General features: G+C 35.6%; 1 protein-coding gene across 5 annotated transcripts; it reads left to right on the plus strand.

Annotated features, from left to right (window-relative positions):
• The first annotated feature begins 10726 nt into the window (after nt 1-10726).
• PEX2 (peroxisomal biogenesis factor 2) lies at nt 10727-45658 on the plus strand. Of its 5 annotated transcripts, none has more exons than XM_021717703.1 (4): nt 10761-10995; nt 27563-28344; nt 45139-45215; nt 45567-45658. In XM_021717703.1, exons 1-3 carry the CDS (start codon nt 10946-10948, stop codon nt 45177-45179), a joined length of 873 nt encoding a protein of 290 aa, XP_021573378.1. In that variant the 5' UTR covers nt 10761-10945; the 3' UTR covers nt 45180-45215; nt 45567-45658. The 5 variants fall into 5 exon arrangements, with proteins under 5 accessions (XP_008066490.1, XP_021573378.1, XP_021573379.1 ...); XM_021717704.1 differs by having other exon boundaries at nt 45139-45226; nt 45567-45655; XM_008068299.1 differs by lacking the exons at nt 45139-45215; nt 45567-45658 and adding an exon at nt 25435-25544 and having other exon boundaries at nt 10727-10995; nt 27553-28833.
• The last annotated feature ends 26431 nt before the right edge of the window (nt 45659-72089 follow it).

A 72089-nucleotide genomic window follows, 5' to 3' on the forward strand; every position in this document is an offset into this window, starting at 1 on the left:
CCAAAGGATACATTGTTCCTCTTAAGAACAGCTCCATTCTCCTGCAAAATGTCCTGAGCATTTTGATTCTTTAATTCCTATTTGTATTTTATTTCTTTGTGACTTCTCTTTTTTACCAACATACAAACTAAGGGCAAGCATGTTCTCATAAGTGTTCATATCCTCCCAAAGTGGCTAATATGCATTTAGTGCCATATATGCAGTAAAAAATCTTATTTCATTGATTGTCGTTGGATTAATTAACTTTAGTAAGATTTTCTAACAAGGATGATTTTTAAATGATAGGATTTTAAAGAAATAAATACAAAAATACTTCTCCAGGACTGATACAGAATCTGTCTGCCTGAGAGGAGAAGGGACTATTCTGTCCTAAATTAAAAGATTAAAACTTGCAAGAAGAGGAGCCAAACTGGGGGCTTGGTTAAGAATTGAGGAATTAGCCTCTCTTTCATAGATGTAACTATGTTATTGCAGAAAATCTGCAGACATAGAAAATAATACATGCAGACAGCACAGAGGCCCACATGTTTAAGTGCAGAATTGGGTTGAAACTTCAGCCATAAAAAATTGACCTGTAGAATCCTAATCCATTAAAACAAAAAGAAATCTTAGCGGACATGTCAAACAGATGAGAGATTAAGAAACTGAGGCCCATGTCAGTTAAGAGACCTTCCAAAGGTCACACTGTCAGAGACAAATCAAAGTCAGGCCTCTGCATATATTTTATAATTCCAATTGCCTGCTTAGTACTGTTGTGAAACAGAAGTCCAACCCCTATATTTAAGAATTGTAATATAAACTGCTTTAATCTATAAATAGGAGAATTTTAAGATATGTCAAGGATAAGGAGAGGCTATGAAAAAGGGATTACAAATTTTCCTTTTGTCATTATTCAGTAAGCTCTCCATTCCTCCATGGCCACTACTTTTGGCTAAGGTATGAGCTGTGGAAACATTTCTCCTGGATTCATCTATTCCCTGGAAAGAAAACTCAATCTAGCTTAAGAGAAAAAAAAATTCGCTCCAAGTAATGATAAATTGTCTAAATTGAAAGTTCACACCATAAACAAATTTGAACAGTACAGACATCTTACAAAATTAAATTTCCAGCTAGTGAATTTGAATGTTTTAAGAAAAAATAGTTCTGTTTTTAAGGCCCACTCCCATGAAACTGAAAACACAATCATAATTATTTTTTCTTCAATTCTAGATGCTGTTTTTAATGAAATGCTTAAATGTGTTTTGAATATAACCACCAATAAACAACTATTTTTAAAAGAAAAAAAGGTCAAAAATGTTTGCTATGTAATGATTCATGCAGTTTTACTAAAATGAAATATAAACTAAACACATCTTTTAATGTATTAAGAAGTTTAACCACATTTAGTTTTAGTGTGCATTCATAATTTTATTTTGTAGGGCACTGAAACGAAATTTCACATATTCATATAATCTATATCATTTCATTCTCCTTGTTTCAAATTTACCAAGGATTACCTCTATAATAGTGCTACTGTACAGCATAAGTTAAGATATAGTTGATTTAAATTGGTAGTCCAAAAGCTTAAGAATCAATTTCAATTAAAAATAGATTCAAAAATTTTACATAACTATAACCAGGCCCCAAACTTATTTTCTAAATTTATCTCTCACTTTTTCTCATCCTTCCCCAGCTCTAGACACCATGAGTTGGTGTTTTCCCATCTGTGTCTCATGCCTCTCCACCTGTTTTGCTCAGCAGGTGTGTTTTTCCTCTAAACCTAAATTCTGCTCAGCCTTTAAGAAACAGATAAAATGCCTTCCTATCTTCCCAGAATTTCCTAATAAACCTAGTCAGTAATAACCTCATCTGTCTGACAAGGCTTGTAGACTTTCCATTTCTTCCTGCTGCACCACCACTTTTGTCTCATAGCGTCGATCTGCAGGGAGCAATTTATTATAGTGGTTACGAGTGAGAATTCAACCTGGGTTCAAATATATTGACTAACTGTGAATCTTGAGATGTCCTTTAACCTCTTTTAACCTCAATTTAACCATTTAGATCATTATAGTACCTACCTTATGGGGTTGTAATAAGCTGAGATGATATATAAAAAATACTTTGATAGGTCTCTGATATTTAGTAAGTGCTCAAAAAATGTAAGCAACTACCAATACTCTAATTTTATTATTATTATCATCATTATTTGTAGTGGAAAGAGCTTCCACTAATAACTGGGTGACTAAAGAATTTATTTAATCCTTTCAAGTTTTTTTTTTGTCTGCACTAAAATAAAGCTTCTGCACAGCAAAGGAAACAATAAACAAGTTGAAGAGACAAGCTACAGAATGTGAGAAAATATTTGTAAACTATTCATCTGTCAGGAGATTAATAAACAGGATGCATAAGAAACTCAAACAACTCAATAACAAAAAAAATTCAAATTTTAAAATGGGCAAATAATTGAATAATAGACACTTCATAAAAGAAGACATATGACCAACAGATATACTAAAAAATTGTCAACATCACGAATTATCAGGGAAATGTAAATCAAAACCACAATGAGTATCATCGTACTCCATTTAAAATGGCTATTATCAAAAAGACAAAAAAGAACAAATACTGGCAAGGTTGCAGAGAAAGGAAAACACACACTGTTGTGTTGATGGGAATGTAAAGTAGTATAGCCACATGGAAAACAGTATGGAAGTTCTACAAAAAATCAAAAATGTATATCTATCATATGATCCAGCATTCCCACTGCTAGGGGTGTGTGTGTGTGTGTGTGTGTGTGTGTGTGTGTGTGTGTGTGTGTATTTGATTTTTTATATATATAAAAGAAGTATATTGAACAGATACCTGAACTCCACTCCAATATTTCCTGCAGTACTATTCACAATAGCCAAGATATGGAATCAATCTAAGTATCCATCAACAAATGAACAAATAAAGAAAATGTATTATATACAATGAAATATTATTAGTCCATAAAAAATTAAAATCATGTCATTTTCAGTGACATCATGGAAATGGAGGACATTATGTTACGTAAAATAAGCCAGGCACAGAAAGACAAATATGTTTTTACTCATATGTGAGATGTAAAAAAGCTGGTCTCATGAAGATAGAGTAGAATGATGGTTACCAGAGGCTGCGAGGCATATAGAGAAAGAGGGAATAAAAAGAGCTTGGTTAATGGGCACAAACATATCATTAGATAGAAGGGTTAAGTTCCAGCATTTAACAGCACAATAGGCTGCCAATAATTAATAATAATTTATTGTATGTTTCAAAATAGCTAAAATAGAAGATATGAAATGGTCTTAACACAAAAAATGGAAAATGTTTGAGGTGATTAATATTCTAATTACCCTGATTTGATCATTACACATTGTATTCCCGTATCAACATATCATATGTACCCCATAACATATACAATTACTATGCATCAATTTAATTTTTTAAAGTAAAAAGCTATCACCAAAAAATAGCACTTACCTTGTATTAGTTAACTAATGCCACAAATTATCACCAAATGTAGTGACTTTGAAAAATATTTATTATCTCATAAATTCTATGTGTCAGGAATCTGGTATGGATCACAAAGTCCCCTGGCTCAAGAAGGCTGTGATCAAGGTGTCCTCTGGCTCAGGAGGCTGTGATCAATATGTCCATGGAGCTGTAGCCATTTCAGGACTCAACTAGGTAAGGATCTACTTCAAAATGTATGCTTTGGTTCTTGGGAGGATTCAGTTCCTCACAAGCTCCTGGTCTGGGGTTCTTGGTTCCTTTCTGACTGTTGTTCAGAGGCCACCCTTGGTTTCTTGACATTTGGGTCCATCTCTCTCAAAGGCAATTTACCGTATTGCAGTTTGTTTCATCAAAGCAAGCAAATAAGAGGGTAAGAGAATCTGAGCAAGAAAAAAGTCACAGATTTTTGAACCTAGTTTCAGAAATGATATTCTATCACTATTGTCCTACTCTGTTCATTGGCAGAGTCATTCGGTCAAGCCTGCATTGAAAGGAGGCAGATTATACAAGGATATGAATACTACATGATAGGGATCATTGAGGCTGCTTATCACACCTCATAAAGTTATTAAAGAAATTAAAGGGGATTAATGTATCTGGAGTTCATTGAAGAGTACCTAGTCCATAGCAGATATTTAACAAATATTAGTCTCCCTTTCTTACTATAATAGAAGTCCTTAGAATTAAATACATAAATCTGTGAACTCTGCAGGACCTTAGCACCTTGCTAAGCAGATTTGACTCTTACTAACCACTTCAGGAACAAATTTCACAAATACTGACATTATTATTCACAATTTAGCTAACACTATCTTCATTTTCAGAAGGTATACCCTGTGTACTTTTCAGCAGTAGGGAAATAATGTTGTCCTAAAGATGTGCATATTCCAACCTCCAGAACCTGTGAATAAATTACTTTACATGGCAAAAAGAACTTTGCACATATAATTAAGAACCTTGAAATGGGGAGATTGACCTGGATTATGCAGGTGGGCCCAATCTTATCACAGTACTCCTTAAAAGTAGAGAACCATTACTGGCTATACTCAAAGAAAGAAATGTGACTATAGCAGAATGATTAGAGAGATGTAAGGATCCCAGCTTTAAAGGTGGAGCAAGGGGGTCATAAGCCAATTAATAAGGATAGATCTAGAGACTGAAAAGGGCAAGAAAACAAATTGTAGGTTAGAGTTTCCAAAAAAGAACACCATCCTACTGACAACTTGATCTTAAGTTGGTGAGATCAGTGTTGGACTTCTGAGCTACAGGACAAGATAATACATTTATGTTGTTTTAAGCAATTAAGTTTGTGATAATTTGTTACAACAGCCATAGAAAAATAATACAATGAAAAAATATGTAAAATCTTCATGAGAGGGATCACACACAAGTACTCTGTAAAAATTTAAAGAAGACTATATGGTCATTCAATACTGTAATATTTAAAAATCACTGAGTAAAAAACTTCCAGTTCAAAAACACCATTACAAAACACAGGGCATTTTTAAAAAAAATAACTGTATTACGAGACCATTATCTATTATCAAAAGCAATTGTAATATAAACAATTATATTTTTATTTAACAAACACTTGTAGAATGTTTATTCTGTGGTAGACGCTGTTATAGCATCTAAAGTATAGACATTTTATAAATAGTAGTTATCACTTAGTTCTATTAACTTAAAAGATAGTTACTACTGGGTCTGGCCAGATGGTGCATGCCTGTAATCCCAGCACTTTGGGAGGCTGTGGATGGAGGATTGCTTGAGCCCAGGAGTTTGAGACCAGTCTGGGCATCATAGCCAGAGCTCATCTCTACAAAAAAAATAAAAAACTTAGCCAGACTGGTGGTGTAGCCTATAGTCCTGCCTACTCAGGAGGCTGAAGCAAAAAGGTTGCCTATGAGGTTGTCCATGAGGTTGAGACTGCTGTGAGCCATAACTGTGCCACTGCACTACAGCATGGGTGACAGAATGAGACCCTGACAAAAAAAAAGGAAAGAAAGAAAGAAAGAAAGAAAGAAAGAAAGAAAGAAAGAAAGAAAGAAAATTAAAGAAAGAAAAGAAAACAACAGCAAAATAATTTAAAGTTTTTAAATTGGAAAGCCAGAACTCAAACTCAGGCACTCTGACTTCACAGTACATGCTTGCTTTTAATCACTTGTTATGCTTCTTATAAAATCACAACCGAATAATATGTAAAAATCATAATGTAATCATACATATTCCCAATTAGTTGTTATATATATATATATTAGATATAAACAGATTAAAACATTGTTTATATTCTGAATTATTTTTCCCAATTCATTCATTCATTCAACAATTACTTACTAAGCACTTCCTATACCATAAGCACGAAAAAGAGAAATTAGTAAAACAATGAGCCTCCACTTAAAGAGTTCACAGATTGTCAAAAGACAGGCAATGACAAAATAATACAATGACTTATATTATCACAAAATAATATAAATTCATTCAAACAAAACCATCTCTTATGGCTCTATTCTTAATGAGTTCATGATTTAGAAAGAAAGATGAGTATAAACAATTATGCGATACATTATATGCTACAGTAGAAGCACATAACTGGTGTCAAGAAGCACAGAAAAAGAAACTGTCAAAGATGGTACTGAAGGATTTCAGGAAGGAGAGTGACACATAGTTTTGTATTTTCAAAACATCATTGTAAGAAGCAGGGAGGAGAGTAAGCCTGAAGGAGCGAGTAAGACTGGAGGCCACCAATTTGTTAAGAGATGACTTAAACTACAGAGATAATGAAGATTTGAATTAAGGTGATGACAGCAAAGATTGTTTGAAATGAGAGAGTAAATTTGGAGTTGTATTAGAAGGCATTATGCCCAGGACCCAGGCTATGTCATTGCCCCCAACTCACACATGTACACACAGGCCTCCCTCAAGTCATAATAAAAGTAAATGAGAACAGTAAGAAGTTAGAATTGATGACTGTGTAAACACTAGGCAGATGGAGTATTTGAAGTGTGTGAAAAAGTCCTTCTGGGGAGTTTGGACCTTAACCTGGAACAACTAGGGTCTGGACAAAGGGTTCAAAATGCATGATCAGATAACACTGAAGGTAACATGCCTAAAAAAGGCAAGACTGGAGTGAGGGAAAATCAGAGCTGAGAAAGGTGATAGCACTGTGATGTGTTAAAATAAAAATTTTAATTTTCACAATTAAAGACTATACACATATAGGAAACATTTCATTTTATAATAAAGTTTCTAAAAAGTGAATTGTCGCCATTAATTGTAGCCAGCAAGTGCTTACTACAGTCATGCACTACATAATGACATTTCGGTCTATGATGGCCAGCATATACAACGATGGCCAGCATATACAACGATGGTCCCTTAAGACTATAATACTGTTTTTTTACTCTACCTTTTCTATGTTTAGACATGTTTAGATACACAGTTGCCTATAATACTCAGTACAGGAACATGCTGTACAGGTTTGTAGCCTAGGAGCAATAGGCTATACCGTATAGCCTAGGAATGTAGTAGGCTATACTATTTACGTTTGTTTAAGTACACTCTACGATGTTTGCCCAATGAGGAAACTGCCTAATGACACACTTCTCAGAACATATCCCCACTGTTATGAGATGCATCACTGTATGTGGAGGCACTATTCTTTGTCCCATACTTATAGTATCCATTTAATCCTCAAGAATTATTGATTTACTGTATTGCTGATCAGTGTCAGAGGTTACGTGACTTGCCCAAGGTCATCTAGTAATTAGTAGACAAAATTTGAATCGTTGCCATTATATCATGAACACATGTTTAGGAAAATCCAGATATTCAGAAATTATCATTATTATGTTGAGATTCAGAGCATACACAGGCTCTGGAACCAGATGCATATGTTCAAATCCCCATTCCACCATTTAATAGCTGTAAGAAGTTAGGCTTTCTATACCTGTTTCCCCATCTGCAAATGGGAATAATAATAGTGTTTGCCTCCTCATGTAGTTCTACGTATTAAATGAGTGCGCTCAGAATAGTGCTTGGAACATAATACACGCTCAATAAAATGTTCCTGTTATTATCAACATTATTATTCTAGCATAAAGTGTTGAGAATACTGGTAAGAAGTACCGGATATACTGCTCAGCCTCAATTGAGATCTGTGGTAGGCAGAATAATGGTTCCTATAGATGGCCATTCCCCATCCCTGGAACCTGTGAATATGTGACTTTATTATGATAAAAGGGACTTCACAGATGTGATTAAAGTTGTGGACCTTGAAATGGGGAGATGCAACATAATCAATGGATTCTTAAAAGGCTGTAATGGGAGAGATACAACAGAATAAGAGAAAGGAGAAAAGGGTTTCAACCCACTGTTGCTAGCTTTGAACATAGAGAAAGGCGGTATAACAAAGGAGTGTGGGTGGCCTCTAAAACCTGGGAACAACCCTCAGCTGACAGCCAGCAAAAAAACAGGAAACTCAATTCTATAATAAGGGATTGAATTTGGCCAACAACCTAAATGAGCAAGAAGATTCTTCCATCAAGTCTCCAGAAAGGAACACAGGCCTGTGGACACCTTGATTTTAGCCCACTGAGATCCATGTTGGACTTCTGACCTAAAGAACTGTAAGATAATAATATTGTTTTTAACCACTAACTTTGTGATAATTTGTTACAGGAGCAATTGTAAACTAACATAAGATCTATGCTTAGCTTTTTCTTAAAAGACTCAGATATATTGATTTAAGAACTATGTAATATGCTAAAATAAATTTAGTTTCTTAAAGTCAGCAATTTTAAACTATATTAGGGGCATAAATCAATGTCATCTTTGCATTTCTATTATTAAATTCTTAAAACTAAAAGTTGGTAAAAGGCTAACAGAATATAACATGCTGTTATAATTTTTTTCATCTTTTATATATATTTAAAGGTTAAAAATTCCATTTTAATTTTTCTTCTTTAGGTTCTCATAATTAACAAAGGAATTTGATTTTTACTTTATCTTGAGCCTATGGTCAAGCTCTTTTAGACGCTTAACATGTCAGCAAGAACACAGAAATTTTAGGTTTAAAACAACAAACATATTGAATTTACAGGGGTAAGCACTTACTCAGAGGCAAAATACACTATGCCTTGCTTATTATCTACATATTCACTGTCTCTGAATCAATACGAATTAGCTCCTAGTGAGTAAATGCCATGTCTGTCTTTTGTCTTCACACTTTTACCAACACTGCCTAGCAAAATTCCTGAGCCCAAGAAAGCTTTTTGTTAAATAAAAGAATGAAAAATATATATTTAAAGTATATAAAACTGAAAACAAATTTTCCCTGAAACCTCAGCTCAATAGTTCACTGGAAAACTAGAAAGGTATACTTTATCTAGAGGTTAAACATTAAAACCCATAACTTATTTTAAACAATTTCAACAGAATCTTAGGTGTTATACATGTTTCCTTGCATTTTTGATGAGATTCATTAAACAAAATTCAAACTTGATGACTTGGTATTGTTATTTTCAATAGAATCTGTGGTGCTGATGTTCACATGTTCATAAGGCTCCATAGAGTGTACTTACATTTGCTTTCTGAAAATGTCCTGTATGTCAGTCTCATTGGGGGGGGGGCAGTCCTCCCCCCCTCATAAAAATTAAGCAGAGCACAGTACATCTATAGGCTACCTGAGAAGTGCAACATGGCTGCTTTTCTTCACAATTACTAAATGAAAGACTTGGTTCTCTTCAAAGAGATTTTCTTACTCTCTAGAACAGCAGCATCCAATAGAAATATAATGAGAACCACATATGTAGTTAAAAAATTTCCAAAACATTCTCATTCTGACATGTAATCAATATAAAAAATAATAAAATACTTTATTCTTTTTTTTTCTTACCATGCCTTAGAAATCTGGCGCATGTTCTATACATAGAGCAGATCTCAGTTCGTTCAGATCAGTCACATTTCAAGTGGCCAGTGACTACCATTTTGGACAGATGCAGCTCTAGAAAATCTCCCCCATCCCTGAGGGAAGTACATACTCTATCAACTTGTGGTTTCTAAACTATCTCATTTGTAGTATTGCTTCACATGGTGGAAAGAACTCTTTCACTAATATAACATCCTCCTCCTCAGTCTCATTTTTTAAAAGATCTCCAACGTACAGAAGGCAATACTCCAGATATAGGCTAAACTGTACATCTCTAACGTAAAAATGAATTTGGGTAGTATTAGAGTTCATTGATAAATTTTCTTTTATCTTTGCCGTGTCTCATACGATGCGTTTAACAACTCTGCACCACATGGTAATTTCTGAGATAAAAATACAAGCTAAAAAAAGCTTTAATAATAACACAGTGTCTACAGTATGAGCTCTCTCAACTGTCTAACAATAGAGCTCTTGTACAGATGAGTGCTGCTTGGGTAGGTGGCGGTTGAGGCTGGAAGCAAGAACTAAGACGTTCTTAAAACCTACTATGCGCAGGAATCTTTAACTATCTGACTTCATTCGAACCTTAGAACCCACCCGCCAGACAGATGCTGCCATTCATACTATACAATGAGAAGACAGCGGCGATCCTCAACTCTGGCTACACACAATTGCCTAATGAGCATTCTTCCCTCAAACTCTATTCCCAGAAATTTTGACTCGACTTCCCAAGGGTGCGCGACCAGTGTTTCTAAGAGTTAGTCACCGGGAGGATTTGGGGCAGAAACCCTGCGGCCAGGTGCACGCTGTCCGACGGACGAGGCCTCTCGGGGGCAGCTCTGCAGGGTGGGCGACTGACTGGACCGGCTACCCGCCTTCCGGAGCACGCGGAGATCAACAAACTACCCAACCTGTGCACACCGGCGCCGGTGGAGGGCAGGTCTCTTCACCTGCCGCACAACCGCCCGGCGGCCGACGCAGCCACCCGGCCGAGCTCTAGCTCCCCACCGGGTCACCCCGCCAGCGGCCCTCCTCCGAAGGCGAACGAGGAGCCCCGGAGGTGCAGAGGCGCCCCGCCACCCCCCCGGCAGCGCTTGTCCCGCGGCCCGGTGCGGCGCCGCCGGCGGAGAGAGCACTGCCCTCGACTGTCCGGGCTTCCCTTCTGCCCCTTGACACCGCAGCCTCTTCAATTGCGGCCCCTGACCCGGGGCCGACCGGTTCGTGACTCTCCTGCCAATCAAAGACGGAGTTCCTCCGACCAGCCAACCAATCACCGCGCGCAGTTTTCTTCGGCTCTTCGGCTCTTCGGCTCTTCGGCTCTTCGGTGTTCGCGACGCTGGGCCCGCCGGTGCCTTCCGCAACCGGCTAAAGCTTAGCTTTCGTTGGCGTAATTTTCCCATTTTCTTTCAGCCACTTCCGGGTCCTGCGACGCTCCGGAAGCCAGCGCGTTCCGGAAGCTGGGTAGCCAGCCCAGATTCTGCTAGGAAAAGCCAAGCTTTCCAGAGAATGTTTCAGAAAAAGTTACGTGGAACGTGGGCGTTTCGCAGCCTCCTAAGGTCAGTGTCTGCCGGAGAGAGCCGGCGTGCAAACCTGAGGTCTTCCTCGCAGCCGGGAGGTTGTCGTGCAGTTTCACGACCTTGTGACTGTCGCCCTTTGCTAGAGTTCCCCCGTTGACTGGCTTCCAGTCTTCCTGGAAGAGTCAAATCAAAGTCTCTTGATTTCGGGAAAGGCAGTGGAGCAAACCTAAAATCCTAAAACTATTCACAGGATCGCGCCATTAAAAATAAACACTCTACAGCTAGAATCGAGCCCCTCTGCACTCCACGTAGCGACTTTCTAGAGTCGAACTTGGAAATCTTTCCCTCGCCCTGGGCGGTCGTGGAGAGATTTACCTCTTGTAAACGGCTTTAGTGAGAATCATTCAGGATCCAAGCTTCCCTTAATACCTGAAGGTTCATGTCGTGTTATATAAGGTACAAAACAACACGAGTATGCTTAGGTTTCCAACATTTTTCAGAGCGCATTCATTTAAAAGCCGTTTGGTTTTCTTACGGGGAAAGAGACCACGAAAATTTTCTTATAAATTGCTTGCGGTAAGTTAGTTATATTTCACATTGACTTCTGGTAAGAAATCTGAGAATGTGAGACTTTTTAACATGTTTTTCCTTGGGTCCTAGAGTTTTAAAAAAAATACCATTGTTTATTTTTGATTTATTTAGGTAACATTTTCCAAACATCGAACATTTAGTGAAAGGGCTTCCTGCAAAATTAGACCATGTTGTTGAACGTTTAGGTCTAACATTTTCTGGGATTCTTTAGTGGTGCCCTTTAAAATTTTTTATCTCGACAGTTTCAAGCAATTACAAGGAAACTGCTGCTGTTCCTGGACACCATGGTTTGTAGTCTAAACATCTTCCCCAACTGTGTTACCTTTAGTTAAACCTGAACAGAATGAACTTGGGGTGGCTGGCTTCTTTTTTTGTTTTTTTTGTTTTTACTTCTTGTCTAATTTCACTCATATTATTATTTGTATCCAGAAAGATTAGAGTTGCATGATCTTGAGCCAGTAGGTGATTTAAAAGGAGAGAAATAGCGGAATTATTTACGAAGTCAGAAAGAGAGCTCTTCATATTTTTTTTTCCCTAAAAAAAGAAAAGCAAAATAGAAGTGACAGGCCATTGAGCGAATACTAGACTAAATTAAGAGAGTTAGGTTCCAGTCCTACTCTGGTTTGCCTTTGAACAACTTCACCTTCTGGTGAAGTTTAGAATTTAGTGGTAGCACTCAATCTGTGGATTTAAAGCTATTCTGTAGAAGAACTTCTGTAGTAATTTTCTGAAGCCACGCAGGGGAGAGGCAAAGCAAGCCAACCCTCAGGTGTATTTTAACAAGAGCAGCTATTTGTGTTCTACTTGAATTACAGAGTTCCTGGTAAGAAGATTAATTTTATATCTTAGACTAGATGATCTTCTTTTTCTTACTAGCATTAAAATTCTGTTTCTTAGGATAATTATTCTTTGCATTCAGTGGGCTTTATTACAGTTTTTAAAAATGATATCTATTCACAGTTAATATATTTCTGAAAACTAAAAACATGTTCATATTCAGTCTTATTTGTTTTATAGATACAAACTTGAAATTTAATTTTTTTCTTTATGACCAGAATCATAATTTATTATTTTCCTATCTTTCCCATATCCTTTTATTTTAGCCATACAAGTTTTGCTTTATTAGGTGCTCACACTAATTCTTGAAATAGGAAGGGAAATATTTTGCATTTTATATATTCAGTAACTGAGCCTTCAAGATGTTCGCAGGCTTGCCCAGCATCACATTGCTAGTAAAGTTCTTAGTCCTAGTGATGCCGGGTGGGGTGCCCTGCACACAGTATGAATCTCATTGTAGTTTCTCCTTCCCTTGCTAATGCCTCTTTGTTGGTTTGGGATATTTCCACATAAGCTCATGCCATAAAATGTGCAATTAAATGTGTGTTTCAATAATTTTCAAGTCATTTGGAATTCTCTTCTTAAGTAATTAGATTCTAAAGCCCTTTTCCAAATTTATAGAGTACTTAAAGATCTAGCTGCTTTGTGTGTTTCTTGCGGCTCTTGTTCTTCCTTGTATTAGAATTTTGGCCATAGTACTCTTAGTAGTTAGTCTCTTAAAACAGTCCCATCTGTGCGTCCTTTGTACCATCCTAAAGTGTTTATTGTTAACTTTTAGACCCTTCACCACCTTGTTAGTATAGGACAGTAATTCAGAGCATGGCTCTGCCACTTCTGGTCATATTACTTTACATAAATCAGCTAATCTCTCTGTGCCTCAGTTTCCTTGTTTTAGAACACAAATAATAAAAGAACTCTTTTTAATGATTAAATGATTTTATATTTAGTTTTGCTTATGGCAGCTTTAGTGATCACTTGTTAACATTCAATAACTGGTAAGTAAGTGATATGTGGTGTGTTCTACAATTGTAAACTAACAAGTTCATTGTGATTGTCTTCCTTAATGCTTCACTATTACCCTCTAGAAAGATTTTCTCTGTCTTGCATGTCTTGCTCTAATTTCTCTACTTTCTTTAACCTTTTCCAAACATATGTTTGCAGTAGGAAATAGCTGTTCTTTTAATAGGGGAGACCAAAAAAAAAAATGGAATTTATTTATTAAAAATTGCATATTTATTCTTACATGTTTAAACTTCAGTCAGCTTCCAAGTAATCTCCTTTTGATGCAATACACCTATTAAGACGCTTCTTTCCACTGCTCAAAACAGTTTTGAACTTGTCCATTTTGATGCCTTTTAGTGCTTCTCCTGTTTTTTTCATCTCTTCCACATGGGCAAAACGTTTCCCTTTGAGGACTTTTTTTTAACACTTCCCAGCTTTCCTAAAACAGTTTTCCCATAGGGATTCGAGGTGTGTAGTTTAGACTTTTTGTAGTTGCTCTATTTTTTTTAGCCAATGCAGAGTATAGTGTCGGAAAATGACTTGCCCAAAGTCATGCAGTTTTTTAGTGACCCTGGGCTAGAATGCAGAACTAGTCGATGGCAGTTTAACTCCTTTGCCCAATATTCACTCAAAAACTTGTTCTTTATTTTCACAGTAATATCCTTCTGAAAGAAAAGAGTATTGACATACCATTCTCTTTAAAATGTATTTGTAAGGCTAGACCAAGGTATTAGAAACTCTGTCTTAAGGCTTAAAAAAAAGTATTTTGTGTTCGTTTTAGATACTTGAATAAGTATACTGTTTGTGAAATAAGTTAGGTACTCAGTTAATAGTGTAAGACTGTAATTGTAGTCTTGAAAACTGTAGTATTTGTGATGAGTTCCCCCTTGTTCTCCAAGTGGGGAAAAAAATTTTTTTACCTCTACTAGGGCAAGTTACTAGTCATTATTAATCTTTTTGAGAAATGTGTACTATTTTGGAGTTTATCTTTTAGATATATTTTAGAAATGTTTTGTCATGTACCCACTACTAACCCCAAAAGAAAAATCCTGTTTAAATTTTGATGAAGCTTGCATTGAAATTAAGAGTAATTTAGAAGTCTTGCCTCTGTAACGCAGTTTTAAAATGTTGTGTGTCCAAAGTGAGCATGATTGTCATGTGTAACATCAGATGACTAAAGCTATTAAAACTTAGCTTATATGTAATGAAAGAGAAACAAAAGAGTAGTGACAAGTCACTTAGCAAGTTTGTGGCAGAAGTGGGATTTGAACTTAGAGTTGTTGATTCTAGGCCTGTTCACAGTGCCAGAAGTCACAGTGTTTTAATGGGTTTCAGCCATAGCTTTTATACTCTTTTGCCCATGTTTGAAATACATTGTGGGAATCAGTGTCCTGCTAAATCCCTCTTTGATGCATGTCCCATTTATTAGTATTGATTTCAATACAATGAACAGTAAATCTATCTGACTACACTAAGGGAATAAAATAGTAGAATATTGGTACAAAACTTAAGATATCCAGGCATAGAATTTTATTCTCATAATCTCATAATATGAAATGTTAGTTTAACATTTTTAAAAAGCAAGAAAATGAATATATGGTCTCATCCGCTTCGATTACCCTTAAGACAGTGTGGCAGTGACATTGTCATTTTAAAAATTAGTTGATTACTGTGGAGCTGGAAAAGAATAGCCTGTCGGGGGTGTGTGGGTGGGTATAATACTTTAGAGATTACTTGGGAATCTCATGTTTCTGCTGACAAAGTTTACAGGACTGTAAATTTAAATGTAGAATTTTTGTAGGCAGTATGCATTGACAAATATGCCTAATGGTAATACATCTAGTACTGAGAGTCTCAGAAGAGGTCAATAATAATGTGTATATTGATAGCAGCGATGTAGGAGATGTTACTTGGTATTATGCCTGAAATCCATGTTATCCTCTTAATCATAATTACATTAATATTGACAGGCCCTTGACAATACCCACATTATTATTGATAGATTTCTGTCAATAACGTGTTTTTAAAGAAAATATATTCATTCATAATTTGTACTATACTCAATAAAAGCTCTAAAATACATCCTGAAAAATTCTTCATTCCTCAGTGAGATACAATCATTTCTTTTGGTTTTAGAATATAATATGGATGACAAAGTTTTTATTTTGAGGAATGAAAACCATAAAAGGAGCACATGAGTTATTTAAAGGCTAAGGTTATATATTGCTGCTCTTAGTAAACGAATTTTCGGGTTTTTTTTTTTCTGTGAAAGGAAAGCAGTGTGACATGTTTAGTGATAAAATGTCAGCAGGAGACCTTTTTAATAGTTTTTAGTGCTAGATCATTTTGTCTTAAACATATTTATGTGACAAGTTAATCACACTAACCTTAGTAGATGCTATACTTTGTATCTGGTCTTGATTTTGCCTTAAGCATTTTTTCACATATCCTTCACGAAACACTAAGATTATTTCATGCCAATTATATTTTTAGTTACTTATTTTTATATGTTTATTTGCAAGGCCAATAAATGTTCGCCCCTGGACTAGCCTTTCAGAATCATAAAATTAATATAGCTTGGGAAATGAAGGGGTGGGTAGGCTGTAGGATTGTATGTTAAAAGGTAGAATAAGAAAAAACATTGTTTTGGCATTCCAGAAAAATCAATCTGAATTAAATTTGATGGTGCTTGTTTCAAGTCAAAATAATCCCAACTTTTTAAAAAAGAGTTTGCTTGTATTTTTAAAAAAAATATTCACGTTTGAGCTTACTTTTATGAAACTAAATACTAATCTTACTGATAATATGGAGATTGTTCAAGCTTACTTAACTTCTTGAAAATACAGTTGAAATAGCCTGACCAATGGTTGGGCCTGGGTAGTGACAATCAATGTAATAGAAGTTAGGAAAGTACTAGTTTACAAAAAACATTGTGCAGTGATCCATAGATATGAGTATATTGTAATCTATCTCTCTTTTGATTTTATAGTTCTTAACTAAGTTTAATTATTTTGACTTTTCCAGAAAGTTGTTGATATCTTGGATAGGCCCTTGAATTGTTGCAGTAGTCCTTTAGCTAGTTTCCCAGAATGGCAACTTTTTCTTTCATCAGTTTTATTGAACTCTGCCATCAGATAATTTTTTTAAAAATTTATGTCTTGTTATGTCTCTTCTCTTCAATGATTATTCATGCCTGCAGAATCAATACAGTTTCCTTAATACGGGTTTCTTTTACAGTGTGACTGGATTTATACATCAGCTAGTCTCTCCTACCAACCTGCTCTGCTCTGATCATAGCAGATGACTTGTCTGTTTACTTCCAGATAACAGATGCAAACACACTGATGGGGATTAAATAACCAAGGACATTGTTCATACTGAAGCCCATCCCCATGTGTCCCAGCTAGACCATGGCCAGGAGCTCACACATTTCTGGGCTTTTGCACAACCAGTTTCCTCACACTAAATGCCATTTTCCGCTTTTCTGCCTGGGAAATTTGATCCTTTACAGTGTTTTCATATTTTGTTTTCATATTTTCATTCATGCCTTGTTTCAGAGAGCAATAGCCAGTCCCAATTACAGTGACAACATACTTCTTTCAAACTGCTTGAATAAAAGGAAGTTAACTGACAGTTAAATATTTAGATTGAATTCCCAGTGCCTAGGAGAATGCCTGGCATTTGGTAGGTGCTCAGTAGATATTGGTTAAATTAAGCATCCATTTGTCAGAGAATTAGAATACACTAAAACACAGACTGCTTACATTATATTGGGAATAATTTTGTGTGATTAAAAGGTGTTTATGGCATTAGTCTGTGCTTCACACCTATTAAAACAAATCTTGGTGTACTGCAGTGGAAGGAAGAGGGTTCCATAATCAAATTGATTATGATTATTTTGATTTCATTAGTTTCTTTGACGTTTAGGCAACCCTTCTCTAAAACCAGTACTCCAGAGTGGGAAAGAGGAAGAAACTGGTTATGAACCCATTTGAATGCTTGTCTTGGACTGCCTGTTCCATGCCCTGTGCAGTGAAGCACCCTAGAGTCAGATAGTATTGGTATACATTCCTGAGGTTTCTTGACTTCAAGATAAACAGGCACAACCATGTTGATGGGAGCTAAATAACCCTGGGAGCAGGTCATGCTGGAACCCATCCTCATTCTCCCAGAATCTCCACTGCACCATCTCTTTCAGACGAGGTGCAAGTTAAGGGTACAGTGAGTTCCACTAGGCCCTGTCTCTACCACATTCTGCCTGACACTCCCACTTGCAATCATAATGGTGACATCATGTTCACAGTTTAACTGCCAGAAGTGTATTTTGATAGTCTAGTCACTATTTCCTGGAAAAAAGTTCTTTTGATACAGGTTGATTAAGGCATTAGTACTAGTAATAATGAATATTTCAGTCTTTTGAAACGAGATTTGCCAAAATCAACTCAGAGTCTTTATTTTTATGCCTGTCCCTAGCCAAAGCAGCAATAATGTGATACTAATACTGCTTTACAGTTTCCAAACCACTTTCGTAACATTGTCTGGTTTAATCTCAACAACCTTGTGAGGTATCTGTTATTTCCAACTTTTAGAAGAAGACTCTGAGGCTAATGATCACATGGCAAGGAAGTGACAGAGCTGGAACTTGAGCCCAGGCCTGTTTGATTTTAAATCTACTTTTTCTACTTTATCACCCTTGCTTAAAGAAGAATGTAGAGCAGAGGAGAGATATTCCACTTTAATGAACCTATGATGTGTAATAGGCGGTGTCTGTTCTATGTTTACAACTGAAAGAAGTCACAAAAGTGACTAAAATGTTGGAAACTAAAACCTAAAACAAAAAATAGAGAAACAAATTATTTATCTGGAGGAGGAAAGACTAGAGAGCAGTTTAATAATAGTCTTTTGGTCTAGTAAAGAGTCTTACATAGGGAGGAGAGTGAGCCCAGCTGTTCCTAATCTACACTGAGGCCAGGCATGGGGAGAAAAAGAGGAAAGAAAAAATGTTAAACTGTAACAGAAGGGATAAGAAAGAATTTTTAGATAATAAGTATTGTTAAATATTGGATTGGTTAGAGACTGTGTTAAGTCTCCTTTTCTGGCAGTCATTAAAAATTCCTATTTTTACTAAATGTTTTTGAGTATGATTCCTCCAGAAACAAGGGATTTGAAATAGTTGACTTTTTTAAGAAACCACTGCCTCTGACCATTTTTTCACTAAATAGCACTAAAGAACTTGAAGTTGGGATACAGTTTTGTGTCATTTAACAGTGGGGATATGTGCTGAGAAATATGTTGCAAGGTGATTTTATTCTGTGAATATCATGGAGTACACTTATACAAACATAGATGGTAGAGCCTACTGTACACTCAGGCTATATGGTATAGCCCATTGCTCCTGGGCTGCACATCTGAACACCATGTTACACAATTATAACACAGTGGTACAGTTAGTTGTTACCTAAACAGAAAAAGTACATTCAGTATCAAAGTTTTAAAATGGCATTTTTCCATCAATGAATCTTAGAAACTGATCTTGCTCTGGGTAAGTCAGTGAGTGAGTGGTGAAGGCCTAGGACATTACTGTATAATAGACTTTATACACACTGTACAATTACTACACTAAATTTATTTAAAAATAAAATAATTGCACTGTGACATTACAATGGCTAAAATGTCTCTAGGAATTTTTTGATAGGAATTTTTCTGTTCCATTATAATCTTATGGAAACACTATTGAATATGTGGTCCATTGTGGACCAAAATGTTGTTATGCAGTGCATGACTGTATCTTTCCTCACCATCCAGTTAGTCTAGATGCTCTCACACAATTTTCAGCCCATACATTGATTGGCTACCAAACTACTTATTCCATTGCATTTAAGTTCAGCAAAATTTATTGAGCAGCTTCTCTGAGCCCATCTTTATAGTAAATTCTACAAGATTAATAAGATTTCATCAGCTACAGTCTGGTACTGTTGTGACTTTGGTGTTTAAAGATACTACATTGGCAAAACTGGCCCTCTAAGGCAAGCCACGTATTTCATCTGATACTCAACAATAACAACAACAAAATAGAAATCCATGTAGTCTGATACTGGGGGGCTGATAGTGTTGGAACTTACATTGGTATCCAGAATAGTCAGAGATTTTACAGAGTAATTTGACAATAAGAGAATTTCCCTTATCAGACTGACCACAAAATAGGAAAATCTGTGGAAGATGCAGAGTTCGAGATACTGTAGGAGTAGAAGAGTTACATGTTCCCACACATCCTGAATGATTATAGAAGTTTGCTTGAAGAGAACTGAGCTAGATAGTATCAGAGTCACTTTGTGGGTGGCAAGTAGTTCAAGAAATAAGTATTATACTTATTATATTTTCCCTTAACTAGTTTATATTTAAGTTAGGGGAAGAATATGTATTCACATGACTGGAATCACAGTATAAGTGGTTGAGGGCTTCAATGAATGGCACCAACAGCTGCTATCAGAGTTAAAAGTGGTAATCAATGGGAACTGGGATGAAGAATGGAGAATGTTGAAATAGAGTTGGAATGTGAAGGCAGATAATTTAGGGCAGTGGAAATAGCTGGTAAGCAAGGTGAGTGTTTTAGGTACATGAGAAAAGGCACAAAGGCAAGACTGAAAGATGGCCTGTAATTAAAGGCTCCATTGGGGAATAGAGGGTTATATAGTTGCAGAGATGGAGACAGGATTGGGCTAGTTTAGGTCTGAGAACTTTGTACTTTATCCTGGGATAATAAAGAAGTAAGAAAGAGGTGATTTGGTAAGTGTGGGAAAGTAATTTTGTAGATTTGGATTCACTTATGAGGTTTTAAAGTTTTTCTTAACATAAATGATTTCATTAATTTGAGAAAATGTGTTGGCTGCAGAAAAAAGTGAGAACATAATTTTATTCATTGATTTGTGTGTATGTGAATCTGTTATTATTTTTCGAAAAATAATAACAGATTCACATACACACAAATCAATGAATAAAGTTGAGATAATTTTGAAATGGCATATTTTGCCTTTGAACTGTAAACCTCTGTTATTGTACTAGTTGTCTACTTACTTACCTGCCCTTCATTCTAAGCCTTGGGTGAAGTCCTTCAGTGAGAACCAGGACATGTCTTCTCTGCGTCTCAAACACCTAGCATGGTTAGAGTATACTGATATTCATAGAGTTTATGGAATGAGTGAATGGTCTCTAAACTCACAAGGACTACTTAATAGATGTAAGAGAAGCCCTGAGTCAGTAAAAGATTTGTAACAGCCACTTAGATATTGGAATGAGAACTAAACAGAAATGAGTTGAAAGACTAGCATGCAGCGCTGAGCTGTATGGGTGATTTGCAAGAAAAGATAATGAATTTTGCTTTGAAACAGACTAGCCCAGTGGTTTTCCACATCACCAAGTAACTTGTTAAAAATATAAGTTCTTGAGTGCCTCTCCAGACCTACTCAATCAAATTCTGGAGATGAGGCTCAACAACTTAACAAGTACAGGCATATCTTGTTTTATTGTGCCTTGCTTATTCTCCTCTGCAGATACTGCATTCTTTACAAATTGGGGGTTTGTGGCAATGCTGAGTCAAGCAAGCCTATCAGCTCGATTTTTCCAACAGCGTATGTTCACTTTGTGTCTCTGTGTAACATTTTGGTAATTCTTGCAATATTTCAGTCTTTTTCATTATTATATATTTTATGGTGATCCGTAATCAGTGATTGTTAATGTTACTATTGTTAACTATTTTGAAGCACCACAAACCATGCCCATGTAAGATGACAAACCTAATGGATAAATGTTGTGTATGTTCTGATTGCCTTACTGACTAGCCATTCCCTTGTTCCCCTTCCTCTCCTTGACCTCCCTATTACCTGAGGCACAATGATACTGAAATTAGGCCAATTAATAACCTACAATGGCCTCTAAGTATTCGGGTGAGAGGAAGGGTTATACATATCTTACTTTATATCAAAAACTAGAAATGATTAAGCTTGCTGAGGAAGGCATGTTGAAAGCCAGGATAGATTGAAAGCTAGGTCTCTTGCACCATTTAGCAAAGTTGTGAACGAAAAGGAAAGGTCCTTGAAGGAAATAAAAAGTGCTGCTTTTTACACACAAATTATAAGAAAGCAAAACAGCCTTATTGCTGATATGGAGAAAGTTTTAGTGATCTGGATAAGAAATCAAACCAGCCAAGCCACACATTCTTTAAGCCAACACCTAATCCAGAGCAAGGCCTTAACAATTCTATGGAAGCTAAGAGAGATGTTGAAGCTTCAGAAGAAAAGTTGGAAGCTGGCAAAAGTTGGTTCGTGAGGTTTAAGGACATGCAAGGTGAAGCAGCAAGTGCTGATACAGACACTGTAGCAAGTTACCCAGAAAAATCTAGCAATAATTGATAAACGTGGCTACACTAAATAACATTTTCAATGTAGACAAAAACCTTATATTGGAAGAAAATGCTGTCTAATACTTTCATAGCTAGAGAGAAGTCAGTGCCTGACTTCAAAAAATAGACTTACTCTTTTGTTAGAGATAATGTAGCTGGTGACTTTAAGTTGAAGTCAGTCTCATTTGTCATTCCAAAAATCCAAGGACCCCTAATTATGCTGTATCTACCATGCCTGTGCTTTATAAATGTAACAACAGAGCATGGATATCAGCACATCTGCTTACATCATGCTTTGCTGAATATGTGAAGCATGCAATTGAAACCTACTTCTCAAAAAAAAAAAAGATTTATTTCAAAAAATTACTGCTCATGATAATGCACCTGGTCACCCAAGAACCCTGATAGAGATATACAAGTACAAGGAGATGAATATTTTCATACTTGTTAGTACAGCATCCATTCTGCAGCCTATGGATCAAAGAGTAATTTTGACTTTAACACCTTATACTTTAAGAAATACATTTCATAAGACTATAGCTACCATAGATGGTGATTTTTCTGATGGATCTGGGCAAAGTAAATCGAAAACCTTCTGGAAAGGATTCACCATTCTAGATGACATTAAGAACATTTGTGATTCATGGGAGCAGGTCAAAATATCAACATGCACAGGAGTTTGGATGAAAATTTCCAACCATTGTGGGTACTTTGAGGGGTTCAAGACTTCAGTGAAGGAAATCACTGCAGATGTGGTGGAAAGAGCAAGAGAACTATTATAAAATTAGAAGTGGAGCCTGAAGACGTGACTGATTTGGTACGCTCTCATGATAAAACTTGAATGGATGAGGAGTTACTTATTATGGATGAGCAAAGAAAGTGGTTTCTTGAGATAGAATCTACTTCTGGTGAAGATGCTGTGAACATTGTTTAAATGACAACAAAGAATAAACTTAGTTGATAGGGCAGCAACATAGTTTGAGATGATTGACTCCAATTTTGAAAGAAGTTCTACTGTGAGTAAAATACTATCAAAGAGCACTGCATACTACAGAGAAATCTTTCATGAAAGAAGGATCTATCAGTGCAGTAAACTTTATTGTTGTCTTATTTGGAGAAATTGTCCCAGCCACCCCAGTTTTCAGCAACCGCCACCCTAATCAGTTAGCAGCCATCAACATTGAGGAATACTGTCCATCAGCAAAAGGATTATGACTCATTGAAGCTCAGATGATTCTTAGCATTTTTTAGCAATAAAGTTATTTTTTTTAATTGAGGGGTATACAAGTGCCTTGTTAGCGTAGTAGGTAGCGCATCAGTCTCATAAATTGAGGGGTATACATTGTTTTTTAGACGATGCTAGTGCATATTAATAGACTACAGTGTTTTCTTAACATTACTTTTATATGCACTGTAAAACAAAATGTGTTACATTATTATAATATTTGCCCTATTGAAGTGATCTAGAACCAAACCCACAAAATCTCTGAGATATATCTGTATTCTTATGTGATTCCAATGAACTCTGAAGTTTAAAAACTAGACTAGAGGAACTGTGAGACCACAGGACTTGAAGATCACAACACAGAAGGATTAAAAGCCAGAAATAACACATATCTTTATCATAGACATATATCTGTGTATCAGTAGAAAACTATGAGAATAATATTATGTTTTTATGAAGAAAGTTGAATGTGCAACAAATAGGATTGGGGGAGGAGGGGGACAAACCTACCTATTGGTACCATGCTTACTCTTTGGGTGATGGGTGCAATAGAAGCCTAAACCTGACCACACAATATACCTATGTAACAAACCTGCACATGTACCCCAAAGTTAAAAATAAATAATAATAAATAGATGAGGTATACCTATCTTGTTTGAATCACTGCCTTTCTAATTTTACCACTTAAGTAGATCAAGTAAATTTAAAATGGTTTTATTTGCCAGAGAGGCCTCAGACATCTAAAATCTCTACCTAGATTTTTCTCTGCAGTATTCTCATAACTGCTTCCTGAACTTTTTCACAAAGCTGTCTCATAGGAGCCTCAGATCTCTAAAATTGAGTGTATTTATCTTTCTCTTCAAACCTATATTGCCTCATGTATTTCCTATTTCAGGGACTGAATTACTATCTCTCAATTACTTGAGACAGTTATTCTTGGCTTATTTCTCACCAAATAGTGTCAATTCTACTGCCTTATAGCTTTCAAAGACATCTTCTTCTCTCCATTCCCACTGATACTTTCCTAGTTAGACCATTATTAATTTCTCACAAGATCATTTTAACAGCCTCTTGGCTGGTCTCTATGTCTCTAGTTTTTCTCTCAGCCTCTAATCCATTCTCACTCATGGTGGCCTGAATAGTTTAGATTTGCAGTCCAAAATGCATATCTGATTAGTTCTTTGCTTACAACTATTGAGTGGGGAACCATTACCTTAACAAAGTACTGCTCAACTTGGCTTTTAGGTCCTTTGGGATTTGTGTCCTGCTTTCCTTCTAGCCTCATCTCTCACCCATGCCCCTCCAGTCTTTGGCACCTGCTGATCCCTCTATTTGCAATCATATTTTTACCCTCCTTTACCTCTCTGATACTGCTAATCCTTCAGGTGATTGCTTAGGTATTGCCTCTCCCAAGAAGCCTTTTCTGACCTTCTGAAATACAGTTGTAAGCACAATGCCCTGAATGTCCTTTTGCACATCACTTACTAAGCCATGTCTGTTTATTTTATGCAGCACACACTTACTTGCCTCCTCCTCCTTCCCCAATAGATTATAAGCTCCAAAATGTTTAAGACTGTGTCTTTTGTACCATTTGTATCACTAGCTCTAACACGTTAGCTGGTAAATAATAGGTGTACTGAATACACACTGAAATAAGTAATAATCAGTATTCTGTATATGATAATTTGAAATAGTTTTAGAGATTAATAGGTGGAAATTTGTATTTACTGCCCTTTACACATTCCAGACTTTGATCCTGCACGTTTATCCATTTATCTACTATTTGTAGAATGCCTGCTATGTACCAGCAGCTAAGTTGGTTGCTATGATTGAACCATGAGAAGACTCAAATAATCTTTACAACAGTGCTTATCCTTTAGTGGAGGAAACAGACAATCTAAAAGTACTTATGTATAATGCATAGAAGTCAGCAAAGAGAAAGAATAGAGTTCTAAGGAAACAACTAGTTGAGGCAGCTAACCCAAATTCAACAAGTCAGGAGGAAGTAATGCCTGACCCAATACTTTTAAAATTAAGCATGAGTTTGTCAGTTAAAGAATGGAAATATACTGTTCCATGCAAAGGGACCAGACAGTAAAGTCTTCTGGCAAACAAGAGAAGGTGGTGCTTTATGACTTGATCAGTACATGTGGAGGGAAAGCAAGCTGGGGGTAGGTTTGGGGATGTTTGTGTTTTAGAACAATTGCAGTGTGAGGAATACGCTTATGGAGGTAAAAGGTAAGATAGACTAATTAGATGTTATTCAGGGGAGCAAGTTCAGCCAGAATTTAAGAAATGACTTCCAGGGGATAGAGTGATAAATGGATTAGAAAAAAGTTTGGACAAAGAATCGACAATCATTGGCAGATTAATAGAGTAAAGAAAGGGAATTCTCTCTCCTAACCCCCTTCTTTCTTTTCTGTAGCTCCTGGCAAGTATGAGGCAAGGATTTCACAGAAGAACTTGCAGCAAAAATTTCCACTGCCATAGCTGTAGGCTGTCAAGTCTTGAGGGAGCTACAGGAAGGGGAAAAAGGTGAGATTTCCTCAAAAGGCAGTGGACATTTATGAATGAGAAGCATTCCAATCATACATCTGATTTGAGAGGAAAACAGTACCAAACAACCTATTACCAGTGGTTATTTTTGTTTCCTGTACTTGACATTATTGACCATGTAGGCTTCTACCACTAAGTTAACTAAGAACTATGAGTAATTTTAAAACTTCTCTCTTAAAAGTGTCTTCTGTTGTCAAAATTATTCCCAATTTCAAGAGGTACAAGGTTATTTTAGAATGTACTTTTTAGTCTTTTTACTTCCTGAAAAATTACAGTTAACATCTTTTTAGTAATAATTATAAAGTAATAGAATTTGAAAGGACTTTGAAGGTCATTTTGTCTCTAGTCCTTTGTTTTGTAAGTGAAGAAAACAAGACAGGTCAGATGAAATATTTTGTCCAAGATCACATAGCTAGCTGGTAGCAATGAGCTTCATCAGGACCTGTGCTTTCTTCTGTAACTGTGTTCTTTCTGTTAGTGTGTTGGGCTTTTTGAAAACCTAGAGATTATTAGCAAATCGATATGTTGAGGGGCCATTTTTGTTTTTGTTTACAGCTTTATTGAGGAATAATGACAGATAAAAATTGTACATATTCAGAGTCTATGGTGATATATACGTTGTGACTGCCCCAATCAACTTAATTAACACATCCATCACCAACTGTAGTTATTTACTGTGTGTGTTTGTGTCCGTTCAAGAGAGAGCAAAATAAGAAAGAGAAGGACATTTAATATCTACTCTTAGCAAATTTTAAATACATAATACTGTACGGTATTAGTCACTATAGTCGCGATGCTGTACATTAGCTCCACAGAACTTATCTCTTAACTGAAAAGTTGTACCCTTTGAGCAGCATCTTCCACTTTTTTCACCCCCACTTCCTAGTAACCACCATTGTACTCTATGCTTCTATGAGATCAACTTCTTTAGATTCCACATATAAATGAGTTCATACAGAGGGTTCATCTTAGCAGCTAAATTTCAGCTTGATTTTTTGTTTCAGATAGATTTGCCAGTTCATTAATAAAATTTGAAAAAACTAAACTGGTTTGTATACTCAAATATAGCAGTGACTGGGTATTTTAATTGCATTGGCTGACACATAATAGGCATTTAATGAATGTATATTGAATCACTCAGTTGTTCCTAACCATTAATCAGCTTTTTATATTTCATTAATTTTTCCCCCTTTGGCACCTATTTGTTTTCTTAGTGTATTTATGAAATTATTGTAGTACATATTTTTATATCATAGTTTTCTTTTCTTGAGTACTATATGATGCATATATTTTTAGTACCTTAATAAATGACATTTCTTCATTCTTAATGCTTTGTGCTAAGATGTAGTAGTAGTATCTGCAATAGTGTGGTGGAATAATAAACTTGTATTGTTCATTTTTTTTTTCTAACTTCCTTTACAAATATAAAATACATTGGAGAAAGATTAACTGACTTGCTGAAAATTATACCCTTGGGGTCAAGAAGTGCTGGAAATTAAACTGAGGTCTTGACTTAACCATCTATTGCAGTGTTCCATATAATCATTGTATTTATTTCGTTCTTATAGTTCTCCATTACTCATATTATTATTCAGCCTCATCACTGTTAACTTCAGGATTTTACTATCTCCTTGCTAGAATATCTGACCAAGGAGTATTAGTTAAAATTATGTTTGTGGAAATAGGGTACAGGTTTTCTTGTGTTTTTGTTTGTTTGGTTTTTTTGGGGTTTTTTAAAGTTATTCCTTTGATGAAGAGGGCTAAGAAAAAAAGTGGGAAGAAAAGAAAGGAAGAGGAGAGGAGAAAAGTATCAAGTAAGTAGTTCCAAGTAAGAAGTGATTGTTACTGTATTAATTTTAGGTTACTGAAAGGCCCAACTTCTATGGGTCCTGTGCAATTTGTGTATCACAGTTTTCCAAGTGTATGTTGAGGAGGTAGTACAAGATTGCACTTCTCTGATGAGTTCTTTAATTGTGTTTTTTCCTAGAGACCTTCAGAGAAGACATGGCTTCCAAAAAAGGGAATACAAAGAGTACAAACAGAGTGCTAAGAATAAGTCAATTGGATGCGCTTGAACTAAACAAGGCCCTGGAGCAGCTGGTTTGGTCCCAGTTTACTCAGTGCTTTCATGGATTTAAGCCAGGCCTGTTAGCCCGCTTTGAACCAGAGGTGAAGGCATTCTTATGGCTTTTCTTGTGGAGATTCACCATCTACTCCAAAAATGCCACTGTGGGACAGTCAGTTTTGAACATTCAGTATAAAAATGATTTTCCCCCCAACCTGAAATACCAGCCACCAAGTAAAAATCAAAAAGTCTGGTATGCTATTTGTACAATTGGTGGAAGGTGGTTAGAAGAGCGGTGCTATGATTTGTTTCGAAACCGACATTTAGCATCATTTGGGAAAGTCAAACAATGTATGAATTTCGTGATTGGACTTCTGAAATTATGTGGACTGATTAATTTTTTGATTTTCCTTCAAAGGGGAAAGTTTGCAACCTTGACAGAGCGTTTTCTAGGCATTCGTTCTGTATTTTGCAAGCCCCAAAACATACGTGAAGTTGGTTTTGATTACATGAATAGGGAACTTCTCTGGCATGGCTTTGCTGAGTTTCTGATTTTTCTCTTGCCACTTATCAATATCCAGAAGTTGAAAGCCAAGTTATCTTCATGGTGTATTCCTCTTGCTGGTGCTCCTAATAATGACAATACATTAGCCACTAGTGGTAAAGAATGTTCTCTCTGTGGAGAGTGGCCCACCATGCCTCACACCATAGGATGTGAGCATATCTTTTGTTATTTCTGTGTTAAAAGTAGTTTCTTATTTGACACGTACTTTACCTGCCCTAAGTGTGGCACAGAAGTACACAGTCTGCAACCACTGAAATCAGGAATTGAGATGTCAGAAGTAAATGCTCTTTAGAAACTAAAATTGCTTCCTCTGAGGAAAAATGTATTATGTCTAAATCCTGACTACTAGTCATCATAAGTATACCATTTAGGTATCCTTTATAAGGTGGCATGTGCTTTTTAGCCATTGTCTTCTGTTTCTTTCCATGCATGACTAAGTTCTAATTACAGGAAACCACATGATTCTAAATATATTATGTAAATGTTAATGTATCGTGTTTTTTAAATCATTGCATTCAGTTTTTAATGTCAAGATGAATGGACATTAATTTATCAGATGAATAATAAGAATGGTCCTTCATTTTGCTATTTCCCAGAAAGAGATTGGACTCTAAATATAAAGATTTCGGAGACTCCGGTATGCGGGTGCATTGATTTCCAGAGATGCCATGATATCATAATGTGACAATGATAAGACTGTTTAAAACCTTAAGATCTGCCGCCTCAGTTGTAATTCTGTACTTTTCTCTAAAGCTAATTTTTAAGAGGTTCAGTTTTCAGCTATCAGATACCTTCACAGTTAGCTTCTTATATTCAGAAAGTAAAAATGGCTTGGGTCTCTTTCTCTGTCCTTTGATTCAGAGCTTACATTCTCAGCCAGCATGTTGATAGTTTTATGAAATATCTGAGGTCTTTAGCATAGTAATAACATAGCAACACAAATCAAGATAATTCTGTATATTGAACTTTTTCTCTGCATATTTTACTTAAAAACCTTTAAATGAATCTTTTACTAAATAACAATAATATGAAAAATAGTTTGTTACGTCACCAAAATAATATTACTTACTTTTAAACAAGGTCTCAAATTTTGTGCTTTGACAATAAACCAAAAAGTAAAATAAAATATATAGGACTTTGTCTTTAAAAATTAGGAACAATTCACATGGAGTTAAAGTTAACCATAGGATAATCAGGGCTATTTACTTTTACCTGATTATTAAACAGGCAAAATCACAATATTGATATGTTATGTTTTCTAAACTCTTCAAGTGGTACAGAATTAGCTTGAGCATTGATTGCTTTCAAGTCTTAACTAGAGTGTTTTTAAAAACCCAGTTCTTATGTGACAAATATCTTGCTAGAAAAGTTAAACTACATAGTATGGCAGAAATAAACTGCTGGTTGTTCATTTTTCTGTTCATCTTTCCTTCAGCAAGCACTTAGGTGCCAGGTACTGATGTAGCCACTAGGATACAACAGCAAATAAAACAGGAAAAATAAAATCTCCTTCGACATTTTTGAATGGATTTTAAGTTTAATTTAGGTTCAGAGTAAAATACTTAAGGTGTGATATGAGACTTAAGAATATTTGCATCTTAAAAGTTTGCCTTTTTTTTACTCCTCTAATTTTAAAATATTACTATAGAAAACTTCACAAATTCTTAAAAATACAGAGATTGTCATAATATTCTGGTATATTTTGTTTCAGTCTTTTTGTTGCACCTTTTTTTTTTGAAAGCAGGACTTATTGAGAGGATAGAAAAGCTCCCACATTGGGAGGGGACTCTAGGGGGATGTCCCGCACATTTCTTATTTACAAAACTGTAGAGTGTACAGTTTTGGCTTTTATAGATAACATTTTATTATGTGCATAAATACTCAAAAATATTTCTAATGGTTGTATATGTCATATTTATATTCCTATCATTTATTAAACTATCCACCATCATAGGGCGTTTAGGTTTTTCCACTTTCTATTATAACTAATATAATGATGAATCTGGAGTATAAGCAAGATTCTTTCAGTTCCTATAATAAAAACCAAATTCAGACTGATTTTGCAAAAAAAAAAAAAAAAAAAAAACCCCACCAGGCTCAGTGGCTCAGCCTATAATCCCACACTTTGGGAGGCCGAGGTGAGTGAATTGCCTGAGCCTGCCGGTTTGAGACCCACCTGGGCAACTTGATGAGACCTCATCTCTACAATAAATCAAAAAAAATTAGCCGGGCATGGTGGTGCGTGCCTATAGTTCCAGCTCCTTGGAAGGCTGAGGCGGAAGGATTGCTCTAGCCTAGCAGGTCGAGACTGCGGTGGCTGGGAGCATGCCACTGCACTCCAGTCTGGGCGGCAGAGTAGATACTCCAACTCAAAAAAAAAAAAAAACACACACACAAAATTATTGACTTAATTAAGTGAAAATTCCAATTGCTCATTGCAGACCCAGTCTGGAAGTAGGTTTTCAGATGGTTCTCTTTGAAACAGGCTCTATCCCTTGGCTTTCATTTTTATGACAAGTAGTATACATAGCGTGAGGGATATCGACTCCACTGGGGTTCAGATTCCACCTGTGCAATTCAAATTCACTTGTGTGCCACCTGGGTCAATGTGCTAAATCTCTGTACACCTGAACACTGTAGGATTGTATATTTAGTGTATATAAAGCTCTCGAAACAGTGCCTGACACATAGGATATAGTACTATGTGGATATAGTGCTTTTCATTAGTGTTGTCAGTATTATTTGGAGCTGGCTTCATTCTCAGGCAGAATGATTGCCACCAGAAACTCAAGGCTTATAGTCCACCTGCTTTCTGATCCCTCTGGCATGAGATCCTCTTATCTAATAATTCCAGGGAAAGTTTAAGAACTTATTGTTACTGGTCTGCTTTGGATTATGTGAATATCTCTAATAGTCACTATAGCTGGGGGATGGAAAATACTGTACCTGGTTATTTAAATTTGGATGCCACTTCCTCACATGTACATCTTGAGGGGAGGCTGTTCACCACAGGAAACTGAGGTACTCTTATACCAGTGCTAGGCACATAAAAATAGATCCCAATTGGCCTTTATACCAAAAGTTTGCATGCAGTCTTTTATCAGTGGTCTAGTTTGATAAGGACATTCATAAGTAACTGAGTGATTGTCTTAGATTGCAGATTTGAAAGAATTAAATGAATGAAGTCAATAAGATTTTGTTACACCCACAATTTTGTTATATTTGTTTAGCAGGGTGACCTCGAAGTAGGTATCTATATTGTCATAATCTTAACCCTAAAACAGTACTTTACACACATACTAGCTGATAAAATTGTCAATATTATGGGGTTTCATTTGTTTCCACAGACCCTAATGGTACTTAGTACAATACATATATATATTTTTAAATGTTTCATTTTTTTAACATCTACCACCCCACTAAGTGATAACCTCCATGAGTTCAGAGGACTGTGACTGTTTTGTTCATCGCTGAATAACCAGACCCTTTAAGTCTAGTGTAGCAATAGAGACATTATATTAGCTGAATGAATAAATCTGATGTCACAGATTGAGTTCTGCAGAAGCAGACATTGAAAATGATTTCAAGTACAAGAGATATATAGATATATTAGGGATCCACACCTGTGAAAGGAAAGGGCAAAGAAGTAGGAATAGGTGGAAGAATAAGCAGTACTGTAATGCAGGCCTGACAAAACTTGGCCAACCCAGAAGGGAACACTGAGCTACAGTTCTGTCAGAGGAGGCCAAAGGAAATAGACCTTTTACTTACATTTCTATCAGTCAATGGATGTGAGCTGTTCTGGGAAGGGTGCAGCCTCAAGCGTGGTAGCTCTCTGCAACTGAAGCCGACCCTGCAGGAACTAATAGCCGGAGGCAGTCTGCCAGCCACACACTCTCCACAGCTGGACAACAAGTTCATCCTTGAAGGAACAGCTGGGTGGCATATCTTAGTACATAAATATCTAATACTGTCTTTCCTTTTTTTTTCTTTTACTTTGTAGCCCCCCCCTTTTTTTCTTGCTTTAGGACACTTGACAACACACAGTGGCAGTCTGTGTTCAATTTATAATCAATGGATTTATGACTGACATACTGAAGTATCTCTTAGGAATTCTGCCTCAATACAGATACCAGGCCTCCTTGCCTAGTTGCTGTGACAGTCCCAGGGAATCAGTTCAATCCCTGCCTTCCCAGCACTGCTAGAAGTATTGCTCTAACACTGGTGCAACTTGTTATTCCCCAGCAGCATCAGGGCTCAAGGTTTTGGAAAACAGGGTCTGTTGAGCTACATGGTATGTTTACACGTTAGCCTCAAGTACCTAACCATCAGTTACAAATGTTCTTCCTTGGGAAAATAAACTTTGTGCACTAACATTTTCTTTCCTGCCCCATATAAATTGTTCTCAAATCAGAGTTGCTACTTACATATTTAAAATACCCAAGTAGCTTCAATGATCATATCTAAATTATAAAAATATCAATTAAAGCTACCACAAGGCACGTCCTACTCCCTTGCTCCCAACTCCCTTGCTTTCAGTATTTAGTGACTGTGGGCTTGGAAAAAATTTATTTAACTTCTTTAAGATTCAATTAGGTCACTTATAAAAATGGCTTTCAATAATGTCTACCTGTTAGGATTCTAATGGGAATTAAATAACTTACATCATTTTATCAAAAATTATTATTTGAGCTTCTATAAACATTCCTCTTCTGTACTCAGGGATGCTTTCATGAATAAAACAAAACCCTTGTTTTCAGGGAGTTTACATTCTAGGAGGGGTAAGAGGCAATAAACATATATATATAAGATAATTTCAGATGTTCTAAGTATTCCGAAGAAAATGAAACAGGATGAGGTAATGGAAAGTGACAAGGGATGCTGTATTTGTTTTGTTTTGTTTTTTTTCTTTTTTTTTTTCTTTATTTAAATAACTTTAGGGGTGTAAATAGTTTTTAGTTATGTTGTTGCATTGCATAGTGGTGAAGAAGTCTAGGCTTTAAATGTACCCAACACTCCCACCAGTGCACAGTGTACCCAGTAGAGATGTATTTGAATTGCATGTCATGGACAGCCTCCCTGAGTAGGTGAAATTTAAAAAGAGGTCTTAAGGAAATGGGAGAGCCAAGCAGAGGAGGGGTGCCAGGATAAGGAAATGCCCAGTGCCCAACCTCTGAGATAAGAGTTCACTAACTGTTGAAGGAACAGCAAGAAATCCCAGTGAACCAAAAAAAGATGGGAAATGAGGGAGGTGAGATGAGGGACCCAGGGTCCAGTCATATAAGGTCATACTGGCCAAGGGGGAAAAGTACCGGGATTTATTTCTGAATGAGGAGACAACAGGAAGATTTTAAACTAAGAAGTGACATGGTCAAATTTACATTTTTAAAGGGATCATGCTGAATAATTTGTAGAGGGATATGATTAAAGGCAAAAAACCCAAGTCAAAGGCTATTGCTAATAGTCAATATGAGCTATGATTGTTACTTCCATTAGATTTATAGTACATTAACAAAATCACTGTCTGAAATGGTCAGGACCCTGAAGTAAACAAAGCCTGAAGAAACCTAAATAGATTTTCACAGATTCCATGCACCAAAGCTCTACTCACGGGACAGTTTCTCAGGTCCCCAGCTAGAAGCTGCTTTATTTTGAATCGAATTTTAATAAATGTTCACCTAGAGATTTAAAATAATGATAAAAGAAGAAAATTGGTTTAAAAAAAAAAAAAGCATGTTTGCAGTAATGAGTCATAATGGAAAACTTGGTATCAAAAAAAACTTTAAGACAGACTGTAATCTGGTAACATTTAGAGTAGGAACACACAGGCTCTGAGGACTAACTGAATAGTAATTGTGGTTTAAAAAATTACCATATATTGTTAATAAAAATCTACCTTCTGTGTAATTTGGTTAAGAACACAGGGAAATGAGTATTGCTGTTTTTGAGAAAGTCTTAAAAATGTGTGGCACTTAAAGACAAAAACTCGATTTATTTGAAACTTAAATTTTAGCAGAAAGCTGTTTTTTCTAAAAGCACTCAGTAAGTGAAGTGTTACTGTATGAAGATATTTTTAACAACAGAACAATTCCAAGCATACTTTTTAGCCAAACCAATTGACCATATTGTCTACAGAACTGATGGTCCATGACTCTCTAAAACTAGTATATAGTGTATGTTTATATTCATCATCACAAATAAGTGAGCAAGTATTTTTCTTTATGTCTGTTTCTTTTTTCCTTCACAGAGATTATAAACACAGAGATTGTGTTTCCTGGTAGTCTTTTATTTCCCTTATTTTTCTTTTAAAAAAAGCCTCTCTTTTAAATATTAAAAAAAAAAAGTTACCACCATTTTGTATATTGTCCTTTACCAAATCCTGAATTGACTTGTAATTCTGGCAACTATAACAAGTCAAACAAGGTTAAACAAAATCACTCCTAAAGCCAGGAGTATAGTATTCTGTAGGCAGAACACTTGTCTTCCCATTAGCGGTAGAATAACATGTTCTCATTAACAGGTTCAACTAACGGGTTCAACTCATGCCTTTGCTGAAACCCCAGAAGCAATAAAGCATAAATTTATTTAGTTAAGTGAAACTGATTTTTAAAATCAGGAAGATGTGAGCATATTTATATTCATTGATGTTAAGAATCTATCTAATAATTGATAATACTGATAAACACTGATAATATTCAGTGCAGCACTATTCATGATAAAGATGTGACACAACATAAATGTTCAGCAGTAGGGGAATAAGTAAATAGTATAGCTACTTATTTGACTGAAACAATGTAATATAGAATAATTTTATGGAAAAATATGAATGATTTTAATTATATGAAAAATTGCTCACAACATAATATTAAAATCAAAGAAGTAGGATACTAAATTAAGTCCAGTATGATCTCAATGATGAGATAAACAGGTACTTAGCATGTCTTACTAAAAGAAAGAAATTCAATTTTGATTTTCTTTTTATATCTTTCTGTATTTCCCAAATTTCTTACAGTGAGCATATAATTATTGTTACTAGGCCAAAATAAATTTATTTCATTAAAATTTCATGGCCAATTGTATTTTTTTAAAGTCTCATGACCAGTTTTGTTTCAGTTCAATCTAAAGGTAAAACATCTAGTAAACACGTCTTTTGAATATTTGAGAGAATTTAGGAGATAGAAGATTCCAAATTGCTACAGACCCTTTTTTGCATTAAAATAAAGCCTGCCTTTATAGCCAGTCACAACTATTGAAAGTCTGAATTATCTTATTGTGTGTCAAATGTGTTCCTTACAATATATGTATTTAATCACTTAGATGTACATGGGTAAAAAAGAATAAAAGTTTCCACTCCCTTTTCCAAAAGTATTTGTACAGTATTTGTAAATTAATACTTGGGATATTTAGAAACAAATACTATATTTGTAAGTGTGTGCATAAATGCATACATTTATACATTTATATTCATTTATAAATATAGTTTAGCTGCTCTAAAATATCTACACCTGATCTGAACAATTGACATGGATATTAAATATTATCAATTGCCAAAGCCTGTAAAATGACTATATTTCTACAACTAAGATTCAAGATACAGGGTTGGACCTGGGATTTTGTATTTCTTCCAGATATGGACACAAAAATGCTGACATTTCTGAGTTTTGTTATAGTTTGGTTGCCAATAAGAGATAATGCAAACTTGGATTTCAACTGAAACTTTATCTAAGTAGTCACACTTCTGAGTTAGTGGAGCTGGAGGCTTTACTGTTCTTTGGGTATCCAGGGAATATGTCTCACTATGCACTCAGGAAATATCCTCTCCTGACAGCCTCTATTCTTTTAAATACACATCAATTTGTAAGAGTGGCTTTCTAGTCAACAAAAATTGTAAAATACTACAGTTGTTTTCCACTAATGGAATTATGATTACTTGCTTTAAAAATACATAGTTCCAGACCAAATATAAAAGGTAAATAAATTTCTTGAGAGCAAGGACACCCCTCCAATATTGCAAGCATTATTTCTTAGTGCCCCTTCTGGAACCTAGTAGAATATTCCTCAGTTTCAACTGGGTGACTCTCTCAAATAGTAAAATAGACTGCGAGCTCAGTGAGGACAAGCTGCATGTTTCACATTATTGTGACCCTATAGCCAAAAACTAACTGGCACAATATAGATGCTCTGTAAATACAGAAGGCAAAAGAGCTTGAGGTGTGACCATCAGGCCCCTCACAAATACTGAGCAGAGCAGTGATGGTATTAGTGTGGGGAGACTTCTCTATGTGTGTCTATAATGGCATAGGAAGGCCAGCATCCCAAGTTTGTCTTTGTAGTGTATCTCAGTAGTGCCATTTTTAATTTAAAATGTTCTGTAGCATTCTTGCTTCGAGAAAAAGCAGTTGAGTCTTTGCTTTATTAAACACTGGTCGAACCAGGTGGCTGCCATGTTTCCTAGCTTTGGCTCCCTCCCCTACCTTGGGGAGGCAAATCTCCTCTCTTTCTCCCCCCAATTTACTTTCTAAATAAACTATATTTTCCTATCTTAAAAAAAAAAAAAAAAAAAGGAGAAAGCAGTCGGAGTTCAGGAGCACAATAAGAATTAATAACTTTTCTTTGAAAATACATGTAATTTTGGAGCTGTCAATTTTAACTGTCTTCTTAAATACTTTTTCTTCTAGAATCCAACTGGGCAGATGAGTTTTTTTTTTTTCTTTTTCTTTCTTAATTCCGTTATAGAAGTAATAGCCCTGTTTTGGTGTTTGTAAGCAGATAATACTCTGCTGCTGACTGTCTTTGCAGTAATGTATTTCTCTGAATTCTGAATTCTATTATTTTACATCTACAGCAGTGTAAAGTGTATTTTTTATAAACAGCAAACTTCACCTCATAAAAATTCATTACATAAGGGCATAAACGAGTGCTTTTCCTTCTAGTCATTGGCAGTAAGTGATTCATCAGTTTTCCACAGAAAACCAATTTCATTGCAGATGTTTTGTAATTTCCAGTCCCTCTGAATTGTAGAACCATATCACACATTCCCAATGCAAAGAATGTAAGGACTTTTTAAAAGGTCTGTGCTTATTCTCTCTAATAGGATTGAATATCATTTGCTGTCTCATCAGTTTTAAAAAAAATTAAGAAATCAGTTTCCTTTCCTGCATATGTTGATTCTACACTTAGATGGATACCTGGTAGAAAATTCAAATCCAGCATAATCCTTGATGTCTGAAAGCAATAACATTTATTCCTTTTCAGCTAGAGTCAAAGCAAAAATATTAAGAGAAACCAAAATTTTCCCAAATCTAAATTATCTGTGTTTAAAATTGCTTATTTTACTCGTCTACCTCGATGTGGGAAGGTGGGCAGAAAGCTGGGGGAAACTCAGCAAGTATTCACCTTCTAGCTTACAACAGAGTGCCTGAGAGTTGTTATTGGATAAATTACCTCAGCTTATACTTGAGTTTGGTTTTGTTCAGTGTTTCAAGGTTAGGAAAGGGAAAATGGGTTTTCAAGTATAAAGTACAGAAATGGGGGCGGGGAAACCTGTAGACTCAGTGATGGCTTAAGACCATATGTAATAAATGAAAATTTCTCAGAAATACTGAGAAAAGGAAAATTGAACATCTCCTAAAACCTTAGGAAATTACAGTACAATCTTTTTAAAAATAGCATCCTTAGATTGAGAAGTTGAATCAGAAGCATAATAATTAAATTTACTAATAATACAAAGTTATGAGGTATTACAAGGATGAGGTGACAGATTTTCATGATAACCAATTTGATTCTGAAGCTGGTCCTTATTTAATTCTCTGCCTTCCTTTGCAGCTCTGGTTACCCACATATCTCCTTTAATGAATTACATAAGTTACATGGAGTTGTCTTAGCAGGGCCGTTCTTATTGAGAGGTTCCCGAGTGTATTTTAGAGGAATCAATATCCCATAAGTCTGCCGTATTCCTGGAATTCCATCATCAGTGGAAAGTAGTATCTCTGTAAAAGCAGAACTTTATCTAAGTAGTTTGCCCAAGATTACACAGCAAGGGTGAGAACTAAGGTCTTTCTGACTCAAAATCCACTCTGCAAAACAAAACCGCACAATTTCTCTCACAATTTCTCCCAGAGACTCATTGTTCAACTGGCTTGTCCATACCCTGTACGTTACACTGATCTCAACAAAAAGCAGATGAAACTTCCCTTTAGAGTAGTGACAATATTAAAGCAAACTGGCTAGAGTGTCCTGAGGAGCTATATTATAATTGAGAAATAGGAAAGATACAATGTGTTCTTGAGATACTTGGATACTTGAGAGGAAAAGCCCATGTCAAATAATTCCTTTGACCCAAGAAATGGAGATGATTCAGAAAAGGGAAGTTATTACTGTTTTCTCAGAACTCAGCATTGTGCCTTGTCCTTGGTGGTGCTCAATAATTATTACTTAAATGGATAAGAGAATAAATATCAAGGGAAAGGTAAAACCTCAGAAGGACTCATTAACATACTAGTGAAGTTATTTTCTGATGGTGCTGTTTTTAATAATAATACTAAATACTGTTGGGAGTATAGAGAAATTAGCATCTTCTTAAACTACAGTAGGAGTATAAATTGTTTTGGAGAGCAGATTGGTTATATGTATCAGAAACTTCTTTTTCACAAGAATTCATAATATTGAAATTTAACTCTGCTAATAGGGAAATTTATTTACTGGGATACTCATCCCTATTTACTATGGTAAAAATTGTCAACAACCAAAAATCTCCAATAGAAGATAAGTTAAATAAATCATGCATAAAATAATATTTAATAACATGGTTATGGATAATTAATGATTATCATTCAGTAAAAATTGGTTATAGACAGAATATGCAATATCATCCTTTTTTTAAACCACAGAATGTTTATATCTTTATATTTATATAAATCCGTATCAAAAGACTGGGGAAATTTGTAGCAAAATGTTGGCAATAGCGATCTTTAGGAGATTTAGGAAATTTTTATTTTCTTCACTATGATTTTTTCTGTTCTCCAAATTTTCTATAATCAATATATAATTATTTTATAAAGAGGAAAAAAACTCAAAAATGTAAAGGTGAGCAACAAAATGAGAAAATTATTTTTAAATTATATAGAAGATAAAGGTTTAATGTAAGCCTACTCCCCAAGAAAGAATAAACATGAAGACACAAAGAAACAATTACCAGAAGAGAAGAAAATCAAATGGCTAATAAACTTATAAAAATATTTCCACTTGACCAGCAGTCAAAGAAATGCTAAGTGGAATAACAATGCACTGTATGAATATGAATATTTATTAATGAAAGTTCAGTAATGCTATACTTAAGGAAAGCAATTTTCCAGTATGAATGAATAGCTTAAACAACTCATAGCTTTTGATACAAGATTTTTCACTTCTCAGAATCTATCCTAGGAAAGCATTCAGAAATGGGGGCAATCATTTATGTAAGAAATGTACTTCATGAGGTTATATGTGCTTCTAGGATTCACATATGTTAACGTTAGAGGAAATTATAGAATAAATGTTAGGAAAATGTATGTTGAGTTGTTTGAGGTGTTTTGACTGAGACTGAAAGTAAACAAAGAGGATACATACCCTGGAACCAAGACAAAGTTGATAAAGAGAATGACATAGTATTTTGCCATAAATCCTGCTTATACCCTTATGAAATAAGTATGACCCTATGTCTTATTCAGCATTCCTCAAGGAAACAGAACAATTAAGATGGGGACAAGGGGAGAATATAAGGAATTTCCTCATAAAACTAGAGGCTGAGTCGTCCAATCTGTAGGATAGACTGGCAGGAGAGTCAATGCTGCAGTTCCAGTCCAATGGCTAGCCACCTGGAAAATTCCCATTTGTTGAGGTAAAGCCAGTCTTTTTGTGTTATTCAGGACTTTAATTGATTGGATGAGGCCCACTCACATTGTGGAGAGCAATCTTCTTTACTTAAAGTTCACAAATTTAAATGTCAATTTCGTTCAAAACACCTTACAAAAATACCTAGGATTATGCTCTACCAAATATCTGGGTACCCTGTGCTTCTGTCAAACTGACACATAAAATTAACCATCATACCCTATCATGGGGGGCTAAAAGATATTCTCTTTTATACACTGTTGGTGGGAATGTGAATTAGTATAGCCATTATGGAAAGCAGTATCAGGATTCATCAAAAAACGAAAAATAGAACTAGCGTAAGAGCCAGCAATTCTACTATTGGGTATTTATCTAAAGGAAGGGAAACCAATATGTTAAAGAGTTACCTGTACACCCATGTTTATTGCAGCTGTATTCACAATAGCCAAAATATGGAATCAGCATTAAGTGTCCATCGACAGATAAATGGATAAAGAAAATGTGGTATATATACACAAAGGAATATTTTTCTACTATAAAGAAAGAATGGAATTCCGTCATTCACAGCAACATGGATGAGCTTAAAGCCTGTTACATTAAGTAAAATAAGACGGACACAGATGGATAAATATTGCATGTTCTCACTCATGTGAAAGCTAAAAGAAATTGAACCCATAGAAGGAGAGAGTAGAATTGTGGTTATTAAGGGCTGGAAAGGGCAAAGAGGAGGTGAGGATGGGGAGATATTTGTTAATGGATGCAAAATCACAGCTATATAGGAGGAGTAATTTATGTTCTACAGAAAAACCATTTAATGTATATTTTCAAAAAAGCTAGAAAAGAGTTTTAAATGTTCACAGCACAAAGAAATGATAAATGTTTGTGTTGATGGATTTGCTAATTATCCTGATTAGATCATTACATTTGGCATGTATCAAAATATCACTCTGTCTTCCATTAATATTACAATTATTGTATGTCAACTAAAAATTTTAAAAATGTTTAGCAGAAATATGACAGGTAAATAAAAAAGTTCTCAGGAAAATTCCTGTTGGAAACAGATGTATCAAATATTGCTTTGTGGCCCAAGGAACAAAACCTGACCAGAGTGGACAGAGAAACTTTCTTTTCATCTTTAAGTAGAACATAGCAAAGGTCTGATGAAATGAGCATTTAAAGTGTTTAGCACTATTTTGATGCCTTGCACATTTGCAGCCCTGTGAACTGGAATGCAAGGCCCCATTCTCAAGTGGTCATTTGTTACACATCAGTAGATAATTATTTAAAATAATCCCTTATAATATTAAACCTGATTTTAGAGTATACTAATGCCAAATGGCAATGAACTACAAAAGGTTGCCACATAAGACAGAGCAAACATTATTTTGAGTTTGCTTCCGCATGTTGACCTAGTTTCAACTAACAATGGTCATATGCTAAATTCAAGAATAGTTGGTGTATCATAAAGATGTTTATTTCTAGTCACTTGATAAATAATACTTGAAATATTGTTTTAGTTAGTTTGTTAGATCAAGCCAGCAGCGACTGATGGAAAAAACAGAGGCATTGTTTTTGATGTAATTGATCCTGCTGTTGCTATTTTTAAGTGCTCATCACATGGTAGGCATTTTATAAATGAATATTTATAAATGGATTTCCCATAAATTAAAAAGAATTCCTCTTTTTAAATGATAAGGTATTTCAGTTTCACTGAGTTTGCTGGTTTACTGAACCACTGGTCTTTTCAATGTTTATGTTCTATTTTTTACTATTCTGATTACATTATTTTAATCAGAAATAGGTGTTTGTATAAAAACTTGCTAGACCCAAGGTTCATTTTGCTAAAAACATTAACTCTTAGATACTCTGATCTGTTAGAATTAAAACTTAACTGATTATCATTATCCCCAAACCCATGTTTATACTATGTTCTTTTATTTGTGTCACCATCTATTTCATTACGATCAAAGAAAAGCTGTAATTATTTCTTGACTTGTCTTTCTCTCTCACTCTGGCATCCAGTTGGTCTACAAGCCCTATAATTCTACATTTGGTTGTCTTATGTATTCTTTCTACCCATTACTCTCCATTTCTACTTCCATGCCCTACTTTGGATTGTTGTAATTGCTGACTTCCTTGCCTCCAGTTCAGCTACACAGTCTGTCTCTGACAATGATACTTTCTATTTAAATTATAATATCCAATGAGGTCTATGAGTTATAAGGTAGAATTTGTTCCAAGATGCATAAGCAACCTTATGAACCAGGAAACAGAATCTTTAACTTCCTGATCTTCCGTTTATACTTTGCAAAGACAGAAGCAACATTGTCTATAACCTGCTGGCTCAACTTCCTCTTGTCCTTCTTAATGGGCTGTTTTCCTTCTTTCCTTCCTGCCTGCCTGCCTGCCTGTCTTTCTTTTCATTTTCTTCCAGCGTTCTCCACTGCTTAAGTATCTGAAAAAATACCATTCATATCAACTTACGTTTTTTATTTTTTACCAAAAAAGTTTATTTTTCTTAAATTAATTGGTCAGTTTAACACTCAATGAAAACAAAGTATTAATATTATTAGTCTTACTTTCTTCAGTTAAATATAGATACTTCATATTTAACTTACTTCAGTTAAATATAGATACTTATGTAAATATAGGTACTATATTTAAAAAGTCAAGTTCTACTGAAGACTTGCATCTTAAAAATGATGTCCTTAAGGCTCAGTGGCTCAGCCTGTAATCCCACGCTTTGGGAGACTGAGGTGAGTGGATTGCGGGTTTGAGACCTGCCTGGGCAACTTGGCGAGACCTCATCTCTACAATAAATCAAAAAATCAGCCCGGCATGGTAGCGCATGCCTGTAATTCCAGCTACTCGGAAGGCTGAGGCAGAAGGATCGCCGGAGCCCAGCAGGTCGAGGCTGCAGTGGCCGGGAGCGGCCACTGCACTCCAGTCTGGGTGACAGAGTGTGACTCCAACTCAAAAAAAAAAATGACGTCCTAGCTGTCAACTATGTCAAGCCAAAGCAATCTTATACAGAAACACAGAACACTAGCTATTTGATTACCTACATTCAAAAATCTGGGGAACACAGGCACATATTCCAGCCAAAGTCCAATCAAGATTTCGTCCACAACTCTTCAAAATAATAATCCCTTAATTCAAGTACAATTTTTAGACTAAGCTAATCAGGTACCTACAGTAAAATCATAGTCAACTGGAGCAAACAGAATACAGGTATGCAAATATTAAAAGTTAAGTATTTTCTGAGGTCTTTTTTTTTTTTTTAGTCTTTGTATTTGAGAGAATATTTCTGTTACAAGAACTAAGTCAAATTCTACCTCTTCCATTCCATGGTCAGCTCTTATCTGTTGTCATAGATTTACTTATTTGACAAGTAATCAAAATCACAAGCTTGAAATAATTTTTTTAAAGAATTCTTCTATAAAACTTATCAATTAGGTGTCCAGATTCCATTTTATTACATTTAGTAACTGAATTCATAGTTTTCCAAGAAAATCAGTCATGTTTTTTCAACAGTTTTATTTACTTAAATTGTTTACCTACCATTTCAAAGTCGATGTCTTCTAATCATAATATATCCCTGTAAAACCATTAGAAATAGTTGAGTCTTCCTTCCTCAAGAGAGTCCTTTACATGCTTGAAACAAAGCATGGCTGTTTTCCTTTACTCACAACTAGTCAACCATCTCATCTCAACAACCACACACCTATGCAGTGAACAGAAACTGGATCACAGGGTTGAATGAGTTGAATGCAAGTCAGGTCACAGGCTATGTGCTAAGTGTTGAGTCCTAATGTGGGACTGTATCCACCCATAGAAGAAAATGTCTTTTTATAATTTTCACAAAGTTACCTCCATCTAATTTACTTGCCATGCTTCCTGCCTGTGAGATTTAGTTCATCCTGAAAAGGCACCCTCTTCTGTTGAGACAGAGTTGTCATATAGGTCAGAGAACCTGTGTTCTTTACATGACATCACTTCAAATCTCCCCTTTGTTTTCTTCCTAAATTTTTCTATTGTTATCACCATGTTGAAATCACTAGTTTCTCAAAGGTGGGTTTTTCTTAATCTAGTTTTTTTTGGTTCTATATTTTATGCAGTAAGTTACATTGTAGTGTCATTTTAATTATCTCTTGATTTTATTCAGAAGCTCTTTGTTGTTGTTCTTTTATTTTTTTTTTGTTTTCTTTTAGCTGGGATTTCACTCTGTCATCCAGGATGGAGTACAGTGGCACAATTATGACTTACTGCAGCCTCAACTTCCTGGACTCAAGCGATACTTCCACCCAGCCTTCTGATTAGCTGGGACTACAGGCATGTGCCAACATGCCTGGTTAATTTTTGATTTTTTGTAGAGAGAAGATCTGGCTACATTGCCCAGGCTGGTCTCAAACTCCTGGACTCAAGCAGTCCTCTCATATTGGCCTCCCAGAGTGCTGGAATTAAAAGCATGAGCCATCTTGTCCAGTCTTCAGTAGCTCTTATCTAATTACCTTATCAAAGCTAATCTTTTTGACCTGGTTTTTAAAGACTGTTATACACTGGATCTATCTTACCTGAAAATTTAACTCAAGGGGTTCAAACCTTAACTGCTTATTATTACCCCCAAACCCATTTCTTTACTGTGTCCTTTTATTTGTATCAACATCTATTTCATTACAATCAAAGAATAGCCATAATTATTTCTTGACTTGCCCTCTCTCACTGCGGCATTCACTTGATCTCCCAGCCCTGTAATCCTACACTTGATTGGCTTACGTATTCTTTCTGCCTTTTACTGTCTATTTCTACATCTGTACCCTAGTTTGGATTGTTAATAATCACTGACTTCCTTGCCTCCAGTCTAGCCACATAGTCCATCTCTGACAGTGATACTTGCTATTTAAATTTTAAATTATTCAGACCCCTACACGGTTTTAAAGCTTTTTTGATGGCTTCGTATTTAAGAAGAAAATTGCCCAATTCATTTGGTATGGTTTCAAGACCCTTTGATTCTTTGCCCATTTGCTCTTGACAGTGGAAACACATTAGACTCCCCGCATTTTGTGTTTCAGATCAGGGATACCTCAACCCTCGGGCCATGGACCAGTACTGATCCATGCCTGTTAGGAACCAGGCTGCACAGTAGGAGGTGAGCAGTGGGTGAGTGAAGCTCCGTCCTACTGTCAGATCCACAGTGGCATTAGATTCTCCCAGGTGCACGAACCCCATTGTGAACTGCACATGGGAGGGATCTAGGTTGCAGATCCTTAAAAGAGTCTAATGCCTGATGCTTCCCCCCACCCCTTCCACCTCCCCCTCTACCTCCCCCTCTACCCCGTGCATGAAAAATTGTCTTCCATGGAATTGGTCCCTGATGCCAAAAAGGTTGGGGATCACTACTTCAGATGATTCCTACTTCTTTATAACTCTGGTACTTTCCACTTGTTCACAAATATCAACAGCTGTCATGACTAAAACAAGCTATTATCTTTGCTTCTAGTTCATGTCAGTTATCAGTAGCCTTAAACTGGCATCCAGTTCCTGAACAAAACCCGAAACCCACAGGTCATAAGAGAGAAGATAGACAAGTGGGACCTTATTAAACTGACAAGCTTCTGCAAAGCCAAAGAAACCATCAAGAGAGCAGGGAGACAGCCTACAGACTGGGAAAAAGTGTTTGCCAACTTCAGGTCTGACAAAGGCTTAACACCCTGGATCTACAAGGAACTCAAATGTGCTGAAAAGAAAAAAACAAACAACCCCATTATAAAATGGGCAAAAGATATGAACAGACACTTCACAAAGGAAGACATCCGAGCAGCCAACAAACACATGAAGAAATGGTCAACCTCACTAATCATCAGGGAGATGCAAATCAAAACCACACTGAGATACCCCCTAACATACCACCTAAGTCAGAATGGCAATTATCAACAACTCAAAAATAACAATTGCTGGAGAGGGTGTGGTGAAAAGGGAACACTTCTACACTGTTGGTGGGAGTGTAAACTAGTGCAACCTCTGTGGAAAGCAGTGTGGTGATTCCTAAAAGCTCTAAAAATCGACCTCCCATATGACCCCGCAATCCCCCTACTGGGAATATACCCTGAAGGCCTCAAATCACTCTATAAAAAAGATACCTGCACATGTATGTTTATCGCAGCATTGTTCACAATATCAAGAACCTGGAAACAACCATGCTGCCCATCAAAAAAGGACTGGATTTAAAAAATGTGGTACATATACACGATGGAATACTACACAGCCATAAAAAAGAACAAAATCATGAATTTTGTACCAACCTGGATGGAACTAGAGTCTATAATACTGAGTGACCTCTCACAGAAACAAAGATCCGAGTATCACATGTTCTCACTCATATAATGGACCTTGAACATCCAATGTATTACTATAAGAAAATGACTGACAGTACTGGGAAACTATGGGGGCGTGGGATTAACAGTTGCAAATATCTGTCTGGGGATGGGGAAACACCTCTTATCAACAGGGTGCCTGAATGAAACGTAATTGTACACCTAACCCTTAACTGTACCCCACAAAATCATAATAAAAAATATTGATTAAAAAAAAATCACTCTTCATAATCAAGGTAGGAACTAGAGGTTGTGATTAATTTGTTATTAATAGAATAAGTCTCCTAAAGATGGCACTTTACATTTTACCATGATTTCTGACTGTTTTTCTACTTTTAAGTGTATGACATAAACATATCACTTCTACTCTTAGTAGACTCAGCCTTGTAAATGGCAACAGCATAATCAAATACAGTATTGTTTGTACCCTTTGCTTATTATGTAGCACTTAATAAATTTTATTTACTTTCTTACTCTAAGAACTTTTCTTATTTTTCTTTTTTTTTTTTTTGAGTTGAGGTCTCTGTTGCCTAGGCTGGAGTACAGTGGCACGATCACAGCTTATTGCAGCCTTGAGCTCCTGGGCTTATGTGATCCTCCCACCTCATCTTCCCATGTAACTGAACTGCAGGCATGCACCACCACACCCAGGTTATTATTTTATTTTTTGTAGATACAAGGTCTCGCTGTGTTGCCCAGGCTGGTCTCAAACTCCTAGGCTCAAGCAATTCTCCCATCTTGGACTCCCAGAGTGCTGGGATTACAGGCATGAGGCACCATGCCCAGCCCAGGACTTTTCAAATCCTGTTCTGCAGGTCCACAGAATAGGGAATCTTATTTTAAGAGCTTGACCACATTTACTGAGACATTTACTAATAATTTCTCACCCTTCTAAGTAACATCAGAGATTTTTCACCTGTGAAGAGCTAGCTCTGAATCTGTTTTAAATTTGGTCTTGCTATATTATGTTGAAATATTAAGATGTTTTAATTTTAAAAAGAAAGGTATTATCGGCAGAAAGCTTGCTTGGCTCCTTGTCATCAAGACTTTCTGACAATTCAAGTAGAGGCAGGGTAGATAAAAAGCATCCTACGGGTTTAAAATAATTTGAAACCCAGAGGTGGAAAGGTGAGTTGATACAAATCTAAATCTCAGATACACCAGGTTATCTAGATGTCCTACATTTTTCAGAAGTGATAGAGATCTGGTGTCTCTCTATAAGCTCAATACCCTCTTGCTTGAGCAACATATTACTTAGAAATAAACACATAATCAAAAACAACCACTCTTAGAGAGAACTTAAGTATTTGAATTAATTAAAAGGTCAATACCTAACTGACTTCAAGTTTATCTCAGAAGATTCAAACCTCAAGAAGGAGGAGCAACTGGCCAGATAGTAGTCCCTGGGGATGTGCCACAGCCAGACTGCTCTAGGAAGCCACAGATAGGAAGTGTAAGTTTGGGAGCCCACACTGAAGAAGACAATGCATGAAAATGAAACTGGATAAGGCAGTCTGCAACATCACAGATCAAAAAGAAAAAAAACCCAGTAATTTTAAGATATATATCTTATTTTCTTTGTCTTTTCTATGGAGTGAATCATCAATATTTGTGCTGTTTAAATAGTATTTGCCTCATTTTGAAAAAAACCAGTCTCTGGAATTGGTTTCCATTTTACCAATCAATGAGACCGGGGACGGATTTTAGCTACCTATGAAAATAGTGGAACTATCTGCTTGTGGTTAGAACAAATCATAACCCCCAAATCTTTAGGAATCTGATTCAGTTCAGCTGTTTTCATAGCAAGCATTCCATTACCTTATCTGAATTCTAACAGTCTTTAAAAGGTGTTTTTCAAGCTGTATGTCATGACCCATGAAAGCTCATTAAATCAATTTAGTAGGCTGAGATCAACTATTTTAAAAACTGAAATAAAATATAATTAATTAAGCAAAGGAGAAAATAAATGTTTTCACACACAGAAAGGGTAATGTATTAGGATAAGCTAATCTATACTTGATAACTGTATCTTTAGCACAATAACAATTTCCTTCTCACTTTTGCAAACCCAGTGTAGTTTAGATGAGCCTCCTCTGTCTTACAGTCCTACAATCTGGAACATGTCATTTCCAAATCAGGGTGTCACCTGCAGTAGTGAAGAGAGAGTTTGAGGGTCATACGATGTATATGTAAGAACCAATCTTGTAAGGGGCTTATTTCACTTCTGCCCATATCCCATGGGCCAGTATTTGACTGAGTGGACCCAATCTGAGTGTAAGGAAGGCTGCACAATGCAGTCTTCTTGCCCACACAAAGGAGTGGAAATGGAACTTAGACCACAGCTCTATCTTTATACCCACTCAATGTACTAAACATTTATGAGCTTCTGTAGAAAAGGCAGTTTAGCTTTTTTTTTTTTTTTTTGAGTTGGAGTCTCACTGTTACCCAGACCGGAGCGGCCACTGCAGCCTCGACCTGCTGGGCTCCTGCGATCCTTCCGCCTCAGCCTTCCAAGTAGCTGGAACTACAGGTATGCATTACCACGCCCAGCTAATTTTTGATTTATTGTAGAGCTGAGGTCTCGCCAAGTTGCCCAGGTGGGTCTCGAACCCGCGGGCTCAGGCAGTCCACTCACCTCAGCCTCCCAAAGCGCGGGATTACAGGCTGAGCCACCGAGCCTGGCCAGTTTAGCTATTTTAACAAATACCTCATCTTTTTGGAATAATAAGCTGAATTTTTTTTTCTGAAGAGAAAATACTTTTTATCATCATTGGTATAAAAACCCAAGTTTATTTTTATGTATTTGGATTTTCCTATCATGCCAACTAAACTGACATGTATTGAACACCTGCTAGTGTTTCAGACCCTGAAGAAGAATCAAAGATGGTTGAGACAACAGTTCTTCCTGTTTCTCTGTCACCCTTTTCGATATCATCATTTCCTGAACCATGTGCTCCCACTATGCTACACAAGGCCCCTGATAGATACACTTAAAGACTGTCTTTTGCTTTAAAAATTTAGAAATATGCAAAATTTCTTATTCTGAGGAAAGTTCTTACATTATTGTGAAGAATATCACTTCTATAAAGCCACCAATAACAATTACTGGGGAAAGGAGACCATATTTAGAAAATGGGGCTGGAAAAACTGGCTAACCACATGCAGAAGAATGAAGCTGGATCCCTTACCTATCACCATATACAAAAATCAACTCTAAATGAATAAAGACCTATACATAAAACCTCAAAATATAAGAATTCTAGGAGAAAACTTTGGAAGCACCCTCATGCACATTGGAGTAGGCAAGGAATTGTTGACCAAGTCCCCAAAACGAATGCCATAGATGCTAAAATAGACAAGTGGGACCTCATCAAACTGAAAAACTTTTTTGAACAGCAAAAGAAACTATCAAGAGAGCAAAGAGACAATTCACAGAATGGGGAAAAATATTTGCAAATTATGCATCTGACAGAGGCCTAACATCCAGAATCTATAAGGAACTAAGACAAAGTAAGAGTGAAGAAACAAACAACTCCATTAAAAAGTGGGCAAAGAACATGAACAGACGTTACTCAAAAGATGACTTACAAGCAGCCAACAGACACATGAAAAAAATGCTCAATCCCACTTACATCAGAGAAATGCAAATCAAAACTACAATGAGATACTACTAACTCCAATAAGGATGATTATTATTAATAAGTCAAGAAACAACAGATGCTGGCATGGATGCAAAGAAAAGGGAATGCTTCTATACTGTTGGTGGGAGTGCAAGCTAGTTCAACCCCTATGGAAAGCAGTGTGGAGATTCCTAAAAGAACTAGAAATTAGCCTTCCATACAATATAGCAATCCCTCTCCTGGGAATACACCTGAAGGAACATTCAGGAAAGAATGTAGAACACGTGTTCTAAATACAAGACACCTGCATGAGCATGTTTATTGCCACCCTATTCATAATAACAAAAACATGGAACTAATTCTACTGGCATCAAAAGTGGACTGGAGAAAGAAAATGTGGTATGATGGAGCATTATGCACCCATAAAGAAGAACAAAATCATGGACTTTGCACCAAATTGGATGGAGTTTGTAGAACATCATACCAAGTGATCTGTCACAAAAACAAAGAACTGAATATGGCATGCTCTCACTGATAAGTAGGTCCTGAACAATAGTCACATTAGCACAAGGGAGGAATTGAGCACTGCTAGGGGAGGAAGTGAGGGAGGAAGGTGAGGAGTGCTTGACAACACAAAGGGAACCTGGTTCACTATGAAGGGGAGTAAGCACCAGCTGGAAGCCCAAACTTCACCTGCATGCAGCCTACTTATGTAGTGAATCCTCTCCTGTACCCCACATCTCTATAATAAAATGTTTTACAAATTTTAAAAATAAACAAATTTTAAATTATATATTTTAAAAAAAGAATGTCCGTTCTCATGAAGACTTGATGGTGGACTAGAATACTTGTCTGAACTTCTGATTCTTTTTGCTCACACTGCTTCAATGGATTCTTCATCAGTTGTTCCTTAACCTTAAAACCTTGGTGTCTGCTTCTGTCTAGATGTCACTATTAACTGAATTTTGTCTACCAATTCATATGTCGAATCCCAAAACCTCAATGAGATTTTATTTGAGGATAAGAATTTTAGGAAGTAATTAAGGTTAAATGAAGTCATGACGGTGAGATCATAATCTGATAGAACCGGAGGCCTTCTAAGATGGGAAAGAGATCTTTCTCTTCCACACTCCACAAATGGAGGACAGACTATGTCAGGACGAGTGAGGAAGGATCCATTTGCAAGCCAGAAAGGGACCCCTCCCTGGGACCTGTCCAGGCAGGCACCTTGATCTTAGACTTCCAGCCTCCAAAACTGTGAGAGATTAAATTTCTGTTATTTATGCCGAGTCCATGGTATTCTGTTATGGCAGCCTGAGAAGACTAAGATAGATGACTACCTTAAATAATCAATAATGAGGTATATAAATATTTGTGTCTTCTTCCCTGTGCAGGATCCCTTTGCCTATCCCAGAGTTCATTTCTCCCATCTTTCACTACATACATCACACTCTATTATTATTGTGTGCATAGTCTCTCATCTATTAAAATGTAAGTTCCTGGAGAGTAGGGACTAGTCTAAAGATAATGCCTAATGGTGAGTACACACAAAATAAATATGGGTCGCTAAAAAACTGTCATTTATTAAGTATTGGGTCAGGTGTTTTATGCATTTTATCTATCTTAAAACTTATACTAACCATAAACAATAAGCATTATTATATTCATTCATTTTGCAAATGAGAAAACAGGTTCCATAGGTCTCCAGTGTCATATTGTAAGCAATCAGTAGAAGTGAGATTTGAAACAATGTATGTTGAACTCCAATTATGTTATAAGCCTCCTCTCTTCTTTTTGTCTCTATCTTGCTCACCTTTAGGGCTTGATTTTGGAACCCTAGCTCAGCCCTAATCACTGAATTATCTCTAGGCCTTACCTATTTCTACACTTTCCACTATCTCTGTCACCTAAATTCCCTTGCTTTCCTTGTTCCATGTCCTTAATACATTGTCATCTACATTATTGGAGTTGAGATTTTGATTACAACAATGTGATATTGTAATACTGAGTGCATCTATATTTAATTATTTAGCACTCACTTTCCTTACTGAGCTAGTCATAATAGCATAGCTAATGAATCAATTTAATTAAGTTAAAGCATGTTTGTTCTGTTTTCTTTTAAAAATATAATCTGATTCTCTTCTTCATCATATTTATTGCTACAAAATTACAAGCTAAATTCTTTGTTAAATTGCTTAAATTCATTGCTATCCGGAGCATAAATAATTACCATCACAAGTCTTTACTTTCCCCACCCATAGTAGGAACTCACAAATAACATAAGATATGAATTTCTTAAACTATTACCAACAAAAGAACAGCAAAGCATTAAGCTCCTTAAAAGTCATACATATTTTGATGATTCAGACAATAAGCAGCAATATAAATAGATTAATACAATTAGGTGTTATTCGTATCCATTCTCTGGTATAGTTGGTCCAATACAGCATGATGCCATTCGAGGTTAAGAGAAGTCCTGGTAGCTGAAGATTTTAATATGCCAGTTTAAAACAAAGTGCTTCATTTAAATTCGATTGACTGTCCTCCAAGTATATGACCTTGAAATATTTCTAAGTGATTTTTTGTTAAATGCAAACCACAGTAAGTCAGATTAAAAATAATACCAGTCATAACCGATAATATTTTCAAAACGAGTTTGTTCCTAATTACTGAGAATGATTTCTGTCTTTTTTTTCGATTATCATCTTAATTTAATAAAAGATCTCCAAGCTTTAGATCAAAGATATTTTCACTACAGCTTTTATGTAAGTTAATACTCTGCTATAAGAACAATGGGAGCAGAACAATGGGACAGTATAAACTAAAGTCTCCATAGCAATTAATCTTCACTCAATTCTGGAATTTATTTTTTGTTTGTTTGTTTTCATACTCTGAGAGCAGGGGTTTTGTGAACAAAAAAATCAAAATTTAAAAATGAACCAAACTGCCCTACCAGATACATACACAATATTTGGATATGCCAAAAAACCAAAACAAACAAACAAACAAAAGAACCCTCTTACTGATAAGCTCTTAACTGCAGGCTAACATTACATAGATGTCAAGCTGGATCCATTGATTCTAGCTTAAGAAAGAAAGAAAGGAAGGAAGGAAGGAAGGAAGGAAGGAAGGAAGGAAGGAAGAAAGGAAGGAAGGAAGGAAGGAGAGAAAGAAAGAAAAAAAGAAAGAGAAAGAAAAAGAAAGAAAGAAAGAAAAAGAAAAAGAAAGGAAGGAAGGAAGGAAGAAAGAAAGAAAGAGAAAGAAAGAAAGAAAGAAAGAAAGAAAGAAAGAAAGAAAGAAAGAAAGAAAGAAAGAAAGAAAGAAAGAAAGGAGTTAAGGGACTGATGTTATTATTGACTTCTATTTAATTTTTATAATGATTGTTAGTCCTGGGCCAGTTGCCCCTTAATTGTTCAACAAGGGCTTGAGTAACTTTCTGCTAAAACAGTGTATTCCTGTAGAATGCAATCTAACTGCAAATACTGGCTAACCACGAGTCATGTAAATTTCATTCCATGAAAAGCCACATGTATGTAAACTTCCCCCACTAGGAATACATTCATGCAACGATTAGATATTCTAGACGATTCACATCACTACCCTTGTTCAATCATTCAATGTGTATCTTTTGCATGTCTAGCAGTTGGCTACTGTATTTAGCATGGGAAAAACAAAGCAAGAAGACATAGTTCCCACCCTTGACAAACATTTAGAATGACAGATAGTCATTCAATGTGTCAGAAATTATTGTGTTTTAATCCTTACAACAACTGTTTTAAAATGTACGTGTCACCATCCCCATTTTACAGATGGGGACACTAGCAGCAATAAACTTGAGACTCAGAAAGTTTCAGTATTAAACCCAAGGTCACAGAGCTAATAGGTTACAGAACTTGTGTTCACATCAAAGGTAGTTCTAGGTAGTTCCAAAACCTATTTTCCTTTTATTATTTTTTTCTGTGTTCTTTTATCAAATATACAGAAGCTTGGAGAATCTATTTGGTTTTTGCATCTTCTCCAAATCATCTTCATTCATTATTCTTTAAAATTGACTTTTTCTGGCCAAGTGTTGTGGCTCACGCCTGAAATCCCAGCACTTTGGGAGGCGGAGGCCAGAGGACTGCCTGAGCTCAGAAGTTTGAAGCCAGTCTGGAAAACATGCCAGACTTTGTCTCTGCAAAAAGTAAAAAAAAAAAAAATTGCAGGGGCTTGATGACACGCACCTGTACTCCCAGCTACTAGGGAGGCTGAGGCAGAAGGATTACTTTAGCCCAGGAAGTCGAGGCTATGGTGAGCTCTGATCATGCTGCTGCTCTCCAGCTTGGGTGACAGTGAGACCTCAACTAAAAAAAAAAAAAAAAAAGGAAAAAAACTGACATTTTTCTATCTAGAATGCTCGATTTTTAATATATTTTGATTTCTATAACAAAAAAATACTATTTAAAAACATTTAGGTACTACATACAGGAGCTTGTGCTATAAATACATTTTTATTTCCCCCACATGCAGTGAGAATAGATCCACAGAGACCACCTTAGTGGGAGTCCCATATTAGACCAGGCATGAGAGTGAAACAACCTTTGATTAGAAAGAGTGTGGCCATGAAGAAGCATGGCTTGAAGAAGAGCCAAAAAGAATTCTCAGTCGTTCTAGAATCTGAGGAGTGATTTTTAACACACCAGGAAGAAGTGAGTCAATACGGAAGAATGTAAATCAAAAGGGTACATGTAAAAGGAAAAACACAGTCACTTTTATGCAAATTGAAATATTTGCTTTTGCCAAAGAGAAATTCTGGGAAAGATCTCGTCTTCACATCAGCAAAATGCAGGCAAGTTCCCATTTGTTTTCATCCCTCTGTCAGGAACAATTTTTCCAAACTAGTGAAGCATATAGGACTAAAATGGAAATGGGATGGATTGGAACTCATCTTTGCTACGAAATCACAAAAGGTGCAGAGAGGCAGGGGGGGTTTGTTGCCTGATGCTTGTACATTTTTTTCCCTTTTTTTTGAGCAGTTTTCAAAATGGCCATATGAGCCATCTTAACCTCAGGGCTAAGGCTAAGACATTTCTAGAATATTTCTGGATTTAAATAGTAGACTGGAAGCCAAGAAATTCTTTTTTTTATTTTGTCCATCATCTGTGGCAATGAAAATAAACTTCATTTTGTTATTTTTAAAAAATGTTTTTCTTATTTACAAAAGGCAATGGGTTTGGGGGAGTTTTTAATATAAAAATACAATCTTAGTTTATAAAAACTTTTTGAGGAGTAATTATCAAACTGATGTTTTATACTTTTATATTACATAATTTCTATATGAACACATATTTGCAGTCTTGTACCTCCATGAAACTTTTTGAAAGAATGTATGACACTTAAAAAAAGAAATTAACCGTGGATTTTCAGAAATTCAAGAAGTCTTTATCAATATCTCCCTAAAATCTCCATTCATTTGTCAGTAAATTACTTTAATGTCTCAATTTATTTCCACAATGGTTCCTGTGTTAGTTTTTTTTTCGTGCTTTCTGACAAATTACCTCAAATTTAGTGGCTTAAAGCTACATAAAGCTATTTATTATCTTACAGTTATTAGGTCAGAAGTTTGGTATGTCTCTCACCAGGCTAAAAGCAAAGTACTGGCAGGTTGTGTTCCCATCTGAAGACTTTAGGGAAAATCTTTGTCCTCCTCATTTGGCTATGAACAGAATTCAGTTTTATGCCATTGTAGGACTAAGAGCTCTGCTTTCTTTCTGACCCTCAGCTGGGAGCCTTTAGCTCTTTGGCACTTCTTTCTGGTCCTTGCACATGGTCTTATGTACCAGAATCCTCAATGGGGTGTTACATCTTTCTGACCACAGCTATAAAATGTTCTCAGCTTTTAAGGCCTCAGGTGACTACATCAGGTCCATCAAGATAATCCAGGATAATTTCCCTACTTTAAAATCCTTAAGCATAGTCATATATGCCAAGTTTCTTTTGGCTTGTAAAGTAACAAATTCACAGGGCATATTTAATATATTTAGGAGCCATTATGATGCCTACTATACATCCTCCTACACAATAATGGAATTCTGGGTTTCTTCACATGATCTCTCTTTCTCAGCAACTTCTTCAAATTTAGGTGGATCACTGCCCCAAGATGTATAATCTCAGAAGATGCAGTCAAGATCTATCACCATCCTCTTCTCATTGTTATCTCCTAATCTTTAATTGTGCATCCTCATTCAACTTTTCTTCACTCCTTTTTGCCGATGGCCTCCTTTTCCTATTGTTATCACCATGATTTTACTTAATTTCAGGATATTCCCATTCATGTTTGTGGTGCTCAGAACATGCACCAGATTTCCTCTAGACTTGCCCTTTTTTCTAGTAGACCATCCACTCAACACTCAGCTTCACAGTTCCTGGACCAAATCCAACAAAATGTACCCACGTTCAATTTTAACTGAGCCGTACTTTGGGACTTGCAGTTCTTGAATTCTTTAGTTTTTGAACATTAAATTTTAAATTCTTCCTCTCTCTCTGTTGCTTTTGGTCTTTCTACTGTCAATCCTGTAAAACTCCTCTTTAACCCAGACATCCAGGTCCAACTTATTTTGGAGCTAATTATTCACTTCTATCACATTTGTTAATTTATATCAGATGAACTTCGATTGGCAATTCATCAATCAAGTATTTATCTATGATCCACCCTGTCCTAGAACAGTGTTAGTCAGAGAAACATTCCAATTGTCTCTGGTCGCTCTGAGTTTACAATCTGGCTTCACTCGTCTTCCAACGCAGCCAATTCATCCCCATGATGTAAAGCTTCAACAGTTCATTTACAAGTACTTAAAATTTTCTTGACGACTTGGTTTTGTATTGATTTCACTGTGCAATTAGTTTCCAAATATAGGTTCTGTGTTAGCGTAAGTCACATCATTAGGTAAAATAATAAACATTAGATAATTAAATAAATAAATGTGGGAAAACCCTAAAGTCCACTTTCTCTTTTTGAATTTTTTGACTTTCTGAATAAAGGCTGTCATGAAGGACAGACATGACCAAACCAGATTTATTTGATGACCAGGTACATATATCAGCCTCATTTATTTAGTTGCTTTACTACTTTTTTTCTACAGTGATTATTTTGAAAATTTTCTGCTTTTCATAAACTACACACATATCTCTACTAACAACCTGTTCTATACATAACAGACAAAATGAAGATCACCAGGTACAAACTTTCTATATTTATACCACTTATTTCTTTCAGATTTACTTATAATTGTAACCTCTCCTTTCTAGGCTAACTCTACCACTCACTTTAACTCACTGTGTAGACACTGCTGCTTCCCACAGATCTTGATACTTGCTCCATCAATTATTCACCTCTCCTGAATCTTCCATGTCTTCTACACAATTGCCTACAAATCTGCTTGTTTCTCACCTACTAAAAACTTTCCTATCAGTTTCTTTTATAAGCTTTACTACTAAACTTTTCAGGAAAATATTCATTCTTACAAACTTCACTTTCTTTTTTTTGAATTGGAGTCTCACTCTGTCACCCAGACTGGCCACTCCTGGCCACTGCAGCCTCGACCTGCTGGACTCCTGCGATCCTTCCACCTCAGTTTTCCAAGTAGCTGGAATTACAGACGTGCGCTACCACACCCGGCTAATTTTTTATTTATTGTAGAGATGGGGTCTCGTCAAGTTGCCAAGGTGGGTCTCAAACCCGCAGGCCCAGGCAATCCACTCACCTTAGCTCAAACTCCACTTTCTCACATTGCATTTCCTTTTTAATCCCATAGATCTTATGACTGCCCATAAAATATTATTGAGACAATTATTTAAAAGGCCATTTATGATCCATTGGTCGCTTCTCAATTTTCATACAGCTTGACCTCTCTATAAAAGGATACTATTAATAATCTTGCTATTTTTAAAACTGTCTTCCTTTGCTTCCATGGTGGGGTTCTATTTTTCTGACTGCTCATCTTAGCAGTATTAGACATTTATGACTGCTCCATCTAAGTCTCATTCACTATTCCTTTGTTTATTCATCTCGTATCCAATCTTCTATTATTTCTTCTGGTCCATGGGGGACTTCTTCTTCCATTATTTCTTCTTGGTCCATGGGAGACTTCCTCCATACCTGCAATCTCAGTGACCACCTCTAAATTGATTACTCTGGAGCCCTAATTTCAGTCCTGATGGTTTTACAGATAACCGATATTGAATCTTTAAACAAACCTTCTCTCATATTTGCAGAGCTTGGTTCAAGAGTACAAATGACATACCATCTTTCTAAATATTTTAAAATTATAAAGCAAGCTAACAAACTTAAATAAAATATAGTCAATTCTTTTATTCTAAGAAAATATGCCTCTATAGCAATCTGGAAGGTAGGTTCAAATGTAAACTTCTCAGACGTATAAAATTTCTGTACAAAACATTACAGAAGAAGAGAGCCACACTGATTTGCCCACCCTTTCTCTCTGTCTCTCTCTCTCTCTCTCTCTCTCTCTCTCTCTCTCTCTCTCTCTACTTCACATCTTTCCTCTGTCTGACACCATGTGGAACCTCATGCACAGGCATGAGAATTCCTCTGCCTCGATTGCAGGTTATATTCATACCCTTGCAAATAACTGTTGCTTGAACCTCTCTTGGGCCTAAGGGAGGCACATCAAAGGATAGATCCAATTAAGAGAACTATATCAGTCCTAGAATTGGACTTGGGATAATTTGTACAGGGTATCCAGGATCACAGGAACCCAGGATATACCATCCTATTTACACAGGACAGAGAATTCAAGCATCTTCAATCTCATCTCCTTCTTTCTTTCCTTCATTCAAATGGTTCCCCAGTATTATTACTTCATATTCTGAAATTTATTTACTTCTCTTGTTCCTTTACTCCTCTTTCTCCTTTCTAACTCCACTTCCACTCCACTTCCACTGCCTTGCCTGAAACATTCATTCTCTTTCCTGGAGTTGCCTCTCACCTAGTATTTGTCTTTTCAGACTCTTGTTTCTCTAGCTCATCCTTCAGATTCAACTTATCTTTCAATGGGTCAAATAAACAACATATCCCTCCTCTTAATCTTCTTGGTTTCTTGCTGCCAACCTAATAAAATTCCTGTGACATCATTATATGCCTTTTATATAATGCCTCACAGATTTCTACTCTGGCCACATTGGTTAACTTATTATGCCAACAACAACTAACAACTTTTGCATTGTCTTGCTTTATAAAGATGTTTTGCCGTTAACCTGGAAAAATTTTTCCTTGTTTCTCATTCTGTTAGGTTCTGCTCAAAAACTAGCACCTTCAGTTTTTTATGATCCTACTTTGAGAATTAAATTAATTTTCCTTCTCTATTTTTAGTTCATCTTGATTACTCCTGTACTCATTCATTCAGCTTTTCCTTCATTCATTCATTCATCCATTCATTCAATGAATGCTTGTGGAAAACCTACTATGACCCAGGCACTCTGCTATGTCCTGTAAAGGTTTCTGCTCTCAGAGTTTAGAGTAGTGGAGAAGATGGATATTAATCAAATAATGACTCTAATAGATACAACTAAACTGAGATGAGCAAAAAAACTATCCAAGAAAGGAACACCGTTTTGTGAGAACATATGACTCATTTGGTCTAGATAGTTGGGATGACTTTTCTGAGAAATTGACAGGTAAACAGATCTGAATGACCAGTAGTAGTTAACTAGATGAAGAGAAAAGAAGAATTCTAAATAGAGAAGATGAGAATGCAAATACTTCATGATGGGAGAGTCCTTGACTTATTCAAGGAACTGCAAGTTAGAGAAGCTGGAGTAGATAAAGCAAGGGCTGACTGATATGAGAGGGAGTGTCCAGGTTCTCACTTTATTCTAAGAGAAATGGAAAGCATCTGATGAGTTTTAAGCAGAAGTAACACACGTTTTTTCAGGTTGTAGCATGGGAAATGAGCTGAGACTAGCAGATCAGTCATTTAGGAAACTTGTGTCTTAGTTCAAGTGATAATTGGTGGCTTGGGTTCTGGTAATTTTAGAAGTGATAAAAAGAAGTGGACAGATTTGACAAATACTTAAATGATAAAATCAGCTAGACTTAGTGATAGTTTGATATGGAGGGTGAGAGAGAGAGTTGTGCATAATGAGCAGTAGAAGCATCCACCCAGATGAAGAACACTGGAAGAAGATTACATCTGGAAAATAAGATTCTTTGAGCTTTGGAAATGGTGTGCTTAAGGTGCTCTTACAATCAATTAAAAAGTCTGTGTTTAATATAAATTGAGATTCATTGGCCAAAAGATTACTTAGAAAATATGTAGCATTAGTGGAGATAAGAGCCAAGAACTTACACTGGGAAAACATGAATATATAAAAATCTCAAAGGTGTGAGATTGGGGGAAGGAAGGGGATGACTTAAGGGGGGTTGCACCAGCAAAGAAGTCTGGAATTTTTTCTTCTGCCTTTATTTACTCGTATTTATAATCTACATGCCGTCCCCACTGCAGGTTCCTTGAAGAAATAGAGCATATCTTACTTATATTTAAGGCCCCCAGCATCCAGGGATACTGTGTTTATGGGCATGGAAAAACATTGTATGTTCTATTTGGATTCATTTAATATTTTTAAACTTCATCCAAAACTTTTTAGGCTAAGGCTTAGGATAATTACTTTCAAAAGGAAAGTTATACTTTTTATTCTATTCATAAGAAAATGAAGATAAGGTCATAGTAAAATCTTTGTTTTGTTTATGAGCAAAAAGTCATCTTCTGCTATTTTGTACTGACTTTAATGTGGCTGTCACCAAAATTTGAAATTACTATAAGCTGAAAACAAAGAAAATCTAGCGAGATTAATTTTCCAGAAGTCATAGACTTCAGTCTAGGTAAATTAACTTTAAGTTGTGATCATGTAAAATTTTTTCAATAACAAAATAGTTTGAAACTTAAATAGGTTAGTTTGTATACCTTTCATTATTTCACGTTTTCAGGTAAATAGTAATTTTCTACCTATGGAGCCACTATGTACATGTCAAGTTGAATCCATGGAGATATAATTTGAAATTAATAATGTCTGCTTAAAATATTCTCATGTTAACTAATCTCTTTTCCTATTTTAAAAACATCTTAATATGTTTTCTTCCCCATTTCTTGTATTTATTGTTTTCTCTGACCCTCTTCTCCAATAGTAAAGTCATATGCAAAAAGAAATACCTATTTGAAATCTCAAAAGCAAAATGACATGAATAGCACTTTGCAAATAATTTTGTTAATGCCAAAAAGCACTACTTTTGTTTTTTTAGTTGATCTGAAATTTTTCTTCTACTTGGTAATTGTTGATCAGATTTATGTAATAATTTAAATTCTATATATTTCCTTTCAAAGTTAGCACTTCTTTGTTCTCATAGCAGATCTCTGACAAATGAAGTCAGCATTTATTACTACATCCCTGGTGGAAATTGATAATCATCTATGTCTAGTGAGTAAATGCCTATTTGCAAAACAATACAATTTTGAAAGTACAGTCTCCAAGAATGTATTCTATCTATTCTTTATTCTCTTTATGCACTACTGTCATATTTTCAAGTTCCCACAGATGAGTCAGTGAATTCACAGAACATACATTTTAATGTTTTGGTTAGGGCCTCACTGTGTGAGTAAAAGGATGTCATTTTATTAGAAAAAAAGTTCTAAATAAAAGGACAAAGTTAAGAAACTACATTAGTTTTACTATCTGTGGCAATTTTTATAGTTAGTGAATATGGACCTTAACTTACTGGCTCACAAATAAAACAATAATTAGGCATTCATATATTGCTTATATTTTACTCAAGACTTAAATGGCCCATTGAATTTTCCTGCACAAAATAAGAAATATTTTGACAATATGCTTATTCCAAGCTCTTGAATCTAGAATGGATGAATCTTGTTTTCCAGAGGAACCCTGACTAATCGTCTGGCCCCTCAGTAGATGAATTACAGAGATGAGAGGAAAACTTGAGTAAAACAAAATGGAAAAATGTATTGAACAACAAAAAAAATCACAAAATATAAGCTAATCATAAATACTAATGAAATAGTACTTTCTACAGCAAAGTGTACAAGTCGTGGACCCTCTAAGATGGCAGAGCAAATTCTGGGACTCAGAAATATTTTAATTCAAATAGTTTCTCTGCTTTTTCCCAGATACTTTACTTTGGGCAAATCACTTTACCTCTTTTAGCCTCAGTTTTCTTATCTGTAAAATAGTGAAAAGAATATGTCTGATAACTTATGACAAAAATTTATGGTTGTTTTAAGGTAACATAAGAAAAAAATGCAAAAGTGGTTGACACAGTACCCATAGTAAGTATTCAATAAAAGTGGCTATTATTAAATAGTGAATTGAAACAGTTAAATTTTATACTAAGCAATTTATAATGCATACCTAAAACCATATAACACAAAAAGCTTAAAAATTAAGGCATTACAAAAGATATTTAACAAAGGCATCAAGCAAACCAAAATAGCTAATATCAATAATCAAAATACAAGTCAATATAAATAATGATTAGGAAAAAGGAGAATCATAATCTGATTTTTGGTTTAAAAGGGTAATTGCAGCCATTAGATCAAGAATAGATTATGAAGAAAACAGAATAATGACTGTAAGGTTGTTTGTTTGTTTGTTTTTTCCCTTTCTCATATAAAAAAAATTCAAAAGCAGGCATCTCAAGCCTGCTTAGGGGGTCTCATAAAAAATTAGAGACCCAAGTTCCCTCTGCTATCCCTCTGATATACAATCCTTTGAACACTGATTCCACTGTTGAAGTCACAAGATGGCTATTGAGTCTCTGGTCATCAACATCCACATTTCAACAGGAGGAAGTAGGGAAGGCAAAGTCAACTCCTTAAAAAGTCTGTTTGGAATTCCCACCCACCATCTTCCATTTCATTTCTTTGGTGAGGATATCATGACATGGTGACACTTAACTTTAAAGAAGACTGGAAAATGCAGTTTTCAGAAAAGACATACTGCTGCCCATATTAATATTAGGATTCTGTTTTTAGTGTAAAAGTTGAGCCTAAATATTGAGTAGGCAACTAGCAGCTTCAGCTACAAGGCCACATAGAAACATATTTGAGGGAAATATTTTTCCCTCAATATATCTGCTTTTACAGATTTAGGAAATGACACAAAAAGCAAAACAAGAGTAAAATTGATCAATGAATCCAAAAAGCTTATCTGGTTATTTTTAAGGCAAAGGGAAAACATCTGAAGAGGTCCATCAATGAGGGAATCTCTCACACACACACACATACACACAATGAGAATGAAGCTGAAATGAAATAGACACAAAATATTATAAGACAAGAGAGAAGAAAGTTATAGGGCAAATTTTTAAAAGTATATGAAAATGTTTTATATAAAATTATATTATAATAATTTTAAGAATCTTAATGAAACATTTTACATTTACAGAGAATTTAAATCTCTGATACTAAATCTAGAAGAGAAAGTCTTAATAAATCAGTTAACAAAATTTAAAATCCTGTAAAATAAATTTTTTCAAAAGGCACATGATCTAATCTGTTTATAATTAAATTATTCTAAGCTTCAAAGAAAAAAGGTAAATCCTATTTTTAAAAATTATACCATAAAATACAAAGGGAGAAATTTTCAATTAATATAAATAGTAAGCAAAACAATAAAATTATCCAAAACCTGATGTAAGATACTGATACAAAATAGAACCATTTCTTTTCTGTAGATGTGAATCCTAAAACAAAATAATAGCAAATATCGTAGCAAAAATGTACTCACTATTTATTAAGTGGAAGTGAAGAATCATAAGGTTTTTGTGCTCACTGTAGGTAGAGTAGGATGAGGAAGAGAAGGAAAAAGAGCTGGTCTTGCTGTCTTGGGGGTGGCAGATGCAGAAGATTTAGAGGAGATAGAGGAGGAGGCAGAAGAGTTAGGCACACTCAATGTAATTTCAAAGAAATACATTGTAATTTCCATCTGAATTTTTGCTTGTGAATTTCTTTAAAAGTGTTTCTTCACAGTACCAATCCTTCTTCCACCATTTACATCAGTTCCAGTGGCCATATAGAATGGCTCATGTCATAAAAAATCAAAAGCATTCTGCAATAATCAGAATCCTTCTGCAAGATTGACTAATGTCAATTTGTTTTCTGGTTTTGCTTTTTCTTTGTTTTCTTCCTTATTCTCTGGCACTGGTTTGGAACCATTCTATTCACTCTATTCGCTCTTGAATGTTTCCATGATTTGTGTCTTGAAACCTCTTAGCCCCCCCGCTTTTTTTTTTTTAACATATCCCAAATCTCTTTTATGATTTCTTGATTGCCTTTGTTGTAAATCCTGTGGAGTTATACACAACATCTGGATCATTTTCCCCAGCAGAATTCACTGTTTGGGGCTTGATGGCTTTCATGGCATTTTCTATAACAACAATAGCATCTTCAGGGGTATAATCCTTCCTGACTTTTACGATCTCTCTATCAGGATTCTCTTCCATAGCATTGACATTTCTTTCCATAAGGTACTGTATATGATGACCTATAAAAGTCCTTGTAACCCCACTCCTTTGTGATCTATTTAAATTAGCACAGTATTGGGGGCAGGTAGACCACTGTGATGTCTCCAGTGTTGAACTCATAGAGTTCTGGGTGGCCAGGAGCATTGTACAATATCAAAAGAACTTTAAAATGTAGTCCCTTACTGACAAGGTACTACCTGACTTCATAGACAGAGCACCAATGGAACCAATCTAGAAAAAGTGTTTTCATTATCCAGATCTTCTTGTTGTACAACCAAAAAAACGAGAAGCTGGTGTTTATCTTTTTTCTTCAAGTTTTGGGAGTTAGCAGCTTTACAGATAAGGGCAGTCTTGATCCTAAACCCAGCTGCATTAACACAAAACACTATAGTTAGTCTATCCCTTACTACCTTAACTCTGATACTTCCCCTTTTTTTCTTGCTATTACATGTCCTTCTGGCATTTTTTTTCAAAGAAAAGAGCACTTGCATCTGCATTAAAACTCTGTTCAGGCAACTTTCCTTTCTCCTATGTGATTTTATTAATGGCATCTAGAAATTCATTCACTGCCTCTTGGTTGGCAACAGTTGCTTCTCCTGTTATCTTGATATTTTTAAAGCTAAAACTCCCTAAAATTGTCAAACTATCCCTTGTTGGCATTAAATTATACAGCTTTAGATTCTTCACTTTCCTTTTGCTTAAGTTGTTATATAATGGTTTTGCATTTTCTCAAGTTAAAGTCTGTATACATATACCTTTCTTATAGCAATATCGTGCACTCCCATAAAAGTTTCATTTTCAATGTGTGATAAAAAGGTATTTCATAAAAACTGTAAAGTTTTTGTGCCTGCTAGTGTAGCTACAATGAAAGCTTCATGGATTTGCTCTTTTAAAATAATAATAATAATAATAATGGTCTTTACACTGGGTCTATTTATCTTGAAATAGTGAACAACTGCAGCTGGATACATTAATCTATGGTGCAAATCAAGCAATTTAACTTTTTCTAATAGCATGACTTTTCTCTGTTTCTTGGGGTCACTTCCAGGATCACTAGTGGCATTTCATATCACCCAATTGTGATATTTAAGGTTCATAGCATTCTACTAAGCACAATGAAGATTATACAAGAATCATGAGATCTCTTTTTACTGTGATATGGAATTTACACAAAAGGTGTACTGTTCAGCTGGAGATAATGAGCACCACACAATGTTTCTAATGGCTACTTACAACACTTGAACTTGATGAAAAAGCAACAGGAAGTGGCTACAAAATTATTACGGTAGAATAGTATTTACTAAGTTAATTCTATGCAGTTGTAATTTAATACTGTATCTTTATGTTTGTTTGCAACTCTCTCAACTGAACGGTGCCACATACAATCTGTGTTTGTGTGCATAAATTTTAAATTTTAATTTTTTATAATAGATTTATATATGTTTTATGATAGTAAGTAATAAAATAGATGAGTATCTACAAACATTTTATGCATTCATGACATACATAAACCTATTTTCTATTTTCTTTTTAAATATTAATTAATATTTTAATATTGATAATGTTAATATTACTTACATTGTTCTTCTGCATTTTTTTCAAATTATCACTAATGTCCAAAAATTTTTTCAAGATATTTTAATATATTTATTGGAAAACACATACATATAAATGGATCTGTGTTGTTCAAGGGTCATCTGTAATTAATTATCCTAATAGGTCACAGTAGTAACATCAAAGATCATTTTGATGGATGATTTAAAGGCAATTGATAAATTTAATATTCCCTCTTATTAAAAGTAAAATTTTAAGCAAGACAGGAAACTTCTTAACTAAATATAAATATGCCATCTTAATAACTGTCATCTTGCTTAACATTGGATTAGACAGTAGTTTCATTTACAGTTAAGAATAAGACAAAGAGCCAGCACCCATATCGGACATCAACCCCATCTCCTCTTGCAGCAGAACCAATACAGACTCAAGCACCCTTTGGAGACTGATAATCAACCTGCACACTGCCCACCACTGCTTAGCTACCCCGCCTCCTCCAGCTGTGGAGCTTCTCTATGTATGATCCTTTGAAATCAGGACCAACCTACTCAGTGCCCACCATAACTGATGATGCCACCTTCACAACCAGCAGAGCTGCCATTCCAGATGTAACCCCACCAACAGCTCAAAACTGGCCTTTCTCTAGCAAAACCATGCCACTGCCTTCAAAAATACCTGTACTTTAGGTCATGAGGCACTCACAGACACTGTTGATGTTGATTACAGCCAAAGAAATAACATAGAGACTACACTGCTGTATCTGCTCAGATCCAAAGCTACAGCGCCCTTCCCAAAATGAGCACTATAAGATATGTCTACAGGAAAGTCTTTCCTTACAAAAACTACTCCATATAATTGGAAGACATTGCAGTTCTATTATATGTAATAGATATCACAAGAACACAAGGAACATGAGAAAACAAGGCAGCATGACATATCAAAAAGAACACAATAATTCTTTAGGAACAGACCCCTCCAAGAAAAGGAAATCTATGAAATGCCTGAAAAGAAATTAAAAGTGATGATTCTAAGGAAACTTAGCAAAATGTGAGATTTGATAGACAATTTAACAAAATCATGAAAACATACGTGGTCAGATGAGAAGTTAACAAAGAGATAGATATCATCAAAAAGAGCTAAATAGAACTCTTGGAGCTGAATAATTTAATGAATGAAATTTTGAAAATACAATAGAGAGCTTCAACAATAGACTAGATGAAGCAGAAGAAAGAATTCCTGAACTTTAAGACAGGTCTTTTGAAATAACCCAGTCAGGCACCAGAAAAAGAAAGAATAAAAAAAATTTAAAAAGAATGAAGAAAGCCACTGGGACTGATAAGACATTATTGGGCAAGCAAATATTTGCAATATGGAAGTTTCAGAAGGAGAAGAGGTGGGAAATGGCATTTAAAAACTTATTTAATAGAAATAATAACTGAAATTTCACAAGTTTGAAAGTGATAGAAACATCTAGATCCAAGAAGCTCAATGACCCAAAAATAAGTACCACCCAAAATGGGCCTCTTTGAGGAATATTATAATCAAACTGTCAAAATTCAAAGACAAAGAGAATTTTTAAAACAGCAAGAGGAAAGTGTCAAGTCACATATAAGGGAATCTTTAACAAACTAACAGCAGATTTTTCAGCAGAAAACATGATATATCATCCCAAAGAGTGGGATGATGATGATATATTTAAAGTCCTATGATACAAAAAAAAACCAAAAACAAGCCAAAAAAAACCAAAAAAAAAAACACTGTCAACTAAATATACTATACCCAGCAAATCTATCTTTCAGGAATGCATTGCTATAAAAGAATACCTAAGACATAATAATTTATTTATTTTTTAAAAGAAGTTTATTTGGCTCACAGTTTTACGGGCTATACAAGAAACATGGCACTGGCAGCTTCTCCTGGTAAGGACCTCAGAAGGCTTCTAATCATGGCAGAAACAAAAGAGGAGCAGACCCATTATGGTGAGAAAAAGAGGAAAGAAAGTACCCAGCTCTTTTTAACAATCAGATCTCATTAAAACTAGTAAAGTGAGAACTCACTCAGTAACACGAGAATGGCATTAAGCCATTCATGAAAGATCCTCTCCTATAAGCTAACATCTCCCTCCAAGTCTTATGTCCAATAGGGATTATGAGAAGTGGAAGGAATTAATATTCAAACTTTATCAGCTACCATCATGGAAACATGCAAAAGCTTAAAACTCTGGTAGAACTGATACAGCAATGAGAAAGAAACTTAATCTATAATTTAGTGGTATTGAGACATACGACATTTATGAGGTGATTGGGTGATGAGGGCTCTGTTCTCACAAATTGATTAATCCATTCATAGATTAATGGATTAATGAACTAATGGGTTATCAGAGGAGTTGAACTGATGACTTTATACAAAGTAGAAGAGAGTCCTGAACTAACATACTCAGCCCCCTCACCATGACTGCATCTCGTTTCAACTCATTATCCCATGGTTGTCCTAAGTCAGTTTCCTGCAGATGCATCCTTCATTGTCTCAGGAATCTGCAGAGAGATGCTGCCAGCAAGAAGGCTCTCACCATATGTGTAGTCCCTCCACGTCAGCCTCCATAATTGTCATAAATAAATTCCTGTACTATATAAAAATATGAATAAAAATTTTCAAAATAAATTAAGGTATTGGCAGTGTCAGGGACACATGGATGTAATTGCACAAGATGAAGAACTGAGAAAATCATCAGGCAACACAAGGACAAATACTTTTACCCAAAAATTTAGATGTTATAACTAGAAATTCTATGAGGACTTGGATCATTTACATAATTATTTCAGTTTTATTCTTAATTTTGTTTTTTAAAATTAATATATAAGCACATAACACTTTTAGTCTTAAGATAAATTATCTGTGGGAAATATGAATTAATCATGGAAGGCTTCACCCTTTGGATCCAGACAATTATTTAACCTGTCTGTGCTTTATTTTGCATATCTAGCACATTCTTTATACCTATATATGCCAATATTGTTGTAATAAAATATAATATTTATAATAATATTTATAAATAACATCGATCCAATATTGAGAAAACTTCATAAGTCTGGGGTCTAAATTTTTTTAGATTTTGTGTTTTCACTTTTAAAATCTACTCTATTTGTCTGAAATCTGTTGTTTCTTCAAATGGTAGTTACAAATAAGTTTTCAAAACAAAATCATCTAACTCCTCTAAAATTCATTTCTACTTTAAGCTAGCCATTCTTATTTCCTATTGCCAGAAATTTCTATCTTGAATAGATAGAATATAGATGAGAAATAGGGAACAGAAAGAAAAATATTCAGCAAAAGAAGATACTCATTAGCCAACCTGTCTTCTCTTTTAAAGAAAATTCTAAATTTAGGCACTTAGGGTTGGATTCTATTCTATTTTTATTAGCAGACAGAAAACAGTCCTGAATCAGGGATTAGGAAAGCTTACAGGTTATTAGGAAAGCCCTTTTTAGAAAAATCATAGCTATTAGACTGCTGCTGAGAAAGTTGAGCTTCGTTCAAAGAATCTCTTAATCATCTTTCCTATTGCTGAAGCTGCAGTTAACATGTAGAAAAGAGTGTTCTTCTCTTTAATGAATTCCCCAATGCTGTGGCATTTATTAAGGAAATATTTAAGTAGAACTATTATTCAGAGTATATTTTATTCTTTTCTTACTACCACTGTCCCTGTCGCCATCTTATTAGTTTCCTGGTGGGAGGTTAAAAGAATTCTACGAATGTATTTTGGTTTCTGTCTGCCCTTATTCCTTACTTAACTTTGCACTTAACTGGCACAAAAATAAAAATAGATTCAAACCCTAGTGGGTTCTGATTAAGAAAACTCTCAAGCAGGTTACAAGTTGTGTAACTTAGCTAAGATCCTAGCTGTTTTCTTAGTCCTTTAACTTCATGATTAATATGAAGAAAATTAAAATGATGAGTGTTCATTTATTTTCCCCGTGTATTTATAGAGTATTTAATACAAATTAGGCATAGTATTTAGTCTTGGAATACAACGATGAAAAATACAATAGTATAATCTATATTGTTTGATCATTTGCAACTCACAGTCTTGTGGGATGATAAATATAGACCCTGTATTGATCTCATAGCATTCCACCACCCTACTGCAAGTTATATTTTTCTTATTTTGTCTTTTTCACCCATTCTACGTATCTCTATTTCAGAACATTAATTAACTTTTTAGACCAAATTTATTAAATTTCTTCAGCAAAATTTACCTTTTTAAGGGGACAGTATGAGTTTGGACAACCATTTACAGCCATGTAACTACCCCCACAATTAAGGCATAGAAATTTTTCATCATCCCTTCCAAATTTTTATTTTGCCTCTTTCTATTCAAATCTCTCCCTATGCAACTGATCTGATTATTTTCCCCATCATTTTGCCCTTCACTGAACCTCATATAAATGGAATCATACAGTACATAGCCTTTAGTGTTCTGCCTCCTTTTATTTGGCACAATGCTTTTGAACTTCATTTACGTTGTTCCATGCACCAGTAGGTTTTTTGTTTGTTTAGTATTCCAGTGTATGAAAGTGCTAAATTTCATGATGTATTCACAGGGCTGTTTACTGGTTTTGTTTATTAAAGGTACTCCTTATTTATTTTCCTTGCCTTATTGTACTGAGTAGGGTTTCCAGTACAAAGCTGAATAGAAGTAGTGATAATGCACATCTTTGCTCTCTCAATCTTGGGGGAAAGAATTATTCCATTTTTAGCCTTAAACATAATGCTAACTGTATATATCTAAAGCTGAACCTTTCTTTCATGGATTCTTAGGAATCATCTTCATGGAGAATTTCTCACTGCAGCTCTTTGGACATTGGATGATGCCTCTCCTCCAGCTAGATGCATATACTCTGCAGCTTCTGCAATCCATAGCATGACACAGGCTGCCAGTTGCTGTGAATACCTCATGTATGACAGGTGCCTCTCTTGGGTTTCTTTTAAAATGATCCTTTGGCTTGTTCTTTTCTAGATGGTGCTTTCTGGGTCTATGGGGAACATAAACAACTCTGACCTACCATCAATTATTCTGTCTGACACCAGGAGCATCTCACAGACAACAAACATGTCACCCAGGTTTCAGGCTTCGTGAAGCAGGTTGTGAGAAAGGCCTACTTGAAGCATCTCCCATCGCTTAAGGGAGGCACCATCTAATCCTCTCCCAGAAGGAGTGCAAGGAAAATACCACAAACTGCAACAACTTTCTCCAAATGCATCATCTCTCCAAGCATCTTCTTATTCAGTTATTTTATTCCTTTGAGTGAGTGTGGGCTGAAGACTATAAACCTGGTTTTACATCCTGACCTTTGCAAATTCTGCATAGGATGTCAGATGCCTTATTTTAAAAGATGGGGGCGCTTTCTTCTATTGTATTCCTTTGGGGACTTTAGTTAACATGGAGGCAAAACAAGTCTGACTTTATAACTGTATTACAAATGGATGAACTGATACTAGAAAGTTGACCTTCTAACTACAGTTTGGTATTTTTATGACTATCTCAAACTATTTCCGTTTATGTCTTATACATAATGAGTCAGGAGAGCCATATCTGTCAATAAAGTACAGCAAGTAAAGAATAGCTATGTGCAAATATACCTTTAAATTACCACAATATATTCCCATGTTTTAGGAATTGTTGAGGAGGTTACTAAGTGAAAACTGAAGGTGAGATTACATAATATTGACCAAATTACAATGAGTAAATATTTAACAGTAATCAGAGTAGAATCTATAGTTCTAAGGTTTTTTTTCCCCCAAGTAGAACCTTGCTTTGAAGTAAACTATTTTATTCACTCATTCAATATATGTTTATTAAACTCCACCTAGGAAGCAGAAAGAGTGCTAGTTACTGGATGCATTGCATTGTAAATAATATAGTACTTTTATTATTTTGTTTT

Source organism: Carlito syrichta, unplaced genomic scaffold (assembly GCF_000164805.1).
Source record: "Carlito syrichta isolate Samal-C Ts95f unplaced genomic scaffold, Tarsius_syrichta-2.0.1 Scaffold310050, whole genome shotgun sequence".
NCBI classification, from domain to species: Eukaryota; Metazoa; Chordata; class Mammalia; order Primates; family Tarsiidae; genus Carlito; species Carlito syrichta.

Excerpts from the sequence above, each read along its gene's own strand:
- PEX2 (XM_008068298.1), top strand. The coding sequence starts at position 10,946 with ATGTTTCAGAAAAAGTTACGTGGAACGTGGGCGTTTCGCAGCCTCCTA. Across the intron at positions 10,996-27,562 it reads GCGTTTCGCAGCCTCCTAAG|AGAAGACATGGCTTCCAAAA; the intron begins GTCAGTGTCTGC and ends AGAGACCTTCAG.